Raw genomic sequence first — 71195 nt, forward strand, 5'->3', positions numbered from 1 at the left:
ACAAGACCAGAGCCCAAAACAAGACCAGAGTCCAAACAAGACCAGAGCCCAAAACATTCAAAGGCGCTTCAGAAATCCAGAAGCTTGTCATGAGTTGTCGCTCCTCACATCGACCGCTGGACCAAACCTTCCTTCAGCTTGTATTATCATGTAGTGACGGGATGAAATATTAAAATTCAATATATCTCAATACAGAATGTGTCAGTCTGTATGTTGTGTCAGGAACATGAATGGTGATATCAGCTCCATGTTATTCTGCTGTCAGGAACATGAATGGTGATATCAGCTCCATGTTATTCTGCTGTCAGGAACATGAATGGTGATATCAGCTCCATGTTATTCTGCTGTCAGGAACATGAATGGTGATATCAGCTCCATGTTATTCTGCTGTCAGGAACATGAATGGTGATATCAGCTCCATGTTATTCTGCTGTAGTAATCACTAATGAGACTCTTGACCATCACAGTTTCACAAGCTCTCCATCCAAATTATATTATTGTCACTTTGTAATGACATTTTTAAATTGTTGTTTACATTCTAGCAGCCAATGGCATCGCTAGAAAGATTTGAGTCTCAGAAATAAACAGAATTCTGCACAGTCAGACTTTGATGTCATTGTTGTATCAAATTGTGAACCACATATCTTCAGTCTCTTCATCCTCTTCAGTCTCTTCATCTTCTTCATCCTCTTCATCTTCAGTCTCTTCATCCTCTTCAGTCTCTTCATCTTCTTCATCCTCATCTTCAGTCTCTTCATCCTCTTCAGTCTCTTCATCTTCTTTATCCTCTTCATCTTCAGTCTCTTCATCCTCTTCATCTTCCTCAGTCTCTTCATCTTCTTCATCGTCTTCAGTCTCTTCATCTTCTTCATCCTCTTCATCTTCAGTCTCTTCATCTTCCTCAGTTTCTTCATCTTCTTCAGTCTCTTCCTCAGTGTTGCAGTAGCTGTTTAACTCTGTACAGGTGGAACCAGTTTTACCTGTTAGCCAGTTTTAAGGCAGCGTCTTGTTTGGGCTCTGGACTCTCAAGTGCTGAAATGTAGCTTGGTTATAATAACTTATTCCAGATGAAAATATAAAGACGTTGATCTCCATGAGGCGCAAAAGTGACAAAACAGTGCAAAACCTGAAAAAGTGCACCGACAGCAGACCTCATCACTTCTGAAGTGAGTGAGTTCTTGTCGGTTCTTTTTATCAATGAATAATTTTCAATCAAATCAAGTGTGAACGTCGCTTTGAGGAAGCAAACATCAGACAGCAGCGGCAGGCCGGCGGTCGGCTTGTTGTGAACACGCCGCCGTGCGCTGCTCGTGTTTCGGTGCGATGGCAAAACAACAGACAGCCGACTCACCGGTCAGTTAAAACAACATGATCACATTCTGACTGCGAGCAGCGAGGAAGGGCGGCTGGTGAAATGTTTCACGACAAAAACAGATTTAAACCTCAAATAAGAAACCGCTCATCCTCACTGTTCTAACTGTGCAGGTTCACAGAGGAAGAGGAGGAAGAGGAGGAAGAGGAAGAGGAGGAGGAGGAAGAGGAGAGGAGGGAGAGGAGAGGAGGGAGAGGAGGAGGAGGGAGAGGAGGAGGAGGAAGAGGAGGAGGAGGAGGAAGAGGAGTAGGAAGAGGAGGAGGAAGAGGAAGTGGAGAGGAGGAAGAGGAAGAGGAAGAGGAAGAGGAAGAGGAGGAGGAAGAGGAGAGGAGGAAGAGGAGAGGAGGAAGAGGAGGAGGAGAAAGAGGAGGAAGAGGAGAGGAGGGAGAGGAGGGAGAGGAGGAGGAGGAGAGGAGGGAGAGGAAGAGGAGGAGAAAGAAGAGGAGGAGGAAGTGGAGGAGGAGGAAGAGGAGAGGAGGGAGAGGAGGAGGAGGGAGAGGAGGAGGAGGAAGAGGAGGAGGAGGAGGAAGAGGAGTAGGAAGAGGAGGAAGAGGAAGTGGAGAGGAGGAGGAAGAGGAAGAGGAAGAGGAGGAGGAGGAGGAAGAGGAGAGGAGGAAGAGGAGGAGGAGAAAGAGGAGGAAGAGGAGGAAGAAATTCTGGAAACTTCACTAGATCACCAACAGTACAAGCAGCCAGATATCAGGAGGTTGAACATGATGATATTTCTGTGACCATAAAACAACGAAGTAAGAGTGAAGTGAAGAAGAGATAAACAAGATAAATAAGATCTGAGGAGAGACCGCAGCAGGGAGCGGAAACAAAAACTCATCAAGTCACTGAATATGAATATGAGTGAAACTGGTTTTCTGTAAAGGAAAACTTTTCTTCTTCGTGATATCCGAGACAAAAAAATAAAATAACTGCCAAGTCGACCAACAGCTTGAACCTGATGAAGCTGCTTCTTTTAAAGCTCCATATTCTCCAGAGATTTATTTTGTCTTTCTGTCCATTCAGAGCTGTGTGTGTGGTGTCATGAACCAAAAACACTCTCAATCCATTTCTCCACGTTCATTTTCCAGCATCTCTCTGAGCCTTACCAAGAACAGGCCGTTTCTGTCTCCGTGTCTTTAAGGCTCATTAATATTAACGACCCTCTGTTCTGATTGGCTAACCGTTTCGAGAGCGAAACGTGAGACGCCGCGGCCCGGCGGCTACAGGTAGGGAAAACTCTCCGGTAATAAACGATGACGACCGCTCGACCGCTTTGAAAAAAACACTTTGTTAGTCTATTATTTCTTACAGAAATGATAATGAGCGAACCTTTGTGACGCCGCAAAGTTACGGAAGTCCAAACGGCTCGTTTAGAGGCTCGCTTTTCTAATATGGATTGTGTGGATTTAGTTTTGATGCTTTCACCATGTTTAGATACACATCCAACTCCTTTATCATCACAGAGGAGAGGGAGTCCTGTTTACATGATGTGGAGCTTTAAACTGATTAAACTACATTTCACTGCAGAGAAGTTAGACCCATTACAGCTTTCTACACACACACACACACACACACACAATCCTGAACTGTTGGGAGTAAATAAACCAAACATCAATAAATTTACCCATTTTTTATACCGTCTGATAGGCAGGAGAAGTGGAGCGGCGGTCTGGACTCTGTAAGTAACTGATATTAGGAAAGCAGAGCCGGGCGATAATTCAATATTCTGGTTTCTGGTCTGTCAGTGAATCATGTGGTGATGATCTGGAGATTTTGGGAAATCATAATTCAGCTGCTGAACTGATGAGAACAAGCTTCTGACACACTGAGGTATGAAACATGTTAGGTGTTTGACATCACACCTAACATTACCATTCAGTTCAATGGGATGAACATCAATTTGATTATTTAACATGGGATTTTGCAGACATGAACCATATCGTGATATATATCGATATCGGAAATAATCCTTATGATTATGGTGATATTGATTTCAAACGTATCGCCCAGCTCTATAGGAAAGGGTATTTTAAGTGGAAAAGGCAGAAATGTATCTATATTCTTTAATAAAACAGATTCTTGCTCTATCTGTGGTTGTTTGCCTCTTGAGTAGGGCTGCAACTAACGATTATTTTCTTTGTCGATTAATCTGTCGATTATTTTCTCAATTAATCGATTAGTTGTTTGGTCTATAAAATGTCAGAAAATGGTGAAAAATGTAGATCAGTGTTTCCCAAAGCCCAAGATGACGTCCTCAAACGTCTTGTTTTGTCCACAACCCAAAGATATTCAGTTTACTGTCACAGAGGAGTAAAGAAACCAGAAAATATTCACATTTAAGAAGCTGGAATCAGAGAATTTTGACTTATTTTTCTTAAAAAATTACTCAAACCGATTAATCGATTATCAAAATAGTTGGCGATTAATTTAATAGTTGACAACTAATCGATTAATCGTTGCAGCTCTACTCTTGAGGTCAAAGGTCAGCCGGGCGTCTCACCTTGCTGAGCTGCCGGGGCGTCGGACCAATCAGAGCCGAGCTGCTGCTGAAGCTGATGGCCCCCCGCCGGCTGAGGACGTGTTTGGGGACGGGCCGGTCCAGAGGCAGCACCGGCAGCTGGCAGCATACTTCCATCGAACAGACGGCCAGGAGGAGCTGCTGCAGCGGAACGTCACAGGCACGAGTCTGGAACCCTGGAGAACCCCTGGAGAACCCCGGAGAACCACTGGAGATCCCTGGAGACCAATGGAGAACCCTGGAGAACCCTGGGGATCCCTGGAGACCACTGGGGAACCCTGGAGAACCACTGGAGACCACTGGGGAACCCTGGAGACCACTGGAGATCCCTGGAGACCACTGGAGATCCCTGGAGAACCCTGGGGATCCCTGGAGACCACTGGGGAACCCTGGAGAACCACTGGAGACCACTGGGGAACCCTGGAGACCACTGGAGACCACTGGAGACCACTGGAGATCCCTGGAGACCACTGGAGAACCCCTGGAGAATCACTGGAGACCACTGGAGAACCCCTGCAGAATCACTGGAGAACCCCTGGAGAATCACTGGAAACTACTGGAGAACCCTGGAGACCACTGGAGAACCCTGAAGACCACTGTAGTTCTTGGAAAACTCCTGGAAACCACTGGAGATCCCAGGAGAACGACTGGGAACTCCTGGAGATCACAGGAGAACCCTGGAAACCACTGGAGCTTTCTCGAAACACCTGGAAACCACTACAAAACCCTGGAGACCAATGGAGAATCGTGGAAACCACTGGAACCACTGGAGATCCCTGGAGAACCCTGGAGAACCCTGGAGAGCCCCAGAGGAAGAAGACTGGAGTCTCAGACCCGCTCAAGTCGTCCCTGCTGAACCGGAGCCTTCTCTCTGCGTTTTATTTGTATTTTCCATCACATCGGACACATTTCTGTCTGCATGTCTCAGCTGTGGCTCCCCGCCCGGCCAGGCCGCAGTCCGGCAGCTTCCTCATATCAAACACACCCCGCTTCAACACGCAGCACCGCCGCCAGCGCGTGCAACAACAATACAGATAAAACAGAATGTGAAAATCCATCCAGATTTAAGAGAGAGAGAGACAGAGACAGAGAGAGAGAGAGAGAAAGAGAGAGAGAGAGAGAGAGAGCTTCTAGACTGGAGGAGTGTGTGTTGAGGCAGCAGCATCAGTCCGGTTTCCTCTCATCTGTCCGAAACTACTAAAACCCAGCGGCGAACAAACCGGCTGGAAACGGATTTTCCATGACGACACACACACACACACACACAAACACTCACACACACATCAACAACCACTTACTAAAGAAATAAAAGTCAAAACGCAAACGACAACAAAGGCAGCGACTTGCATTTCCTCCCACTGAGCTGCCAGTGTCAAGTTAGCCGCGCTGTGTCCGGCGGTACTTCCGATTACAAGTTTCAAAATAAAAGCCAAGTTGACCGCTGGCGTGTTGCAACGTTTTTAACAGTAATACAAGAAATAGGAATACGAGTAATGCAAAGTACTAAAGTGAAAATGAATAACTTATTTAAGGAGGAATCTGAAATTAATGAAAAGACATTTTTTCCCCCTAGTTTTCACAGCATATTCATCCATATAGGTCTATGCAAGATGCCATATACTGTATATAGAGCTTTTAATTGAAAACACAGACTCTTCCCTGTGAACTACAGATCATACATTTCCATCAAAACCATCAAAATTCAGCTTGAAAGGCAGAATCTGAAATAGTAACAAAAGCTAGGTTACCTGTCAACTGAAACTTTCTGCCTAAAACTGCACTCAACAACAAGCACAGGTCCTGTTCAGGCCCACAGCGCCCTCTAGAGGCCGGCTGACGAACTGTGGATGACAGACTGACTACTTGTCCGACCTGAAAATGCCTCTTCATGCCATCTTCAACCTGCCGTGGGAAAACCAGCACAGATCCTGTACAGGTCCACTAACTTTACTTCAATACCACAAGGTAATAAGTACTGTTAAAGTGTGTAGAGCAGCAGAAGAACAGTTATCAAGTTACTGTTTAGCTAAATAACACAGGAGAGATGTTAAGTTTCACTGTTTTCACACCGGGAGACTCTGTGGACTGAGTTCAGTCTGCTGGTCTGCTGTCTGTACATCTCCACATGACAGACATGATGTGATGTGACATCAGGCCATTAGAGATCCATTTAGATCACTTACACTGACCAACTTTTGATTTCGCCTCCGTATGGGAAACGCTGCATCTCGCAGCCAAAGACGCCCTCTGTCCTCGGCTGCACCGTGGGAAAAAAAATCAATGCTGTGTCAATGCGTACATTTTTTAACGTGCTAAACAGTTCAAATTAATCGCAAAAATGAACACATTAATTTTCCCAGCACTAAAAATAATATATAAATAATAATAATAACAAATAAATAAAGACATGGCGCCTTCATTGTAAGTGTATGCAAGTGTGCATCACTAGTACATTTTCCACCATATATCCATGACCATGCAGTCCTATGCAAAATGCCATACGCTGTATATAGGGCTACAAAAATATTATGAGTTACATTTCACGCTTTTATTTTGAAGGCAGAATCAGATAGCTTCCGGTATCCTCCTGCTTATGTCCGTTAAGCTTGACGCCGCTGCTACCGTCTTCCCCAAACATCCCGCTGACGGCCAGCCTGTCCGGACTGACTGAACAAATGGCACTGCGTCACGTGATGAGACGCCTTCTGTGATTGGTCGAGCCGGGAGGTTCAGTTTAATAGGCTGAATTCTACTGGATGATTCAATAACGCTGACTCCTGACTCCACTCTTATTCCAGAAAGCAGGATTGGCAAATTATCCAGATCTGTTAACTCAGAATTCACAGAAATCCAGGATTTTCTGTTCCAAAAACTGGGGTCAGAGTAAATCTAGATCAGTTACTATGGCAACTGGTGCTCTCAGCTAACCTGCTCTGTGGCAGCTTTACTTGAGGCTGACTTGAGTTAAACCTGACTGAGCCTGCAGCATTTAAGCATCACACAAGTCAGTTCCTTCAACTTTTCTGGAAAATGGCTTTAAACCTGTCATGGGAGATCCCGTTGACATGGAAGCTCAAATTATTTGCAGGGCTTTATGTCGAGACTCGAGAGTATTTACGGAAGCCTAATGCATTCACTTGAGAAAAAAAATTTGCCCTGTTTTTCTGAATTAACGAGATAATTATCTCAGAATTCTGAGAAAAGTTTTCATGGAAAAAAAATAATTCTGCTCTGTTTTTCTGAATGAACAAGATAATTATCTCGTTCATTCAGAAAAACAGAGCATTAAAAAAATAATAATTCTGCTGTTTTTCTGAATTAACGAGATAATTATCTCAGAAAAACAGAGCAGAATTATTTTTTTCCATTAAAACTTTTCTCAGAATTCTGAGATAATTATCTCGTTAATTCAGAAAAACGGCAAAAAAAAAAAGAAATTCTCAAGTGAATGCATTACGCTTCCGTAGACACTAGATAAGAGATATAAATGTGATAAACCTTCCCTTTGTGTCCTGGGGTCGCGGCTCTGCTGAGCTCCTTCATGCCGTCAGACAGGGCCGGCTCCTCTGCTGCCGGACCTCACCTGTTTACAGCCTCAGCCTTCTTCCAGTTAGCTGCAGAGTGGAGGTCAAATAAAATAAGTCTAGGCCTACCTTTAGGCTACTATTAAGAAAATGAAGTAGTTACAAGCAAATAAAATCCTACGAGTTTGAATTATGTTCTTATACTTTTTTTTTATTTGTTGCCAAGTGCATTTCATGCCGCCTGGATTACACCTAAATTATATATTTAAAAAAAATTAAGAGTGTATAATTCAGGCAATATGTTGCATCCTTCCTATTAATTAAACATTAGTTTACAGAGGTCTGTTAAATGTTGAATGACTAAAACAAGCATTAAACTTTATAGTTAACTCACGCATTACCTCTCTACAATGTTTTGCCATCCCAAGTCTCACAAGTGTTGCTGATGTGTATTTATGTATTTATTTATTTTAAATATGCTGAAATTCACTACAAGCTGTCATTAATATTTCTTGTTCGGCTGGAGTGAAATATGAAGCTCTGCTCTGCTCGTCGCCTCTGAATCCATCATTAATCCTGTTTTCAGTCCTCGATTGAGGATGGCTTTACAAGTTCACCGTGAACGCGCAGAGCTCAGTCTCAACCAATCAGGAGCTGATCGAGCCCGATCTCTGAAATCTGAATCAGTTCTGGAACCGAAAACTCAAGTCAGAATTCAGGATTTAGTTTAGGATTTCTTAAACTTTCTGGAATACCTGATCTGGTTTAACGGTCCGGACAAACATCTAAATTAAACAAACACACACACACACACACACACACACACGCACACACACTACCACTGATGTGCCCTTGAGCATGGCTGAAAGTAACTTTACTGAGTCACTGAGTTATTGAGTTGCTTTTTTGTGTACTTGTACTTTTTTGAGTATTTAAAGTCAGTAATTTGACTTTTCCTTCAGTCCATTTTAAATCCATCCATCACAGAACAGATCGTGTCTCTCCATCAGCAACAGAAACTGGACCAACAGAAACTGGATCAACAGAAACTGGATCAACAGAAACTGACAAACTGTGGATCCATTCACAGTGAGAAGAGGAATCTGACTTTACTTTGTTTCTGCACTTTATTTTCTCGTTTCTAATGTTTCCAGTGAAAAGAATCTAGTTTGAACTCTGTCCTCTCTCCTGTTAGAATCACATGGAAAAGATCACAGCTAACAACGTTCTCTGTTCTAAAGAGGAACTCAGGAACTTTTACTCTGAGGACATTTTAAATCACACACTTTTTACTTTTACTGAAGCAGATCTTTACACCAGTACTTTTAATTCTACTTCAGTAAAATATCAGTAAATTTACAGTAGCCTACTTCTACTGGAGTAGGACAGTCACAAAGGTCACATGACTCACAAGGAGCTCATATGGAAATAAAATAGTAAAGACACCAACATTTCTGTATGGGGATCAATAAAATATTAGATTATTATTTATTCTACAGTAGTGTTGCCAGTTCTGAAGCAGACTCTCCCAGTCTGTGTTAAACAGAACAGAACTTCCTGACCCGCCGGTCCAGAGAGCATCCCGCACCGGGAGGACCACGGGTTGAACCCCCATCTTGTTTTTAGCAGCCAAATCCTTTAACCAGCAGCTGCCTGTCTGTCTGCCTGTCTGCCTGTCTGCCTGTCTGCCTGTCTGTCTCTCTGCCTGTCTGCCTGTCTGTCTGTCTGTCTGTCTGTCTGTCTGCCTGTCTGCCTGTCTGCCTGTCTCTCTGCCTGTCTGCCTGTCTGCCTGTCTGCCTGTCTGCCTGTCTGCCTGTCTGTCTGTCTGTCTGTCTGCCTCCCTGTCTGTCTGCCTGTCTGCCTGTCTCTCTGCCTGTCTGCCTGCCTCCCTGCCTGTCTGTCTGTCTGTCTGTCTGTCTGTCTGTCTGTCTCTCTGCCTGTCTGTCTGTCTGTCTGTCTGTCTGTCTGTCTGCCTGTCTGCCTGCCTCCCTGCCTGTCTGCCTCTCTGTCTGTCTGTCTGTCTGTCTGTCTCTCTGCCTGTCTGTCTGTCTGTCTGTCTGTCTGTCTGTCTGTCTCTCTGCCTGTCTGTCTGTCTGTCTGTCTGTCCTGCTGAAGTTCGTTTGACTGAACAGCATCTAAGAATCTAAAGAACTGAGCCAGTCACTGTTGTGTAGCTGGCGCCACCAGGTGGTGAAAATCTGCTATTACATTTATATTACACAGCCTGAAGATCTCTGCAACAGTACTACTACTACTACTGTTATTACTACTACTACTACTACTACTGGTACTACTACTACTACTGTTATTACTACTACTACTGTTACTACTACTACTACTGGTACTGCTACTACTAGGCTACAACTACTACTATTACTGCTACTGCTATTACTACTACTACTACTGTTATTACTACTACTACTACCGCTGCTGCTACTACTACTACTACTACTACTACTACTACTACTACTACTATACTACTACTGGTACTGCTACTACTAGGCTACTACTACAATTACAATTACAATTTCCCATTTGGCAGACACTTTTATCCAAAGCGACAAGATTTTAATACAACACAAGCAAGGATCTAGTCAGGAGAGAACAACAAGAGTAAGTGTCACTATTACTACTACTGCTATTACTACTGCTACTATAATAGTACTGCTACTACTGCTTCTATCTCTATTTATCTATCTATCTTGATTGACAGGTCCTGGCTCCTCCCTCCCTCCTCATCCCTGAGGCTGCTGGTCGTCATGGCGACCTCCCCTCCCTCTACAGTACGTCTATCCGAGCGTCTCGGCTGAAACCTGAGCAGGCGTGGCGACTCGGCTCATTGGCGGGCGGCGACACCCGAGCCGGGCGGCTGCTGAATGTTTCATGTGGGTCTGAGATCCAGCCGGCCGGATCAGCTCAACACCGTCCGACCAAAACCAGGAGCCGCAGGACGGAGAGCCGCTCTGACACACCAGGAGGCAGGAGGCAGGTATCTATCACTTTGTACTTTGGATCATCTTTGTCTTTGCAGAAATAACCTTGTGAACTCTATTGATTGGTGACTGTTAAAGGAAAAACTCCCTAAAACTCTGTAACTCTGATAAAAACAGCTGTTGGTGATGTACTTTTCATTCCTGCCTCCTCAGTAGTTTGTTGTGTTTTTCTTCTTGGTGGATAACCGGCCAATCGTAGACGAGGTGACGTCACCTCCAGATATTTCCAGCAGCTACAATGGAGTTTGATATGAGAAAATGTTTCAGGATGTAAAACATCAGCGGTAAACGTCAGGTTTTGGTGTCAGTCCCTCAGAATCAAAGAGCGAGGGCTTCTTTCTAGAGCCGCCATTTTGCACCAAGAGACGTTCAACAATCATACAGGGAGAAATCCATCGTAGAAGAGGAGAGAGACCAACTGAGTAAGAGGGGCGACTCACTTTTTCCTAACTGGAATAACTCGCTTTCTTGCTCTTACAATCGCTATTGCTATTACTTTCTCCACCTCCATGTAAAACCAACAGCTGAATACAACAAGTTGAGGTATGTCCTCTGTGGGTTATTGAAAAGCATTCTGGGAAATGTAGGAAATGGCTAACTGAAGTAAAAGTAGATGAGGCAGGTGGAGGAAAAGTAGGTACACCGAAAAAGTAAATGACAACACTTCATCACAAAATAACTCCTGGAGTGTTTTGAGCATCACAGACTGATGAGATCTGACAGTTTATATCTGAGGGAGTTTCTCTTTAAGAGCTCCCACTTCCTGCTGGAGAAGCAGCAGGGTTTGGGCAGAAGGAACTGGAAGCAGACGACAGAGGTCCGAAACATTTGTACTTTTAGTTCATCTTTGTTGTCTCCACAATGAAGGAGGGGCGATGGATTGGCCCCGGTCCGTCCGTCCGTCATGCACAATCTCTCGGACGCTGCTGATCAGATTTTCACAAAACGTAAAAGAATGATGCATCTCATTGCTCCATTCTGGTATTTTAAAAATTGCACTGATTGGTCTAAAGGGGGGCCGCTACAATGTTCGTTTACGTGTTGGATTTTGCTGAATCTTGGGGGAAATGATGCATCTCACCGCTGCATTCAGCTTTCAAAATGACACTGATTGGCTGGGAAGGAACTACAGTTACAGCTCAAAACAAGGTGACATGTTTGTTACTCATTGGTCCAGACGGGGACTTCATCAGTCGTGGGGACGACATGTTTCTAAACGCTAGTGAGTGAGTCCCAGAGCCTGGCGGTGGAGAGGTGTGGCAGAGTAAGAGTTGTCCAGGTTGATCTCCAGCTGCTGCTCCTCTGGCCCACAGCAGGTTGAGGTGGCAGGATGTCTGAAGCAAGGCAGCGAACTCTATCCACCTGCGGAGAGTCTCTGTATCAGGTTCTGGGCCTGGAGAAAGGCTGCAGCCATGACGACATCAAGAAGTCCTACAGGTGAGAAACCAGCCAGACCAGAACTGACAGACTGATATTCAGAACTATTACATTTAACAGGAGGATTCAGTCAGGTTTGACTTCTACTAATAATAATAATATTACTACTACTGCTACTACTGCTACCACTACTATTACAAAATATATCTTTTCTTTTATTATATCTTTATTCTCAGTATCCTTTAGAAAGTGGTTGCTAAACAGCTTGTGAATGTCTTGGACTTGGTTCAGTCTGGTTTCTGTCAGAAACTGCTGGATCTTAGCGCAGCGTTTGACACCGCTGACCACAGTACGCTTATTGGGTGGGTGTTGCTGGGACGGCCCCGGGTTGGTTCTCACCTTACCTCTCTGATAGAAGCTTTTCGGTCTCTGTTGGTAATGTTGTGTCATCACCCGTGGCTCTGTCATGTGGAGTGCCTCAGGGCTCAGTCCTGGGTCCTGTTCTGTTCACTCTATACATGCTTCCCCTTGGGCAGTTAATCAATCGTTTTAAGTATATTTCTTACTATTGTTATGCAGACGATACACAGCTGTACCTAGCTGTTTTCCAGGATTGTTTGGCTGCCATCAAGGACTGGATGGCAAACAATTTCCTCCAGCTTAACTCAAACTAAAGCTCTTGTCATTGGCCCAGACAGTATGGCTTCTGACGTTCAGCAATGTTTTGGCCCCTTGTCCTCTAATGTGAAATCTAGTTGTGAAAACCACATGCCTTAACAAGTCTTCTCTTGACCGACTTCATTTAATCCAAAATGCTGCTGCTTGATTTCTGAGCAGATCCAGTCAGATGGCTCATATTACACCCGTACTGGCCTTCCTCCACTGGTTACGTATTGAATTCTGGATTGGTTTCAAAATCCTGCTGATTACTGAACTTTTGTCCCCACACCTACCTGGTCGGTCTCTAAGGTCCTCGGACCAGGGGTTTCTGGTGAGTCCTCGGTCCAGACTCAAGACGAAGGGTGATGGTGCTTTCACTGTTGTCGCGCCTCGGATAACAGTCTTCCTCCTGACATTAGATCTGACAAAACTGTGGAGAACTTTAACCGGCATCTCAAAACCCATTTATACAGACAGGGCAACGTGTGCTGTTGACTGTAAAGATGATATACAAATAAAGATTTACTTACTTCTACTACTACTACTACTGCTACTACTACTACTACTACTAGTAGTACTACCATCACTGCAACTACTACTATTACTGCAGCTAATGATAATATACTAAATGTTTCCTGTGTCAGGAAGCTGGCGTTGCGTTTCCATCCAGATAAGAACCCAGATAATCCGGAGGCGGCGGAGAAGTTTAAGGAGCTGAACAGCGCTCACGCCGTTCTGTCCGACCTCAGCAAGAGGAACATCTACGACTCGTACGGCTCGCTGGGGCTTTACGTCGCCCAGCAGTTCGGAGAGGACAACGTCAACACGTACTTCATGCTGTCCACATGGTGGGCCAAGGTGGGCGGGCTGACAGAGTGTGTGTGCCTGTGTGTGTGTGTGTGTGTGTGTGTGTGTGTGTGTGTGTGTGTGTGTGTGTCTTCTGGAGGACCAGAATGTCCTCACAAGGATAGAAAGTTGAGAAAATCCTCCAAAGTGAGGACATTGTGAAGGAATAGTTTCGGGTTAAGAGGAGAGTCAGGATTAGGTTAGGGTTAGGGTTTATGTTACAGTAATATAAACGTGTGTGTGTGTGTGAGTGTGCATGTGTGTGTGTGTGTGTCCTCTGTGTCCGTACATCTCTTCACTGAGTGTGTATGGGAGTGTGTATTCAATCTGTGGTCTGGTATTCAGAAGGTTGCCGGTTCGAATCCCCACAACAGCTGGGAAAACCTTGGTGGTTAGAAAGTGAATGGAAACCGTTGACGTGCCTTTGAGCAAAGCACCGAACCTCCAGTGGCTCCAGTCACTCCTGATTCCTGTTTAAATCCCCGGATCCGCCATGTCTCAAATTTCAAATTCAAATCAGCTTCATCGGCAGGACGAAACCACTCATGTTCCCAAAGCATTTGTAAAAATATAACAACAACAACAACAACAAAAAAAAAACAATTATCACATTAAAGAAATCAAATCCAAATATTCTAACAGTGGATTCTGTACAACAGCAAGTCATATCTGCTCATGTTCATTTATAGACAATAAAATATTAATAACCAGATAAGTTTACAGTAGCAGAGTCCAACAGTCTGCTGAACTCACCCAGGACGAGTGCTAGCTTCCCTACTTGTGATTAGCTGCTAAAACCTCAGAATATTTATTTAAATTTAAGTTTATATGTTTCTCTTATCGCGTCATGTTTTGGGGTCGTAGCGTGTGGAGTAGGCCGCTGTTGAGGTGGGGGAGCGTTTCCTCCTCTATTGGGTTTAGTCGGCATTTTGACGAGCGAAAAGCAAAACAGATAAGTAAAAAGTAAAGTCAACTATACGTAAACACTAAATAATGGGTAAAAAAAGTGCCTAAAGAATGCAATATGATTAAATTCTCTGAGAACAGAAAGTGTGTTTCTGTCTCTGTCTCCATGAGGTTGCAGAGCCTCTGGTCTTTGGGTTTCCAGGTTTTTGAATGTCTTACTTTTTCAGTTTCCAGGTTCTGGTCCCCGAGTCTATATTTAGTAAGAACGTGCCTTTTTTCAGATGAGGTATTTGGCCGTTTTAATTTCCCTCTCCTCGGGTTCATGTCTCTCTGTGTCTCTGCAGGGTTTGTTTGCAGTCTGCGGCGTCCTGACAGGCTGCTACTGCTGCTGCTGTCTGTGCTGCTGTTGTAATTGCTGCTGCGGGAAGCTCAGGCCGACGCCCACCGGCGAGGGGGCGGAGCCAGACAGCTACGTTTCCCCCGACGACCTGGAGGAGGAGCTACGCAACGACGCCGACAACGGTGAGGCGACGCAAAATCATCCTGAGGTTTTTTAGTTTTACAGTGACGTTGGTGTGATGATGCGTTCTGCGATCAGTGTTGGGCTCGTTACTCCAAAAATAATATAAATAATATAATATAAATCAATATATTACTCGTTATACATTTCAAAAGTAATCTTATCATGTTGCCTCTTCCTCCCTGCAGCAGAACTCACTTCCTCCAGTCGTTCCTCCTCTTCTCTTCTCTAAAATCAGATCAGTCCATTTTCAGTCCGAGAGAAAAAAAAAAAAAAAAAAACTTTTCTACCATTTTATCTTTCAGCAGCTCAGAGTGAGATGAAGAACACTGATTATGAGTAATCATAATATCTGGATAATTCAGATACTATATTTCACTTAGTAAAAAGCTAACATTTTATTGTTTTGATTGGTAATCTGATATTTAGAGGGGTGAGAATAAAAAGCAACACTTTATTGTTTTGATTGGTGACTGTAGTATTATGACTAAAACTAAAATTATTGGTTACACTAGTCGTTACTGGTAAAAGTAATAATATTACTTGCGATACATGCATGCTCAGCTTTTTCTACCAAATCTGTTTTTCAGTTCACAAACATGTTCACAAAAACCATGTAGGGGGAAAAACATGCTAATACAGTTTGAATAAAATGCTAATTGCAGTATTAGATATTGCGATTTTGATTTGTAAAAAATGAATTGTGCAGGTTAGCGAGGCTGAATGCCCAGACAGAGAGACCGACTTGATCTCACACAAATACGTCAAATGAAGACGAACTCTGAAACGCCGATTTACGTGCTGTGGACACGTGGGAAAATAGCGTTACGTTCCAAAGGTTGGCTAACAGTTAAGTTTAGGCAAATAAAATGACTTTGGTTAAGGTTTGGGTTAAGGTTACGGTTAGGAAACTAAAAGGACTTGGTTAGGGTCAGGGAAATGGTTTGGTCATGGCTAAATAAGAAAAAGGTTTGTTAAAAATGAAAATGTAACTTACGGTTGAAAAGTATTTTGTAACTGCAGTCAACATGCAGCAGTTGATGTCTGATGAACCTCTGACTGCAAAGGTGTTCGCTCCTCCGCAGCCCCGCTGTAACTTCAGCAGGTTTTTGAATGTGGTTTTGGACTGATGCCAAAATGAATCTGTGTGTTTAACACAGGCTTGTAATATTAATTTTGTTATATGAGATAATTTTGACAAATCAACACTGCTTTCATGACTTTTAAAGCATAATTGTAATCCATATTAGTAAAAAGCTAACACTAGGCTAAACTGAGCTACAGCAGGTCGCGTCAGGAAGCTAACACGCTAAACTGCCTGAGTCCCGCCTAGCACAGCTATAAATTGGTAAAATCTACGATGGAATACATCACTAAATTGAAAAGAGCGAGAGTTCAACAGTTCAGAGGCTTGATGGCCGACTATTCTGCGTAATGACGTGTTGTTGTGCGACAAACCCATTGCAATTCAATTTCTGAGACAGCCATTTGTTAGCAACTTTATTAGGCCGAATAAAACCTTCAAAATTCACAAAAGTGATGTTGGAAAATGTTAAAACTTTCTTAAGCTTGTCTGAACCACAGATCTTATTTTCAGGCTTTTAACCAAAACCCCATTCAAATCCTAAACATGCCGACTCACTTCTGGGTTTTCGGGCTCCAAACCTGGACCTGGACCGGGACGCAGCCAGTGAGGAAGAGACGTTTTGTTCTTCATGTTGGTCAGTTTGTGTTTCCCGTCTCTCCGCCGCAGATGGAGACGCTCCGGTCGTTCACCAGCCGACCAACGCCAGCGAGAAAACGCAGCTGATCACCGACGGACACCGCAGATACGGAGACACGTACACATGAAGCGAGCGGCGGGAAACAGACGCTGCGACACTCTCCATCCCAACAAGTCATTTATTAACCTGCAGCTCGGTGAGGTGATTCCTCTGGTTCCCATCTAGTTTGAGACAGAAGATCTCGATAAAAAAGATTATGGTTCGACCTAGAGCTGGGCAAAATTCAATATTATGGTTTCAGGGAATCATATGGTGATGATATGGTGATTTTAGGAAATCATGACACACAATTCTGCTGTCTGAACTGATGATGACAAGCACAGTTTATTACAAAAACTTAATACGAAACATATTAAGGAATATTATTTGAAACCTAACATTACCATTCAGTTCAATGGGATGAACATTAATTTGTTATTATTTAACATGAGATTTTGCAGACATATTGTGATATATATTGATATTGAAAAAAAATCCTTATGAGTATGGTGATATTGATTTCAACCATATGGCCCAGACTTATGAGGTCGATATTATTTTATCAAACTGGATCTGGTCCGGTCTGATGACCTGATGCAGTTTGATTGATTACAGTTATTCTAGAATTGATCAAGAGACATTTTGATTGGATTCCACACATACATAAATATGACATCATCATCATTATTATTATTATTATTACTTTTTCACCCTGTCAAAAATAACATTTCAGATGAAAAACTGAGCACTTGGAATTTTTTAGGCATTAAAATAGTCAATATTGCCATAAGAAGATTGGCACAAAAGATCAGTTATTGGCAGCTTAGGCCCAACAGTGTTGGTATATTTATCGACCTTCAAAAACCCCAAAAAGTTGAACCCTAAAAATGATGGATGTCTCTATTCAGGAGAATTGAAATAAACTGCATTGCATTGGAAACAGTGAAGTTATCTCTCCTCACTGCCAGACTTTTATTATCGTTTCAGAAAATAAAAAGATTTCCAGATTAAATTCTGAATATATTAAATGCCTTGTTAAGATGGACATTTTTGCAGTGCGATAACTACAGCGAGTGTTCAGAATATCAGGACGACCTGCACTTTGCACTAAACCAGACTGGTCAGGTGAATCCAGGTGAAGCTGATTCCTTATTGATTTAAATTCAGTCAGACTGCTGAGGCATGTATAATGGGGAAAAGGGTGTAATTCAATAAGAGGAAGGCGTTCCTAATATTTTGCACACTTGGTCTATAATGATAATTACAGCAGTGGAAATCCAATTTGTTGTTATATGTGTTAATGTAAATAAGGTTTTGGCTTGATGTTTGGTTCCTCTTCATGTTTATTTCTCTGTGTGTCATTTTAACATCAATAAATCATTACGACATTAATTTAGAGACATTAGTATAGTTACGGTAAACAGGAAGCAGGAAGCAATGGGGCTGATGGGAAATGTAGTCTTAATGTGGAGAAACACTAGAACTAACAATACTACTGGAGTGAGATAGTGAGCCCATTCCCGCCACTATAAAATAAAAAACGACGGAATTGTGACTTTTTTTTTTCTTACAATTCTGACTTTATATCTCAGAATTCTGACTTTTTTTTTCCTTGCGAAAAAGAAAAAGTCTGAATTTTGAGAAGAAAAAGTCAGAATTGTAAGAAATAAAAAAAGTCACAATTGATGGGAATTGTGAGATATAAAGTCACAATTCAGTCGTTTTTTATTTTATTGAGTGGCGGGAATGGGCTTCCATAGTGAACACAGGTAAGAAAATGTCAGTGAAAGATTGATGGATAAAATGACACACAGACCAACTTTAAAATATTATTTTAAAAGATGTTCTTTCTCTCAGTTGATGTTTTTGTTCCTGCCTTTCATATCAAACTACTGGACAACTTTAAAGGTCGATACCACTCAAATTTAGAATTCCTATATTGCAGTGAATCTGCAGCAGGTCGGTTCAGGTTCAGGATCAAACCTGCGACCTGCTGGATACGGGACGGTCCTTCTGACCGCTCTTCCCCCTCTGACTTTACTGACTTTACTGCTGAAGCTTCACTTTCCTAAATTTTAAACATAATCAAACTCTGCACCATACCGTTCTGACTTCCCAACATGTCCTGGGACTTCGGGATTTGGTCCCGGTGGCTCAGCGGTCTGAGCTGTGTGAACACATCGTCCTGCGGGTTTGAATCCGGCCCAGGACCTTCGTCATCCCAATCTTTCCTGTCTCTCTCTACTTTGAGTTAGTGTCAGTCCGTTAGAAAACACACCATGTCAGCAGAAATTCTCTCTGCCTGCCTGGTAGCGACCCGGACGACAGGTGAAGTTCTGGTTCCAGCTCGTATCAACAGAACCTCCTGGACAGAATTTATCTTTCTGTACCGACGACATTTTAGGAAAAGACAGTGGAAAATCACACCTGGTTTAATTGTTTCTGATGTGGAGCATCAGAGCAGAATGTTGTGTTTTATTATATGAAGATGTATTTGGTATGACTGTAGCATGATTATCGTCTCTATACCAGATGTGGATTTCAGTCGGACTTCTGCTTTGCTTCCTGTAACATGTAAAACTGAACTGAGTCTCGTTGCCCTTTAACCTCTGTCCTCCGCTCTGTGGATCCGCTTTAAAATAAAATTATTTTTTGTTTAAATCAAACGTCTGATTTCATTGACTCTTTCATATTTTGAGTCAACATAAGGTTTGAAAACATCACGGGTTTTTGATATTTAAGTGAAGTCAATTTACACCGACTGGTGTAAATGTATTTTAAATGTATTTTGGTCTGTTTATTTATTTATTTTTATTTCAATTGCATGACAAATTTCCATCATATTGAGTTAAGTAATTCTAACTTAAATGTTTTTATTTATTTTATTTAAGCTTTATTTAATCAGGCAAGTCGGTTAAGAAAAAATTCTATTTACAATGAGAGTTTGGCAAAAGGGAAATTCCTCTTTAATGATAAATGACAACAAAAATTACAAAATGTTTATTTTCTTGTGTTTTTATATCAAAATCCCATTACTTCCTGGATAACAGTGTATCTTTAATGATGACATCATAAATAAAATCTCCAACCAATAAAACATCACAGATTTTCAAACTGTCCCGCCCCTCCGCCGCTCCCATCCAATCAAACTGCCTTTCTCTCCCTAACTGATCTCCCATTGGTTCACACTTTTGATTGATCCCTCCCTGTGTTAAGCCACGCCTCCATATCCTGTTTCAACAGGAAATACATAATACAAATACAAACTCACACACCCTATCTTTCACACACACACAACACCCCACCCCCACCTACTAACCCCCCCCCACACACACACACACACATTGAAATACTACTCCCCATACACACACACTCACAAACACTAACCCTAGTACACACACACACATTCTCTCTCCTTGTCTCTCTCTCTCTATCTCTCTCACACACACTTACACTCCTCCCCTTCAAACACACACTCACACTCCTCCCCTTCAAACACACACACACACACACACACACACTGCCTGGTCCTGCCTCCTCATGACATTTGACATATAAGGGCATGTCAGCAGCGTGTGACGCCCGTCTTTCTAAAAACAGACGGACTCTTCTGTGCTGTCAGATTGTCTGAGCCGCTCCACACACACACACACACACACACTCACCTCTCTGCTTCTGCTTCACACCGAGACTCGGGCCTCGCCTCGCCCCGCTCCGCTCCGACCCGGCCGCCCCCCCCACCCCCCTGCGGGCCATGAGCCTGTCCCTGGGGCGCTCGAAGCCGGACAGCACCATGGAGAGCCTGGAGAAGCAGCTGATCTGCCCCATCTGCCTGGAGACGTTCACCAAGCCGGTGGTCATCCTGCCCTGCCAGCACAACCTCTGCCGCAAGTGTGCCAACGACATTTTCCAGGTCAGATGTCAGCTTCTCTTTTTTAAACATTACTACTTGGGGGCGCTTTTGCCTTTATTAGACAAGATAAAGCAGAAAGAGACAGGACAGACTGGGAGAAAGAGGGAGAGGACATGAGACAGAGGTCCTGGGTCAGATTCAAACCCACGACATGTGTTTACATGGTGTGAGCCTCCAGGACGTCCCGCATGTCAAGAGCTCAGAGAATCGGCCTCGTTTTCAGCCGGACCACTGTGACTTTGAGAGTTGATAAGATAAGATAAGATAAGATAAGATAAGATAAGATAAGACAAGATAAGACAAGATAAGATAGCACTTTATTGATCCTCTTGGGTAAATTCAGGTGCCACAGCAGCAGTTGGCGGAACAGTACCGAGGAAATCAAGTCCAGATCCAAGGAGGTTTGAAAGGTTTTCAAGTCCTTCAGCTGAGGCTCAAATATGAAAATCACCAAGACTGGAGTTAAGAGGTTTTCACAGGACAGCAGCAATATGTACAGTTTGTTATTCCCTCTTCTCTGGGAAAGTTTCCTTGTTGCTTATGAATGGATGCAGCTTAGAACTGAACAACTTAACAATTAATCCAAAAAAAAATCTCGATATGAACTTCTGTAATTTCCAAATCTCAGAGTCTGCAGTTAAAGTTAACTTTGCATCATCATTTTGTCAGTGTTAGGGTTTTTACTTCTCAACCCCCCCCCCCCCCCCCCCCCCCCCCCCCCCCCCCCCCCCCCCCCCCCCCCCCAGGCCTCGAACCCCTACCTGTCGACCCGCGGCTCCACGGTGACGTCCGGCGGGCGTTTCCGCTGCCCGTCCTGCCGCCATGAGGTGGTGCTGGACCGCCACGGCGTGTACGGCCTGCAGAGGAACCTGCTGGTGGAGAACATCATCGACATGTACAAGCAGGGATCCTCCAGGTGACACACACACACACACACACACACACACACACACACACTCTCACAAAGCAACACCTCACACATTCCACCTGCTGGCAACACAGCGGGGTCAAAGGGCAACGCTGCTGAGTTTAGGGAAACACGTGTGAAGAATCCTTTTCTGAAATGTTATTTATTAATTTTGGAGGAAAATCATAATCAGTTTGGTGTCAACGAGACAGGAGAACAACAGACTTGACTTTAACGTGACTGAAGACATTCAGAGATAATACAGATGAACTTGACTTGACTCTAAAACTACAAAAGGTTAAATTTTCGGAGAGAAATGTGTGCGCTTGCTTCAGTTTGAAAAGGTAAAAAGTTGAATTCATTAGAAAGACTTTAAATGTCTTTAAAATTAGATTTTTCTGGAACTAAAGCCATTTATTTGTCAGATAAAAGTCCTGTAGTTATCAATATATTGAAGAACAGGTCATAATGTTTTAAAATGTAGTAGTAGTATCAGTAGTAATGAAAGTAGTAATAGTAATATCAGTAGTACTAGTATAGTAGTAGTAGTAGTAGAAGTACTAAGAGTAGCAGCAGTAGCAGTAGCAGTAGTATTTGGATGTAAAAGTGCTAGTAACTTAGTAGTAGTAGTAGTAGCATTAGTAGTTGTAGTTGTAGTAATCCTTTCAGGATTTTAGCAGCCAACTAGATTTTAGAATAGAAAGGACTCCAGATGGTTGTTTAGCTGGTGACTGTATTTCACAGTATTTGACTAATTCCCTTCACATCACATCACATGAACAGTTTTTCTCTCGTTGCTTTCTGACTCAACTTCAATTTCTAGATGAAGTGGTTTTCTTTTTTACATTTTCACCTGCCATCTGTCAATATTTGTTTCACGTGTGAAAACTTCATTTCACATGCAAAGAAACAATTCACAGGTGAAAATGTCAATGGGACATTTCACATGTTCACGTGGGTTTTCACATGTGACTTGATGTGAGATCAGCTAACAGATCAACCAACCAGAGCTCATCATAGTCAGGACTCCAGGTGTTGGTTGGCTTCCTGCAGAGCAGACTAACTCTCCCTGTCTCAGCAGCCAGCTGGCTGTTTAAAACAGATCAGGACTAAATGAAGTCTGGTTTGCTCTTCCTTGATGTCAACACTTGTTTTTCTGTTTGTGGGGTTGCAACACTCTCCAGACCGGCCTGCCGGTTCACAGGTTTCCTGCAGCGCGGTCCGGCCGGCTTGGGACTATTTTTACATGTAGGCCAGTGAGGCAGAACTATTTTTATTGTTGGGACGAGGCACAGCGCGTGTCAGAAATACAAGCTGATAAACAGGACGTTTGGGGGAAGCGGTGTGCTTGTTTCACAGGAGACACATCAGCTGTCTGTTCTGTCCAGGGTCCGAAATCCCTCCAACAATCACCAAATACCACTAATATTAGTCTGGATAAATCAATCAATTAATCAGTCTACCCTTGGTATAGATATTAGTATCAATAGAGATCCACTGTGTGCTCATCCTACTGTAATAGACAGATAAGATCCTGTGGATTGGTAAATGTAAACATTTGAAATGAAGAACAAGCAAATGATGAATTGAGTTATAATGGAAAAATGGACATCATTGATGATAGTCATTAAGATTGGCAGGAGTGAAATTACTTAGAATTGGTTAGAACTGTCAAATTTATTTATTGAGAGTTTAGTTGTGTCACCAACCTGCTCTCACCCAGCTCTCCATGATGGAGGAACATGTAGAACTGTGTGTTAGTTAATAAAGTGTAAATCTGTAGAACTGTGTGTTAGTTAATAAAGTGTAAATCTGTATGAAGCAGCTAGAAGCAGAGAGCAGCTGAGTCAGCTTGTTGTGGTGTGGCTGTAGATCCATTCAGTAACGTTCTCAGTAAAAGTGAATAGTGTGATAAGGTGGATTTGGTTACTGTGACACAGTAAACTGTCTTGTCTTTAGCCCTAGTCTCTACTCCAAAACACTCTGAGTTGTAGCTTGAGAAGAGTCAGCTCAGTTAACCTGAACAAACTGTTAGCTAGCTAACTAGCCGGCAAACACACTGATGTTAATGTGAACACGCTAACGCTAGCTGCTACTAGATACGTTAGCTAGTGTGCTAATCAGATGTGACAGAAATTAACCGTCTGTTCAATTCTGTTGAGACAGACAGAGACACAATCAGCTGTTCACAGAGCTGCGGACCTCCAATATGGCCGCCGGAGGGGGTTAGGTTACATGAGACAGAAAACAGAGAGCATTTTGTGGAGCTACTTTGAGGATTGGATCCAGGCCAGCAGGATCAGTGCAGGAGGTTTTAAAAGGGAACGGCATCCATTTTAAGAATTCACATGTTATTTCTGAGTCCAGGACAGTTGAGTCTGTTTCTAGCTATAAATCAGAGAGAAAACCCTTGATGTGGCTGGGATGTAAGATCAGTGACTGCTCCATTGACAATGAATGGGACAGCAGTGACTGGGACACAGGAAGCACATGTGTGAAGTCTTAAAATGGGTGCCATGCCCCTTTAACCAGTCTAACAAACCCTCCTCCCCCTCCTCTTCCTCGCTCACCTTCATCCCCGTTCCTCCAGCAGTAAACCGGCTCCGGAGCCGAAGTGCGAGCAGCCGATGTGCGAGGAGCACGAAGGGGAGAAGATCAACATCTACTGTGTGAGCTGCGCTGTTCCCACCTGCTCCCTCTGCAAGGTGTTCGGAGCCCACAGGGACTGCGAGGTCGCTCCGCTCGACAGCGTCTTCCAGACTCAGAAGGTGGGAGCTGAGGCCGACGTCGATTTGATGCATTTCCTGTAGAAACAGGATGTTGGGGCGGGACAGAACACAGAGGGATCCTTCAAAAGCGTAAACCAATGGAATATGAGTCAGGGAGAGAAAGGCAATTTTATTGGATGGGAAAGGTGAGGAGGGGCGGGACTGCTCAAAAATCTGATGGTTTTATTGGTTAGAAATGTATATTTACGCCTCAAAGTGTGTGTGAAAGTGTGTGATGTTAGCTGTGATCTTTTCCATGTGATTCTAAAAGGAGAGAGGTCAGAGTTCAAACTAGATTCTTTTAACTGGAAACATTAGAAATGAGAAAATAAAGTGCAGAAACAAAGTAAAGTCAGATTCCTCTTCTCACTGTGAATGGATCCACAGTTTGTCAGTTTCTGTTGATCCAGTTTCTGTTGCTGATGGAGAGACACGATCTGTTCTGTGATGGATGGATTTAAAATGGACTGAAGGAAAAGTCAAATTACTGACTTTAGTACACAAAAAAGCAACTCAAATACAGTCATTAGAGTAAATGTAAAGTTTTATGAATCAAAATCATATAAAAGTGTGTGTGTGTGTGTGTGTGTGTGTGTGTGCAGGCGGAGCTGACAGACTGCATAGCGATGCTGGTGGGGAATAACGAGCGGATCCAGGCGATCATCACCCAGCTGGAGGAAACCTGCAGAGCCGTGGATGTGAGTGCAGAACCAACATGGCTGCTTACTGATACACAACTAATACACATAACGTTTTCATATTTAAATCTGCAATAAGCGATATCAGCCCTTCTAACCAACCCTGAAGCTGATGTGTGCTGTGTGGAGATTTCACAGAGACATAATGATATAAACCAACATCCAGCTGTGTTGCTGTTTTCTCCTCTTTTCTAAAGCTTGTTGTCAGACTCCGCTCCTGAACGAAGCTCCTCCCCCTCCCTCCAGCAGCTTTTCATTTTTTTAAAACTAGCTCGTCTCCTCCCTCGCTGTTTAAAAGCGGCGCTCTCCCCCTCCCATCCCTGAAAAAACTACTCGTAATGGAGGAATCGATGAAGCGAGCGAGTAAACTTGTTAAACCAGTAAACTTGCTACCTGCCTCTTCACTTGTCATTGTGGGACATGTGACCTTCAGCAGGAGAGAGATCAGTCAAAGTGAGACTGGTAATCGGTGAGACTTCTCTGTAGGTACGGTTAGCTTAGCTGTTAGCCTTTATGCACAGTGCTTTGCTAGGTTTGTCCTTAGGGGGCTCCGTAGTGCAGCGGCTTTGCTGTGCTTTATTTACAAATGTGTTGTGGTTTCTGTCTAACCTGGTAAGACCATCCTGATCACGTGACCTCACATTCTGTTTCGCTCCACGGATCAGTCTGGACTTCCAGCCGCCCACATCGATTTCTTGAAATTACAATGTAACCGGGCCAATCAGGGACTGCGTCGTAGTTGATGACGTAACCGGGCCAATCAGGGACTGTGTCGTAGTTGATGACGTGAAATACAGGCCGCCGCTGGCAAAACAGTAATGGTGTCTCCCGAAGCAACGAGCGGTAACGTTAACGTTAGCAGAGTAAACACAGACATAAGTGCAGTTATTGCAGAAATAGACTCAATAACAACAATTAAACAAGAACAAGAGTACGCACTAGCGGAGTTTCTCAGCGGAAAAGACGTTTTCGGCGTTCTTCCGACTGGATTTGAATTTGGATTCGCTGATTGGCTGAAGGAGTTTGTCTGTCAAGGCGAGTACTCCCGCCCACTGAAATCGATGTGGGCGGCTGGAAGTCCAGACTGATCCGTGGAGCGAAACAGAATGTGAGGTCACGTGATCAGGATGGTCTTACCAGGCTAGTTTCTGTCACCCTCTAGTGGTCAGAAAATTTTGCTTATTGCAGCTTTAAATAAGTAAATAAGTTTCGCTCCTCTCTGATTGATATAACACAACAGTGATAAAGTTCCAAATGTCCCGCCATAACCACCATGATATATTAAACATAACCTGTTATGCTAATGAGGTCATTCATTAAGATAATTTATGCATTGATTAGCATTGAAATATTTCTATGGCAACATACTCGTCTTCACATAACACATGGGTGGTTTTAATATGAACTCTGTATCTTAAAACATAAAGGAGTTATGCAGCAAATTGCTTCAAAATCTAATCTAATCTAATCTAATCTAATCTAATCTACTTTTTGAAATATCTTGCTAACAAGCAGACAAGTCTCCAGTATTTCAAAGATATTAACTACTAACTACTATGACAAAAAAAAACTAAAGTAAATTCATTCATTTATTTGCTATTTCAAGCCCTTTAGTTGCAAAGTAGTGTAATTTTAGAGCGTGCAATCATCTGCATTTGCATCATCATCAATCATCTGCAGGTATTTTTTTCAAAAATGAATATATAGTATTTTGGAAGTGCTTCATATGCTGCTTGAGTTTTGAGTCAGTTTCAGCCTCTGATACTCCGCCGCTCCCGCAGGAGAACGGACGCAGGCAGAAGTCGAAGGTGTGCGAGACGTTCGACCATCTTTACGCCATCTTGGAGGACAGGAAGGGCGATCTGACGCTGAGGATCAACGCCGAGCAGGAGGAGAAGCTGGACTACGTCCGCAGCCTGAGGAGGAAGTACAGCGAGCACCTGGAGAGCACGGCCAAGCTGCTGGAGAGCGGCATCCAGACCATGGACGAGTCCGAGATGGCCGTGTTCCTGCAGGTGAGCGGAGGGAGAGAGAGGAGGATGGATGGATGGATGGATGGATGGAGAGATGGAGAGATATACAGACAGGCAGACAGGGCTCTAGACTGCTGGAGGCCCTGGGCAAAAGTTTCTGTGGAGGCCCCCTGTGAGACAAATCCTACCCAGCATCAAGCAATAAAGACCGAGTAAGACACATTTATTTTTTTGAATGTAGGAAAAAATGAATTAGTTAAGTTTAGTTTATTTGTGCAAGAAAGTAAAATATAAAATGTCAATAGATAGAATTAAACAAGATTGTCCAGTATGCACAGGTTGAAAATCCCCATAGGGCTTGTGAGGTGACACCTGGAGTAAATACAACTGAGTCACTGAGAAGGAAGTTCACTTACAAAAAATTCACTTACAAATGAAAATGAAAACATTAGTAAAAATAGGAAAAAGAGTATAAAAGTGATAATAGGTTAAACAAAGCAAAAATAACCGTCATAAAAAAAAAGAAAAATGAACAACCATGACAGAATGAAAACCTAAAATTAAAGGATGCGTGAGGCCTTTTGCCTATTCAGCCTACAGTGAAGATACATAAGCTAAAGTTATAATATAAACAATATGAAGAAGAAATGAGACGTGGATTAATGCTCATAAAGACATATTGATATATTTGCAGGGAAGATTAAAACAAGTAGAGATGTCAGGTGATGCAGGCGCTGCTTGGGCCAATCAGTAACAAGTACGAAAAGAACGCTGACGCTCGTTTGCAGCTGATTTGACGGCCTTGTTTTTGTTTTACAAGCGAAAGGACGGCAGGCCAAACATGAATTTCACCCTCTGGGATCAGTCACTAACAATATTTCTAAATATATTATTTAAATTCATGTAAACTCTTTGGGAACTTGGAAAGGAATTGTATAATATTCAACTTATTATAATCATAATGTCAACAGTGATCTAACTGTACTGTGCCTTCCCTCCCACAGACTGCCAAACCACTTCTACAAAAGTGAGTATTTGTCTTGATTCACAAACTTTTACCATGTTTAAACTTTTTCATAATTAATAACTATGAAATATTCACTGTGTAGCGTTACAAAGAGCTGCTGATGACTCTTTTGGCGTGTTCAGTGTTCAGAGCAAGGCGGTGACTGTCAGGGTTTGGGTTCGGTTCTTGTTGCTGGACGGTTCTGAGCTGCTTCCTCTGCTTCAGGATCCTTCAGGGAACCAACACGACTCACCTGGACAAGGTGGAGCGCGGCTACGAGAAGATGGAGCACTTCACCGCCAACTTCCAGAGGCAGAGGAGAGCGCTGCTGAAGGTCGACTTCATCAGACGTAAGACTGAGTTCAAGAAATACAGTTTAAAATAAACAACAAACAAATATAGAGTTTTAGCAGATCATCATCAGACACCAAAATTCATCAAAATTCATGAAGCCTAGATCGTTTGCTCCAGTGCTCCATGCTAACACTTTAGCACACACTGTGTTGAGTGATAGTAGCTCCATGCTAACACTTTAGCACACTGTGTTGAGTGATAGTAGCTCCATGCTAACACTTTAGCACACTGTGTTGAGTGATAGTAGCTCCATGCTAACACTTTAGCACACTGTGTTGAGTGATAGTAGCTCCATGCTAACACTTTAGCACACACTGTGTTGAGTGATAGTAGCTCCATGCTAACACTTTAGCACACACTGTGTTGAGTGATAGTAGCTCCATGCTAACACTTTAGCACACACTATGTTTAGTGATAGTATCCAAAGTAAGAAGACTAACCTTTTAGTTGTTAGTGTTATTTATGGCCTGTAGATTCATAAAGTTTAAAAATGAAAGATCATAAACTCAGTATATCTGATGTAGGTTTAGCCTAAGTCTCACAGTCTCTCATTCACTTCTTATATTAATTGAAATACCAAATTGTTTCTCAGTTGATGAAGACGATGATGATGAGGAAGATGAAGTGGTGGAAGGGAGGGGAACGACGGGTGGAAGCCGTGTGGAGCCGCCCCGCGCTGCAGGGGGCGCTGCTGTGCCCCCGCCCAAACAGCCACAGCTGCAGCTGCCACCCCAGGGTGCTGCCGCGCAGCACCCGGCGCAGCACCCGGCGCAGCACCCGGCGCCTCCGCCGCCCCAGAGAACCACAGAGGCTCCGCCCAACCCGGCCGTCCAGACGCCGAGCCCCAAACCCCCCCCAGCGAGCCAGACGCCCCAGCCGCTGCCGCTCCCCGCCGCCGGCCCCGCCCCCGCCACAGGCCCCGCCCCCGCCACAGGCCCCGCCCCCGCTCCGGTGAGACGGCTCCATCAAACCACTGTTCAATAATCTATCTGTGGGATCGATAGGGTTGTTGATCAATACCAGAGATTCAACAATTACTCTGTGAAAATGTGAAACATTCAAACAGTTACCTCTCGCTGCCACTCGGGGCCGCCAGAGTGCGAAGGAGACAGTGAAGCTTTAAGGTTGAAATCTGAGCTGGAGAGAGCAGAAGCCAAATGTTTTATTTACAAGCAGCCAATAGTAAGGAGGTGAAAGGTCAGAGGTCACAGCAGCCAGACAGATCCTGATCCTGGTGACAGAGGAGGGAAGATGTGTCGTGTCTTCAGGAGTTTCTGCCCCACAGCTCAGTTTGTCTCCTCACAGCTCTGGAGTGTCATTTAAAGGAATAGTTCACCTTAAAATATAAATTCTGTCATTATCACCTCCGCCTCGTGTTGAACACAGCTGAAGTGTGTTAGTCCGCATGACACACAGGGAGGCTGCAGCACAACTTGTCCAAAACAACTGTCAGTATTTCAGTTTGCGTGTGTCGGGGAGATTCACGTGAACGCTCCAGGTCTGGGAGCGTGCACGTCTCACCGCTTTTTCAAAAACAATGTCTGTAGTGAAGATTTGCGTTAAATATCTGTGTTTTCCACTCACTGTGCGATCATTTGGCTTCAGAAGACTTGGATTCAGCTGCAGATATGGAGGAACTTTATGGATATTTTTTGCTTTGTTTTGGAGAACGTTGTGCTGCAGCCTCTCTGTGTGTTTTATGAACAAACTTCACCTGTGGTTCAACATGAGGGGGAGGAGGGAATGACAGAATTTTCATTTATGGGTGAACTATTCCTTTAATCAGCTGGTCGACCATATTCATATTTATTCTGCCTGAAGCTGCAGTGTGGCAGTAATACCTGCTGCTTCAGATCTGAGAGCAGATCAGGTCTTTGCTGTGTGGCAGAGACGCACTGCAAATATCTCTCTCTGTTTTTTGGGGGGTTTTAACAATATTTTTTTTGATTTTCCATTTGCAATTTTATACAGCAGGATTTCCAAATGCAGATCTAAGCACTGTAAAACTCTAAAACTGAGCAATGATGTTTGGTGAGATGAATTTGTGTGTGTGTGTGTGTGTGTGTGTGTGTGTGTGTGTGTGTGTGTGTGTGTGTCTTCATGAACATGGTATCATCAGTTAAATCATTAAAAGTCACTAAAACGTTTTATTTTCATATTAGAGAAATGCTCCAATTCTATTCAGTGGCATTTTACTGTCCAGTCTTCACTGATATAATATAATATAATATAATATAATATAATATAGTATAATATAATCAATTCATTTCTGCGGCTCACTCACTTTACATGTTAAACCAGTAAGACTGTTTCACTGATTCAACTAGAATCCAAATGCAAAATCAATCCAAAGCGCATGCGTCGCAAACTTTGAGCCAAAACTGCGGATGTAAAACAAAGCGTGTGTGTGTTGTTACTTTATTTTTCTTCTTCTGCTGTTTCCTGCAGTCTCCCTCCGAGCAGCACGGCGACGCGGAGGACAAAGACGGACCGCGGCACGTCTTCTCCTTCTCCTGGCTCAACCAGAAGTAAAAGCAAACCGGTTCAGGACTTCAGTTTGATCCGGTTCAGGATCTGAACCTCTGACAGCGAGCTGCTCTGTGAACTGACTGGGACTTTATCCTTTTAGCTCTGAGGAAACAGTGGAATACCTTCGTTTGAGGGGATCCGTGCGTAATTTTGCGCATCTGTGCGTAATGGTAGCTTTACGCATGTTGATTATGTGCCAAGTGTGAATGAGGAGCTCCAGATGCTTTGAATCAGTCAATAATTTAGGCTACACAGCAGCGGGTAAATATGACTCTGAAATATTTTATTGCAAATATAAATTTAGGCATTCTGCGGTTGCTCACACTGGTTTTATTACCAAACTCTTGAACAGGGAGGAATTCATTCTGTGTAACTAACACTCTGTACAAAATGCGTATGTCGACTGGAAGTGCAGAGCCTGACGGATATTTATTTACATTATTTCAGTAGTTTTGCTCTCTGTAACACAATGTAATGACCAAGCAGAGGCTGGACTCCCGCAGCTCAGATCGCAGGCTCAATTTCATATTTTGGTTTCTGTCTGTAAACTGAATGAACTGCGATCCCACAAATTAATAAAAACGGATCCATCTGAAGTCACTTAGTCTGGAACTGAGTCTTAAAATCTTAATTTCCTTAAATCTTCAATTTCACCAATTTGGTGAAATAATTCCACCTGTCCAGCGTCATCTTCTTGTTTCAACATGCTGATTTATGAGACAAAACAGATTTTAAGACTGAACATGAGACCAAATGACTTCAGATTTCACTTTCTCACTTTTTTTTTTTTTTTTTACCAGTTGGAGAATAATACTGAAAACAATGCTGTAGCTACATGATGTGCAAAGTGTCAATTTTAATTCTCCAAAACATCATTTTCCGTAAATGTCCATCATTTTCCTGTTGCTGTTCGCCTGCTGGGCGACCTGCTCGGCCCGGGCCATCTCCAGCACCTCTCTGAGCAGGTGGAAAGTCAGATCTAAAGAGATGGGAGGCTCTTCGGACCGCTCTCCTCTCTCCCCGGTCTCTTCGCCCTGGAGGAGCCGCAGCGGGAGCCGCAGGGGCCGGTCCGCCGCGGAGGCACCGGGGGCGGAGAGGAGCGGAGCGGCGCCGCCCAGCCGGAGGAAGAACTCCTCTCCGAGCCGGAGGAGCAGCGGCCGGGGGAGGCGCTCCGCAGCCCGGCCTGCCGCCGGACTCTCCACCGCTCTACATTCACAGCGGGGCAGGAAGGCACCGAGCAGAGCCACCGCCGAAACAAAGACATTGAGCTTCATCTCCGGAGCTTTGGCACAATCTGCAGGTTTGGTGGAATAAAAAATGGTTTTGTTATTTTTTGGAGAAGATTCCTGCAAAACGCATGAGAAATGATAAAACAGGCTGCGGGTGAGCGGATGAAAAGTTTGAGATTTTGTATTCGTTTGTATTTTGCCTGAAATAAACTAAAACATCATCCACAGACTGCTGCCTCATTCTTCAAGTGTTTGTCATTTCAGTCATCCCAGTTTAGTCCAGATTATGTGATTTTATAGCTTTTATCATGATAATGGAAAGCAAAGATAGAGCAAAATCGCAATAAATTGATCTCTTCATACATAAAAAAAATCCACATCAATCAGCATCAGGACCAAAGTTCTCAGCTGGAACTTTGGTGCTATGACAAATTTATCATTTTGACCAAATATGAATATGAGACGGCAGGTTAGTTTTGGTGTTAAATAATCACCACAGTTTAGGTTTAGTGGCTCCCTGCTGTTAAAGAGTGTATTATCTGAATAATTCAACACAATAAGAGAAACTCCACTATCTTCATCTCTAAATCAATTCAGATACCTGATCGCCGGTAGCTGCTGTTCCTCCTCCAGTCAGCCGGTAACAGCGTCTTAATTCAGTCGATCCGTCCCGGTTACACTTTATATAGAACCGTCTCTGTCTGCAGGGCAGGGCAGCTGCGCATGCGCCAACACCTGAATTTAAATAGGACTCAGATGAGTCATAAATCAGCCCTAAGGTCGCCTGTTATTTATGAATTATTTCTACAGATCAGCTTTTCATGATGGTCATCATCAGGATAATCATCATCTTCCTCATCTTCATCTTCATCAGGTCCGTTTGGTTTAGTCAACATGTTGGATCAGAGGAAAAAGGAACGATTTTTACCCATCATCATCATCATCATCACCTTCATCATCACCACCATCATCTTCATCATCATCACCATCTTCATCATCATCACCTTCATCATCATCATCACCAACATCTTCATCATCACCATCATCATTGTCATCATCATCATCATCACTTTCACTGTTCTCATCATCATCACCATCTTCATCATCATCATCGTGGTTGCATTGTGAACCAGAATGATCAGAGGAAATAATAAACTAATAATGATAAAATAAAGAGCAAATAAATGACTAAAGATCTTCTGTTGTGATGCGTTTCCTGACAAACGCTTAAAAAATCCAAACCACAGTTTCCAGACACTCACACACATAACTAACACATGGACCTGAAGCTGAACACACATGACATGTCAAATGATGACACGTGTGAATGACATTAATTGTCCTGATGGGGGCGCTGTCATCAAAGGTCAACATTTAAATCTTTGAAAGAGTGTAACTCAGTCTGACTCCTTTCACTCCTCCAGTTTATCCTTGGAAATCACACTGACTGGCCTGATGGCGGCGCTGTAATTAACGGTTAAAATTTAAATAAAAGGCCATAACTGCTACACCACCGGTCTGATTTTGAAGTTTGAAGAGATGATGCATCTTGTTTCTGATTGGCCCACCGGGTGCCTGCATCATTCATGAGGGACGACATGTTAACTGTGTTAGACATGGCTTCCTCGCAGATTTCTGGCACTTTTTTCTTGATCTTTGCTCTTTGTTGTAATGATAAAAACTACAAGATGAAATTTGATAACTCCCTCCTCCTTCCCGGCTCCAAACTGATGCCAGGTCAGTTCCGGCTCCTGCTAAATGAAAGCTGATGGTTTGTCAGCAGCAGTGCGGCTCACCTGCGCAGCGTCCGGCCGGCCGGCCGCTGACCTTTCTCAACTCAAATCTGGACTGAATCTGTGACATTTCATCCAGGACAGGAAGGAAGTTTTCCTCAAGAAAAAAACACCTCGAAGTCGCAGGTTTCTAAGAATATCTGATCAGGATCACGATTCTGCTTCAGCTGAGCTTTGATACTGCAGAAAGACACACCTGCGCTTACAAAATGATTCATAACATTAAATTTAAACTTTCTCAAACAATGGAGGGGAGCTGAAGTCCTTGGTTGAGAAAATGATGACACTTTGACAGACTGGACGCTTCGATTTTAGATGCTGAATGATTAAGTTCAAAATGTATACACAGTGTTTTGGAGTAGAATTGTTCATTTGGTAATTTAACTGAGGAAATGGCAGCCATGCGGTGAGCAGGTCAGCTCCTCTTCCTCACTACAACATCCTCTTCCTCATCCAGAAATAACTGCACGGCTGCAGATGACATTTACCTGTTTTAACAGTCTGAGGGTTTCTCACTCTGCAGCTGCAAAAACCAACAAGGAGAAGTTAACTGAGGAGAGAAAAGAGGCATTGGCCTTTCTCTGCTCCCTCTCTATAGAAAGACATTTTATACAACGCTCAGTCTGGACCAAGGTTTTTAACTTCTGATACTTAAAGGGATAGTTCACCCAAAAATATAAATTTGCTCATTAAAAACAATCAGGGTGAAAAGTGTGATTTTTTTCAGCATATATGCAGCACATCTCTCTCTCTCTCACACACACACACACACACACACAGCTCAGCAACGTGATCAATACATTATTTGAAAGGTCCTCATCCATTTTGCAGTGTAGGTCAATCTATCCGTCATACATTGTCCTGTTTACAAAAGACGGCGTCAAAATCAATAATGTGCATCTGTGACTGTAACTGGGAGTTTAACAAGGAAGCAGCAGGTTGTGAGCGGAGACGCCTCAGGCTTCCTGTCAGCAGTTCAACTCTTTGTTTAACCTTTATGTGTCCGGGGGAAATCCACACGCTCCAACACATTCACACCTGCAGCCGCGGTCTCCGCTGGAACCTCCAACCTCCCTGGAGGAATAAAAATAAATTCAGGTTGCGGTGAGAAAAACAATCGATAACTCTCATCGTTCGGCGGCCGCTCGGCTCATCGGATCTCTGACGCTCTCTGACCTTTAGTGGCGGCTGACTGATGATGACAGCGTGTCCGCCGCCTGCTCTGATTGGCTGGCTCCGTCCGATTCAAACGGATGTCAGACAAGGACGAGCTGTCCTCCATTCACATTCCAGGTGTGTGGCGATGGAGCCGTCAGAGACACAACGGCCAATAACATGGTGAATATGAAATAAGCTGTGAAAATCCTGTAGGTCAGACTGAACGGTCTTTAACCGACTGATATGTCTTTCAGCAGCTGAGTCTCATGATGGAGGAACATGGAGAACTGTGTGTTAGTTAATAAAGTGTAAATCTGTAGAACTGTGTGTTAGTTAATAAAGTGTAAATCTGTAGAACTGTGTGTTAGTTAATAAAGTGTAAATCTGTAGAACTGTGTGTTAGTTAATAAAGTGTAAATCTGTAGAACTGTGTGTTAGTTAATAAAGTGTAAATCTGTATGAAGCAGCTAGAAGCAGAGAGCAGCTGAGTCAGCTTGTTGTGGTGTGGCTGTAGATCCATTCAGTAACGTTCTCAGTAAAAGTGAATAGTGTGATAAGGTGGATTTGGTTACTGTGACACAGTAAACTGTCTTGTCTTTAGCCCTAGTCTCTACTCCAAAACACTCTGAGTTGTAGCTTGAGAAGAGTCAGCTCAGTTAACCTGAACAAACTGTTAGCTAGCTAACTAGCCGGCAAACACACTGATGTTAATGTGAACATGCTAACGCTAGCTGCTACTAGCTATGTTAGCTAGCGTGCTAATCAGATGTGTTAACAACAAGACAGTGATGTTAGCTGACCAGATGCTATGGTTAGCTAGCTAACAAGCTGACATTATCTAAACACTAAATCAATCAGATGGATCAGTGATGAAATGATCAGTTCAGTCAGAAATTAACCGTCTGTTCAATTCTGTTGAGACGACAGAAACACAGTCAGCTGTTCTGAATTGGTTTCAATACTCACTCTGAACATTACTGCAATATATGTTATCTGCCATGACAGTTTATATTAACAGTTTATATTAATATTTTTTCCCTACATGCACAATTCTCACTCTTGAAACCCTCTTTTGCCAAAAGTTGAAATATTGGTAGCTTCTAGCGCTCTGTAAACCTGCTGCTCTCAGCGCTGAGGGAAACACAGCACAACCTTTCTGCTGGAAATGAAGAGAAGAAGAAGAAGAAGACAGATGAATCCCAAAGACAAAATCCTTAACACTGATTGCACTTGGCTAATAAAGCAACTCTTGTTGTGATTCTGTGAGAGAATGGAAACTTCCAACAGCATCATACACTTAAGACAACTCATTAACAATGCCAAAGGCTTTCTGTTTTGATGAGATGTGTAACCCAGTGTTTCCCAGGGGATTCTGGGAGATGTGAAGGGACTTCCTTCATCAGAACAGGCCTGTCCAGCCTAATTAAATCCCCAGATTCGCTGCTGCTGCATGACTCACTCTGTTTGCAGAACTGTTTCTGAAAGGGAAACTGTATTGTTTCTGGTCTAATGAGGCAGATCCTCAGCCTCATGTCAAAGGTCCGGCCATAATTACTGGACAGACATTCACGACTCTCTACATTTACTTTTTAGTTATTTATCTGACTCTCTTATCCAGAGAGACTTCCAGTGAAGTCAACAATGGACCTTATTCACACGGCGGCCATTTTGAACACATAGGGTGGGAAACTCAGAAGATTTGAAGCATAGACTGTAAAAAAAGATGGCCGTAGTGAGTGTGACGTCACCCACAGGTTTCTGAAGGCCGTTGTTTGGGTTTACGAGCGCCGCCATGTTGACATTTTTTGGAGCCGGAGCAGCCAGAACGAAGCCGGGGGTTTCCCGCAGCGCCGCCTGCTATTGGTCCGTAATCGCCGACCTGTGCGATCACTGGACAGGTGACCTGTCAATCACTCGGAAAACTACCCCATTTTATAACCATTATATCCCGTTAATGACGCAATTATTTTGAAAATCGCCATACGGACACATATTAGAAGTGAAATTAGCTACTGAGACCATAATCTCTTGTAGAAAAAATGTATTGAATTTATATTTTGAGTGAGAAGTTGGGCTGTGGTCCCATTGACTTGAATGGAGTTGGGTGGGATTTAGAGTCTTTTTGGAGCCGGACTCCAGTGGACGTTAGAGGAACTGCAGCTTTCAGCCACTTCCTTATTGGCTTCAAAATTCACCAGTGGTTTTGGCCGCTTGATTAGAAGTAGCATTACTTAAACACATAAGTGAAGACAAAATACAGATAAACCTACTAGGTAGCCTATTAGCTAGTTCACAGAACGAATGGATATAACATTCCCATTCAAATCAGTGTTCCAGGAGTGTTGGAGTGAACAATGAACCATTTTTTTCCCCATGTCGATACAGATTCACTCAAACACTGACACCAAACCCCTTCATTTTATCCCTGAAATGTCCTTAATTTCTCCATGACATAAACATTAATTATCCATTAAAAATAACATAGCTTTAGAAAAGTAAGGGTTAGTATCATGGGTTTATAAGGGATCTATGGGTTGATTAGTAATTAAGGGATTTTTTATGCCTTTTGTGTAGTTTTACAGGATTATTAATGAGTTATTAATGGAAGGGTGCTCTCTTATAGAATTTTCCATTATATTAGAAAGTACGGAGTCAAACATTAAGGGGTGTTTAAGGGGGTTTGATAGGGTTTCCTCCATTAATAACTCACTTTTAAGGGGATTTTGCATAAATTCAGGGGTGAATGAATGTAAATGAATGTAAATGTAAGGTTATTTTAAGGGATTGGGGTTCGTAGAGCCGTACGCCCACACACAGACTTCCTGGTTCTCTGTGTTTCTGCAGGTTACAGATTCCTCCAACCTGACAGCCTGGTTTTTTCCGACTCCCGGTCCGCCGCTCCTCCGGTCCGGAGGCGGAGCGGCGGTTTCCCCCGGAGCGCCGTGACAGCTCGACCTTTAGAGGAGGGTCGACTGTCGCTCTGCTTCCCCCTCTCCTCCTCTGAATGAACAGAGCTCATCCTGAATACTTAGAGTTCAGTTTAGGTTTTTAATCTTTATTTAATCAGGGAAGGTTCGCTGAGTTCCACACAGTTTTATATTTTTCATCCAGTAAATCACCTTCACACTGGGAGCCTTCTCCTTCTGGCACCTTAACACAGTTTATTACTGAAGGAGGGGAGAGCGTCTGCCTGCCTGCAAGATATTTTTTCTAACCTGGTATCCCCGTCCTTTCAGATATTATCTGCCTGCCTGTGACTTTTTGGCCAGGTTCCGATATGTTTTTAATGTGGAGTTATAACTCCTTATACTCCTTAGTTATATAACTCCTCGGTACTCCGGCGCCTACAAAACTTGAACTTTGGGCGCAAAACCTGGTGAAATATCAAGGCAGTTCGTGCTGCTTTCGGTTGTGCAGCTGGTTAGCAGAGCGCGGCCGCGTCCTTCACTTCACCTTGCTCTGCTCAGCTTTCAGAGTGAAAGCCCGCTGATCATCCATTTTCCCTGAGCAGATTCTCCCAGCTGCTCTGGAGATTCAAACCCGCAACCTTCAGGTCACACGGCTGCTGCTGCCGCCGCCTCGGCTCCTTCACTCAGTTTAGTAATTAGTGTAATTTGCGGAGGCGTCTCCCTGCAGAGCAGCAGGCTGAGGCTGTCGAGACCGACCGCCGCTCTGAAGCTACAGGTTCACTCCTGCAGGTCACATAGATCTGCTCAGTTAGAATGGCTTCACATAGATCTGCTCAGTTAGAATGGCTTCACATAGATCTGCTCAGTTAGAATGGCTTCACATAGAGCTGCTCAGTTAGAATGGCTTCACATAGATCTGCACTCACTCTGACAGCGGGGTTCAGATGAGGTTCTTGATGCATGCTGGGATACGCTCCAGTCCCCCGCCACATTGAGAAGAATTATGTTTGGTGAAGAGAAAAACCTGCAGCTGAACTTTCTCTGTTTGTTCTTTTACAATTTTATTTTGGCATTTTTTACCTTTATTAGACTTGAAAGTGTAGAGAGACGGTACAGACGGGGGAGAGGAAGGTCCGCCGGGGGCGAGCCGCGGACGACAAGCCAAACGACAAGCGCTGATTCGCTGTGAGATTAGCCAATCAGCAGCGCTCGGTTCAGAGTTCACATGGCAAGGCAAACTTTTATAAATAGCACATATATATTTATATACAGCACATTTCATACACAAGGCAAATTCAATGTGCTTCACACAAAATACAAAAAATACATAATTTGTCTAGAAAGAAAGAAAGAAAGAAAAAAATTGGTAAGGATAATAATAAAATATATTAAATATTATTTTATCGTACTCCAGTACAGGAACGAACCTCTAAAAGGATTCATCCTGTCATCCTGTCATGCTTGAGACTAATGAACTCTCCATGAAGCGGTTCCTCAAGGAACCTTCTGGGGTTCTCCTGAGGTTCTCCTGTGGTTCTCCTGAGGTTCTCCTGAGGTTCTCCTGAGGTTCTCCTGTGGTTCTCCTGAGGTTCTCCTGAGGTTCTCCTGAGGTTCTCCTGAGGTTCTCCTGAGGTTCTCCTGTGGCTGAAAGCTGCAGAAAGGTTCTTTTTAAAGGTTCCTGCAGTTCTGGTTCTTCAGGCTGTGATGATGATGATGATGATGATGATGATGATGATGATGATGATGATGATGATGCTGACAGATCGCAGCGGGAGACGATCTTTAAACTGAAGAGGAGGAGAAGAGTCTCTGCACCCAGCTGCTCTCTCTCTCTCTCACACACACACACACACACACACACATACACACACACACACACACACACACACACACATACACACACACACACACACACACACACACACACACACACAGTGCAGAGACCAGACCCTCAGAGGAAATCTTGCCCACATACCGAGCGATAAGAAGCTTCTGGTTGAAGACGATCTGATGTGACGTCCAAGGCCACACCAGATATTTATTAAAGCGTTTCATTAATCATATGCAAATGAAAGACAATATATTCACTACAGGAACACGACAGTCAGTTTCACCTCCTGGTGACGGACGCTCTGACAGCAGCAGAGCGTCTGCATGTGACACGTTAACGCTGTTCCCCATGGGCGGGAACTAGAAATGTCCTTCATTTCTCCATGACAGAAACATTAATAACCCTTTAACGATAACGCAGCTTGGAATTTTTCATTATATCAGAAAATGAGGAGTCAAAACTTCAACGTCAACACACTTCACATAATAAACACTACGATAAAAAGCGCATATGAAAGAAAAGTTAATACACACACATAGATAAACACATAATAAAACAATGTAGCCTACATACACACTCACACTGCATACATAATCGTACATATGCTCCTCCCCCCTGTGGTTATTAGTATGGGCAGGGCCTGAGATCTTGTAATATATTTATCTATCTTCATTAACCCTGATACCCTCAGTGTTAATTATCTGGGTCTGCCTAATATATTTTAACCATAACAAATATTTCACCACCAATGAATGAGTTTTATAGGATGAATATACGGGAGCACATTGCTTCACCAAAGAAAAAAAAAATCTGAGATGGTTTCTGGTAATTATAACTTAGTATCTCATAATTATGAGATCTTTATCTCTTAATAATGAGATATGGATTAATTACAAAAACCATCTCCGATTTTTTTTTCTTCGGTGAATGCAATGCGCTTCCGTATGAATACACCTAAGCTAAGCTTAATTTCTATAATAGAAATAGTGTTCTCTTTTAGCAGGTAAGGGACAAACACAAATCACACTCAACTCAGTTTTACAAAAATAATGATCAATTATTTACTTAAATGAATTGTAAAAAATAAAGTAAAATATTTCAGTTGACTTTCCCTTTAAGTTTCTTTCTCTCTTTTCTTCAAAATAATAATCTTAGGGTTTCACATTGTTCACATGAGAACGACGGGACATAAACTTCCTCCCGTCGCTCATTAAACAAGCAACATGCAATCTGCTTAAAAACTCTTCTTCAGAAAGGGAAACCGGAAGACAGGACTGGGATATACAAACTGTAAACAAAGCAGCGTTTGCTCACCAGTTTCACACCTCCCGCTCATCACAGTTTCGCTACTTCTAATCAAGAATATGTCTGATGAGAAGTTGGTGTTGGAATAGAGAGCCTAAGTCCCGCCCCTTCCGCTGTCCCCCATCGGACCTTATTTCGGAAAAAATATGTACGGTAGTCAACGGCGAGAGACAAATAATTGTTTGATCCCGTTTGAATTGTGCCATGACTTACACATATGATGTTTTGTCAATTTAAATGATAATTTTGCAAGTCAAGAAAGTGGCAGTTTGTTGTAAAACAGTACAGTAACGTTTAGTTTTGTGTGAAGCAGCTCAGTGAACTACATCTCTCGTCTGGCACAACATACGTCACCGACACCAACATGGAAGGAAACACAGGAAACACACAGGCATCGTTAACGTTAGCCCCCACTGTACTAAAACTATCCTAAACCAGTTTAAATCCGTTCTTCCTGTCTACCTTCCAGGTTGTGTATAATACTCCTGCTCTCTGAGAGGGACTGAGCTTCAGCTCTGGGTCGCTTGTGGAGAGAGGAAGTTACGTCACCTGTGCGACTTTTGGGTGTGTAGTCTTTCTAATTACGTATTTTTACATTCTTATAGTTCAACAGTTTTACCACAAACTGCGACTTTCTTGACTTGCAAAATTATCTTTTAAATTGACAAAACATCATATGTGTAATTCATGGCACAATTCAAATGGGATCAAACAATTATTTGTCTCTCGCCGTTGACTACCGTACATATTTTTTCCGAAATAAAGTCCCATGGTGGTCCACCGGAAGGGGAGGGACTTAGGCTCTCTATGGAGAAGAGCCTTCTGTGGTGTGTGCCCTCTTGACTTCGTCGTTTGCTTGCTTTCGTCACTTCCGGTTCTCTTCTCGTGTCAATCAGAGTGATCTCTCTCACCGACGGGCTCCGCCGCCGATTCAACATGCTCAATCGGCCGAAAAGCCGCCGACAGGGTCCGACTAGTACCAACGGTGCGGGACCTAGTTTAATACATCCATGTGCGGGACACACCGCAAAAACTAGGGACACAGACGCTTACCGACGGCCCGACCTGGCCTGGTGTGTCAGGGCCTTAACAGACTATCAGGCAGACAACCGAAGATAAATTTACACGTGAATACGTGCACAAATACTAATAATACATAATACATAAAGTATCACTGTTCATGTGTGGACCCCCACTGTCCGCCTGCACGGCCCGCTTCAGGCCCTCCAACCACAGCTTAACAGGCAGAATGACCTCTGACTTACATTTTCACTTCACGTGCTGAGCGGCAGGAGGCGCTCAGGACTCAGATAACCCCCATCCTGCCGGACTGGAGCCGCGTCAAGACCGTCAAGTCACACAGAACCAGCACGAAGAAACCGGAACGTAGACCGTGTTGCTTTCAAAATAAAAGCACAAAATACAGAAAGGAAAATAATAAAAACAAAGAAATAACTAAAAAGAAAAAAGATAATAAAATCAGTTAATTAACAAATAAATAAAATGAATTAACGAATGAATGAACAAACAAACAAAAACAACTAAATGTGGTTGATCATTTTAGCTGACTTGATTTCTGATACAGCTCTGCCTTTACTTACACAATAAAACTGACTTTCAAGGATCTATATTCGTCTCTCTCTCTCTCTCTCTCTCTCTCTCTCTCTCTCTCTCTCTCTCTCTCTCTCTCTCTCAGTTCAATTTATGGGGCTTTATTGGCATGACATACATGCGGTTTTGTGGCAATACACGCCATAAAACCACACACAAAACAATAAATACAACAAATCTAAGACAAGATGAAGCATAAATTATACAACAGATCAGAGTGTTTTTACATTGAATATCGGTGAATAAAGACATTATTCCATAGTTACTTTTACACTACTGCACATACAATTACTAATTATTATAACTCTCTCTCTCTCTCTCTCTCTCTCTCTCTCTCTCTCGTTTCATCTTCCCTCGTCTTTGTGTTACGCGGAAAAAACGTTTAGACGTTAAAAGTCGTCAATGGTGCTTTTATTTTGAAAATTATGAACGGAAGTGCTATGTTGTATTGTGGGCGGCTTGACACTGGTCCAAACCTCAACAACAACAGCTCTGTACTTCATAAAGGAAACTTCTTCGGCGATGGCAGGACGCGACAGAATTGCTCACTTGCTCAGGCAACTTGAGAGAGCGGCGTAAGTTTGACTCAGAATCCTTAAAAATAAGATTTAAAAGCGAATTAAACTAAATGTGGAAAAAATACCTTCAGGTAAACAAACGTGATGTTGTCACGTTGCAGGCTGCGTAGCCCCGATACGTGCCTTCGGCTGACTTGTGGAGAGAAGAATCACACCAGACTTTATTCAAAAATCTGTCAGTTTAATGCTGCCTTGCTTAACGGCAAGCATGCATGCCTAATAGAACATGGCTTCAATCTTTTCTGAATCACTCGAGTCGTTTCGTTAATTCGGCATATATATAACACACCAAGCAGCGTTTATTTCGATAACATTTCAACCTTTACCACTATTAATTCCCACACTCTTCCATCACCAGAATACAGCAGATGGTGGTAGCGAGCAGTGTGAAGCAGTTCCAGAAGTTGAATCTTTATTTAAATACTTGCTGCTTGGTTGATTATATGAATGCCGAATGAAAGAGTGGCTTCTCGTGATTCAAAAAAGCTTTGAGTCATATTTAATGGGGTACATAATGTTTACCGATTAGCAAACCAAAATTACATTTCCACATTTTTGAATGGAGTTTGGCTATAATAGAATTAACTTCATAATACCTTCAAATGAATGAACTTTAGTGTTTTGTGTGTGTGAACAGGTGCAGATGTCCAGCTCACTCCAACACCTTCCACCATGGTCTGTTTCAGTCTGTTATCATATTAAATATCATATTAAATCATGTTATAATGTTCCACCAGCAGCCATCCCTATGTAATACATGAATATTATGTTATGTGGAGTTAACTGAGGCTTTACTGCAGGTGCTGGAGCTGCAGCCTGCACCGTCAGAAAAACCGACTATGCATTTGAGGTAATTCATTACAAAACCTTGGTAAAATATAACTGAACTGTATGAATCATCATCTCGCCTTGGTGTGAATTACAAACCTCAGTTAGAAACTTGAGTCAGATCAAGCTCGATCAAGCTTTCTAATTATTAAGAAGAAACTGTGGAAATATTTATTTCATTGATATGTTTTGTTATGACCTGTACCAGCTGACTGTTACTGTCTCCTGTCAGATGGCGAGCTCCAACATCAGATATGGAGAAGGAGTCACCAGGGAGATCGGCATGGTAAACTGAAATACTCCTGCAGGATGAAACCAGTCTCAGGAAAACCAACCTGTAATAATCTGACAGGTTTCATTAAACAGAATGAGGATGGAGGGACAAAACTGTTTGTGTGAAAAGGTCTTAAGATCATTTCTGACCTCAGTAATACTCAGCAGCAGGTCACTTTAACAGAGTATTCCATTACAGTTACTAGTTACCTCATCAAAATTGTAGTAATGTAATCCAAGGGATTACCCAAATTCAGTAATCTGATTACTTTCACATGACTTTGCCATATTTGAGGAACAGATAAGAAAAAGTGTTAAGTGTTAAAAGTTCAGGTGATTTATTTAAGTTCTGCAAACAAACAAGTTTTCTTCTGTTCCTCGTTTTTAAGACAAACGTTTTCCAGCTGATTTCTTCAGGTAATGTAACAGAAAACAGTTACATTTTTTATATTTAGAATAGTAGTGAGTTTCACATTTATAATCATAATAGCAGTCACATTGTTCAAATGGTGGAAATCTCATTTTAGAATGAGACAGTTCATATCGAATAGTGTCATCATTATTAAGATCATTGTTATTATTATTAGAAATTTGATGTTATTTAGAAGAAATAAAATAAAATACCAAAAAAAAAAAACTGCGAACACCCCCGTAATAAAATCATATATTGCTATATTTTGGCGGGACAAGAACTGTTCATGTCAGTTCCTGAAGAAGTTCTGGTTCTGTTAGAAACCCGTCTGTCTGGATCTGATGTTCTGCAGGATCTGCAGAACCTCGGAGCTCGTAAAGTTTGTCTGATGACGGACAGGAACCTGTCCCGCCTCCCGCCGGTGAAGGCTGTTCTGGAGTCACTGGTGACCAACGGGGTCAACTTCAAGGTTTACGACAACGTCCGAGTGGAGCCCACCGACAGCAGGTCACACACACACACACACACACACACACACACACACACTGAGCTGTGGAAAATAACACACGCTTCCTACACAGGTCTATAAAAAAATCGTGATCATTTCCAGGCAGAGGTGAGACCAAGTCAACTTCACTCGAGTCCCAAGTCAGTCTCAAGTCTTGAGGCACAAGTCTCAAGTCAAGTCTCAAGTCTAAATGTAGATTACCAAGTCAAGTCCAAGTCATTAATGTCAAGTCTCAAGTCTAAATGTAGAACAGCAAGTCAAGTCAGAACAAATCAAGAGTCCAGTATCAATTTAATATCTTAAAGAAAACTAAATATCTAGGACTTTTCAATGCAATATGGTTTTAATAGGATAAAAACTTGGTAAGAGCATCATGAGTTTGATTTCTATAATCAGTTTCAACTTCAATAAATTCAATCATTCCATACAAATTCAGAAAACAGAATTTAAATTCAGTCGTCCGCTGGAACAAATCTCATCACTTTCAATCTAAGTCATTTACACAAACACAAGATCTCAAGTCAAGACTTTAGAAACCTTTTCAAGTCATCAAAGTACAAGTCAGAGTCAAGTCCCAAGTCACCAGAACCCAAGTCAAGTCGAGTCTCAAGCCTTCTCTTCATGCAGCAAGTCAAGTCTCAAGCTATTAAAACTGGGACTCGGGTCCAAGTCAAGCTGGGGACACAAAATTTTAATTAAGACATTAAAAGATTTTTCCAATCATAAGCGACAATGAAAAGACGGAGCAGCGGACATTTAACAACGTCTGTCTTTGAGGAGCACAAATCAAAAGACCACAGACTTTATACAAAAGACGCAGTTCTCTTGTGAGAAAGTGATTTTTCGTGGTTCACCTGCGCTCACGAGAATGCGTATTTTGTTACCAAAAGTAAACGTGCAGCCCACACAGCTGGCAGCAGCTGTGGTTTGTGCTGCAGTTTGCATGGAAGAAAGACTGAGAACACATTCAGGTTTCTGTTTCTTCCTGGCTCAGCGACATGTTGAATCACACTTACATGTTTTTCCCCTCTTGCTTCGTCTGTCTCAATCTATTGGCTCTTTTTATTGGCTAATTCATTAGCAACATTCAGTTCGTTGGCATTAGTTTGATCTAATCGTGATGTTGCCGATTGGGATCGTAGGAGAGAGATTTGAGTCTTTCACTTTCACAACCCTGGACGACCCTGAACGACCCTGGACGACCCTGAATGACCCTGAACTACCCTGAACTACCTGGACGACCCTGAACGACCCTGAACTACCACAGACTGTCTGATCTCAAATCGTTGCTAAACTGGGCTTCAAAATGTGTCCCCATCTTCATGTCTCGAGTCTCCACCTCTGTCTCCACCTCTGTCTCCACCTCTGTCTCCACATCTGTCTCCACCTCTGTCTCCACCTCTCTCCACCTCTGTCTCCACATCTGTCTCCACCTCTCTCCACATCTGTCTCCACCTCTCTCCACATCTTGAAAATCTCTGGGAATTGCAACAAACATTTGTTTGCCTTTCCCTTCTCTCCCAGTTAATTCAGGTTCTGTCTTAACACACTCCTCTGTGACAGTTGTTCATGTTCATTAACACTGATTGATTGATTGATTGATTGATTGATTACGGTCTTAGACATTAGGAATAACAAACAGGAATTCTTAAAACGAGCGGGTTTGGCTCCTGGCTCCCTGATTTCCCCTTAAATTTCCTCTTAAGTAGCTTTAAAGTTATTCAAAACATTTTCCCCATCCTGTCCTTCAGTGCAGGGTGTTAAAGTAATAATGTAGCACCAGAGATGGAGACAACGTAGATAAAAAATAGAAAATTAAAAAAAGCAGCTTGAGTATTACGTCTTTAATTAGTCTGATTCTGGATCAGTGACTCTGCTGTTTTCAGAAGCCCGGTCACATTTATAACACCTGGTGTCACGAACCGTTCTGTACAGCCAGCCAACAGGCTATTCCTGGATACCTAGTGTGTGTGTGTGTGTGTGTGTGCGTGTGTGTGTGTGTGTGTGTGTGTGTGTGTGTGTGTGTGTGTGTGTGTGTGTGTGTGTGTGCGTGTGTGTGTGTGTGCGTGCCAGCAGATTATTCTGGCTCACTAACGTCTCTCTCTGTCTTTCTTTCTTAATCTGTGAGCAGCTTTAAAGAAGCCATCGCCTTCGCCAAGAAGGAGTCCTTTGATGTCTTCGTGGCGGTGGGCGGGGGCTCGGTGATTGACACCTGCAAAGCGGCCAATCTGTACGCCTGCCACCCCGAGGCGGATTTTCTGGACTTTGTCAACGCTCCCATCGGGAAAGGAAAGCCTATTACCGGCGTCCTGAAGCCTCTGATCGCAGGTAGCAGAGATTAACAGGACGATTAACCTGAACAGAGCAGGTCAGGCCGGCCGCTGGGAGGCGGAGCTTCAGTCATGAAGGAAGTCAGACTGATTTCCACTGTGGCCGTCGTCATGTTAAGATGCTCTCTGCACCTATTAATGGTTAAAAAACAGAGAATGAAGAGAGGAAATCCAAGCAGTTGTGTAGGAGAGCTGATGAAACTTTAAGAAGCTCAGAAAAACATTTCAAAAAACAATTTTATTTTATTCTATTTATTTAACCACTTGAGATTCAGAATCTCTTTTGCGAGGGAGAGCTGGCCAAGACAGCAGCAAATAAGGAGCAGTAACAGAGCAATTAAACATTAGAAAAGATAATAAAACAAAACAAAAAAGTGACTTGCAACGGGGCTGATGGGAAATGTAGTCTTAATGTGGAGAAACCCTAGAACTAACAGTACTGCTGGTGTGAGATGGAGGAGAACAATCTGTTTACAGTCATTAGACCGAGGTAGAACTGTTTGTTGATAACGATTGATGATTAAAGATGAAACACAAAACACCTTTAAATATTTTAACCAAAGCTGCATCTTTCTTTTCTAGTTCCTACGACTGCTGGAACCGGCAGTGAAACCACTGGAGTCGCAATTTTTGACTTTGAACATCTGAAGGCAAAAACTGGTGAGTGTGAAAAACTTCCCGGTAAAGTCAGTCAGACTTCAGACCTCTGATCTGTGGATGTTTTCAGGTCGGTTCATAGTACCATTATCTTATTTAAAAGATGAAACCTTTAAAAATAGTACTGTAATATACTTCAATGACATAAAGCCTAATTTATTATTCACAAAACAGTTGACTTTTTTCTTAAAAAAAAACAAAAATGATAAAATGCTGGTTTAGCTTACAGAAACTGTAAGAAGAGCTTTAAACAGATAAACTACTTAAGAGGAAATTTAAGGGGAAATCAGGGAGCCAGGAGCCAAACCCGCTCGTTTTAAGAATTCCTGTTTGTTATTCCTAATGTCTAAGACCGTAATCAATCAATCAATCAATCAATCAGTGTTAAACAAGATAACAGCTTTAAACAAGATAACAGCAGCTGAAATAAATAGTTAATAGATAGATAGTTAGATAGTTAAATAGATAAAGTCAAATAAAGAGCTACTGGTCTGCATCCACTTTAACTCAGTCAGCAACATGAATATAACTGTTTATTAGGAAAAATAAAAAAACCGTGATGACAGACGAGTCGCGGTCGTCACGGTAATAAAAATTAGTGGCGGTGTCACAACAGTTATTGTTTTTTACCACGATATATATTAGGGATGGGATGATGCATTAAAATTCAATATATCTCAATACAACAGTGTGTCAGTCCGTATGTTGTGTCAGGAACATGAATGGTGATATCAGCTCCATGTTATTCTGCTGTCAGGAACATGAATGGTGATATCAGCTCCATGTTATTCTGCTGTCAGGAACATGAATGGTGATATCAGCTCCATGTTATTCTGCTGTCAGGAACATGAATGGTGATATCAGCTCCATGTTATTCTGCTGTCAGGAACATGAATGGTGATATCAGCTCCATGTTATTCTGCTGTAGTAATCACTAATGAGACTCTTGACCATCACAGTTTCACAAGCTCTCCATCCAAATTATATTATTGTCACTTTGTAATGACATTTTTAAATTGTTGTTTACATTCTAGCAGCCAATGGCATCGCTAGAAAGATTTGAGTCTCAGAAGTAAACAGAATTCTGCACAGTCAGACTTTGTTGCCACTGAACTTGTATTGATCACATGGTATCCTGGTTGTATTGATCCTGAACTCAGATCAGGTATTGAATGTATTGTGAGATAAGCAGATGGTCTCATCACTAGTATCCAGTAATCCTGGCTCTCCTCTCTGTGTTCAGGAATCGCCAGCAGAGCGATCAAACCGACGCTGGGCATCGTCGACCCGCTGCACACGCTCCACATGCCGGAGCGCGTCGCCGCCAACAGCGGCTTCGACGTGCTGTGGTGAGTCCAGTCCGGATCAATCAACTGATCGATCATACAATCAGGGATGTTTTCTTTGGTTTATTTTGGTTTTTACTCTCAGGCAAGATCGAGTCAGCGTGCGTCTTTCAGCACATTCATACACTTCCACACACTCACACTGGGAGCAGCTCAGATGGAGCTGCTGACTGATTTTTCTGTTTGTCTGGGATTTGAACCAGCGACCTGCTGGCCAGAAGCCAGGGTGCACGAGTCCCAAGTCAGTCTCAAGTCTTGAGGCACAAGTCTCAAGTCAAGTCCCAAGTCTGAATGTAGAACAGCAAGTCAAGTCAGAACAAATCAAGAGTCCAGTATCAATTTAATATCTTAAAGAAAACTAAATATCTAGGACTTTTCAATGCAATATGGTTTTAATAGGATAAAAACTTGGTAAGAGCATCATGAGTTTGATTTCTATAATCAGTTTCAACTTCAATAAATTCAATCATTCCATACAAATTCAGAAAACAGAATTTAAATTCAGTCGTCCGCTGGAACAAATCTCATCACTTTCAATCTAAGTCATTTACACAAACACAAGATCTCAAGTCAAGACTTTAGAAACCTTTTCAAGTCATCAAAGTACAAGTCAGAGTCAAGTCCCAAGTCACCAGAACCCAAGTCAAGTCAAGTCTCAAGTCTTCTCTTCATGCAGCAAGTCAAGTCTCAAGCAGTTAAAACTGAATTAAAACTGAGTCCAAGTCATGTGACTCGAGTCTCCACCTCTGGCCTACTTCTCTAACCTTCGGGCGACTGCCGCCCCTTCAGGTGCTTCTCTTGTGTTTTTTTTTTTTTTTTCCTGGTCTTGGGTTTTTCCGTGTCACTCTTCATGTGAATCTGCTGGAATGACCTCTGACCTGGGAGGTGTTTTCACCTTTCTCCCACAGCTCTTATCGCTCTGCAGCCTTCAGGCTCACATGGCAGCAACACACCTGTAGTCCAGTCAGGTTTGTATGGCTCTTAATCACAGTTAGGGTGTCAAAGGGCGTCACAGACACAACAACAAACTGGAAATGTAAAACGCATCACTTCCTGTGCAGCAGAGGATTTTTCCCAGGAAAGAGCGACCAGACTCCGGCTGTTTAGAACAGACAGTGAAGAAGCTTTATGAACTGATATAGGTTGGATCAATATTGAGTTAGAGAGAGAGAGAGTTATTTATATTGAAACATATGGAAATGCTGCAGACTTTAATTTGAGTGGATTTGTCCTTTAATGCGTCTCCCGCAGCCACGCCCTGGAGTCCTACACCGCTCTGCCCTACAACATGCGGAGCCCCTGCCCCCCCAACCCCATCAACCGCCCCGCCTACCAGGGCAGCAACCCAATCAGCGACGTGTGGTCCAGACACGCCCTCAACGTGGTCGCCAAGTACATGAAGCGGTACGTCAACCAGGGGGAACCCAGAAGGTTCCCTGAGGAACGCCTTCAGAGGTTCAAGGCTCCATGAACCCTGAAGGTCCTTCTAGGAACTTCTGTCATATTGTCTCTGTCAGGTGAAAACAACAACATGTTTTCTTAGTTTGAACCTTACTTGTTTGTTTGTGTGTGTGTGTGTGTGTGTGTGTGTGTGTGTGTGTGTGCTGTCTCCAGAGCGGTGCGGGACCCGGAGGACGTGGAGGCTCGGTCCAGCATGCATCTGGCCAGCGTGTTCGCCGGCATCGGCTTCGGAAACGCTGGAGTTCATCTGTGGTGAGACTGGAGCCGAACCTGAAGGAGGATACTCTGTGATACTCACTGATACTCACTGATACTCTCTGATACTCTCTGATACTCACTGATACTCTCTGATACTCACTGATACTCACTGATACTCTCTGATTCTCACTGATACTCACTGATACTCTCTGATACTCTGTGATACTCACTGATACTCACTGATACTCACTGATACTCACTGTTACTCACTGATACTCACTGATACTCACTGATACTCACTGATACTCTGTGATACTCACTGATACTCACTGATACTCACTGTTACTCACTGATACTTACTGATACTCACTGTTACTCACTGATATTCACTGATACTCTCTGATACTCACTGTTACTCACTGATACTCACTGATACTCTCTGATAATCACTGATACTCACTGATACTCTCTGATACTCACTGATACTCACTGATACTTACTAATACATACTAATATTCACTAATACTCACTCTTCCCTTTTCTACCTTTCCCTCCTTCTCTTGTTTTTACCGGCACTTTGTCATATATCATTGTTCTGGGATATTTTAAGCGTTTCATTCCCAAACGCTACAAATCTGATTTAGACAAAATCTGACTCCTGAAATGCATCAGTCATTATTTCAAAAATACAGATGATTCTCAGAAGTACTCTTAAAAGCACAGACTGTCATAGTAACTAACAATGGACTTTACTTTCATACCTTAATGTCCTCATGTTACTGTTTGTGTGTTTCAGTCATGGCATGTCGTATCCCATCGCTGGTAATGTGAAGACGCACATGGCGAAGGGCTACAACCTGGATCATCCTGTAGTGGTGAGGCACTTCCTGTTTCAGATGGAACCAGATGGAATCTAATCTAATCTACTGCAGCATGTTTGTGTCTCAACATCATATTCAGTACAATTCTTATATACTCCTAATTTACCACTAATTTCCCATTCAAATTCAAGCTGCCGATAGTTTGTTCCAGTACTCAATATCTTTAAATTTGACAATTTTCATGCCCCCAATTGAAATGTTTTCCTTAGAATTTTATTCTTCGGGGTGGAAAAGCCTCTGAAATGGCATTTAAATCCCATTTGTCTGTCCTACTGTGACTTTATCCTAGATTCCAGTAGAATATGATTAAAAAACAAATGAAAATTAGATCTATGGTGTTAATATTTCAGATAATATCTAGATCTAGAATTTTGATCAAGTTTTAATTTAGATAATTGGAGGGAGAAAATCCATGTAAACAGCTGATTTTGTCGTTTAGATCCGTTTTTCTTTTAGCACAACTGTGGTTTGGATTTGATGATGAGACCAAAATTTGGGCCAAAAACACCAGTTAGTTGACTTGAGGATTGTGTGTGTGTGTGTGTGTGTGTGTGTGTGTGTGTGCCCTCAGCCTCATGGCCTCTCGGTGGTCCTCACCTCCCCGGCGGTCTTCAACTTCACCGCCCCGATGTGTCCGGAGCGCCACCTGGAGGCCGCAGAGATCCTGGGTAACATCCGACCGCAGCGATGCATAGAACTGAACTGAACTGAATAGAATACAACAGAGTAGAATAGAGTTGATTACAGTAGAATAAAGCAGAATAGAATAGAAGAGAATGGAGTATGCCTCGAAAGCCTAGCAGAACAAAATGAAGTCTGGACTGACGCTCATATTCAGCTATTTCTTCATGTGTTGTTAACTGGTATGAACACCACAGAAGAAGAGACAGACAAGTCCATCATGTAACATAAAGTTACAGGAAGTCTAGTCTTTAACCTACAGGATGACAGTTAAAACTGTGTCCAATAAACAAGCTGCTTGTGAGTCATGTGACTTATTACCAAACCCTGGTTGGCTTGTAATTGGTCAGTGTGAAGCTAAACCAAGCAAATACAAACAAAGCAAAGTCAACTTTCCCTCTCTGGTTCAGACCGAAGAAAACCAGCAGGAGAATCAGACTTTAAACAGGTTTCACTCTGCTCTGATATTACTTATTTTCTTACTTATTTTCTTCTTATTTACTTCTTAAGTACTTTGTTCTCTCTTTTACGTGATTATATTTATGAATTGTTTTATTTTGCTCTTTCTTTCATGTGACTTAAACTGTATTGTGACTTCATCATGATGCAGCTTTCTTGGTCAGTTTACTGAGATAAATACTGAGTCAAGTTTAGAGATAAATACTGAGTCAGTTTACTGAGATAAATACTGAGTCAGTTTACTGAGATAAATACTGAGTCAGGTTTAGAGATAAATACTGAGTCAGTTTACTGAGATAAATACTGAGTCAGTTTACTGAGATAAATACTGAGTCAGGTTTAGAGATAAATACTGAGTCAGTTTACTGAGATAAATACTGAGTCAGTTTACTGAGATAAATACTGAGTCAAGTTTAGAGATAAATACTGAGTCAGTTTACTGAGATAAATACTGAGTCAAGTTTAGAGATAAATACTGAGTCAGGTTTAGAGATAAATACTGAGTCAGTTTACTGAGATAAATACTGAGTCAGTTTACTGAGATAAATACTGAGTCAGTTTACTGAGATAAATACTGAGTCAAGTTTAGAGATAAATACTGAGTCAGTTTACTGAGATAAATACTGAGTCAGTTTACTGAGATAAATACTGAGTCAGGTTTAGAGATAAATCCTGAGTCAGGTTTAGAGATAAATGCTGAGTCAGGTTTAGAGATAAATCCTGAGTCAGTTTACTGAGATAAATACTGAGTCAGTTTACTGAGATAAATACTGAGTCAGGTTTAGAGATAAATACTGAGTCAGGTTTAGAGATAAATACTGAGTCAGGTTTAGAGAAATACTGAGTCAGTTTAGTGAGATAAATCCTGAGTCAGGTTTAGAGATAAATCCTGAGTCAGTTTACTGAGATAAATACTGAGTCAGTTCACTGAGATAAATACTGAGTCAGGTTTAGAGATAAATACTGAGTCAGTTTACTGAGATAAATACTGAGTCAGATTTAGAGATAAATACTGAGTCAGGTTTAGAGATAAATTCTGAGTTTACTGAGATAAATACTGAGTCAGGTTTAGAGATAAATACTGAGTCAGTTTACTGAGATAAATACTGAGTCAGTTTACTGAGATAAATACTGAGTCAGGTTTAGAGATAAATACTGAGTCAGTTTACTTAGATAAATACTGAGTCAGGTTTAGAGATAAATACTGAGTCAGGTTTAGAGATAAATTCTGAGTTTACTGAGATAAATACTGAGTCAGGTTTAGAGATAAATACTGAGTCAGTTTACTGAGATAAATACTGAGTCAGTTTACTGAGATAAATACTGAGTCAGTTTAACAAGATAAATCCTGAGTACTGAGATAAATACTGAGTCAGTTTAACAAGATACATCCTGAGTCAGTTTACTGAGATAAATACTGAGTCAGTTTAACAAGATAAATCCTGAGTCAGGTTTAGAGATAAATACTGAGTCAGGTTTAGAGATAAATACTGAGTCAGTTTACTGAGATAAATACTGAGTCAGTTTACTGAGATAAATACTGAGTCAGTTTAACGAGATAAATCCTGAGTCAGTTTACTGAGATAAATACTGAGTCAGGTTTAGAGATAAATACTGAGTCAGTTTACTGAGATAAATACTGAGTCAGTTTAACGAGATAAATCCTGAGTCAGTTTACTGAGATAAATACTGAGTCAGGTTTAGAGATAAATACTGAGTCAGTTTACTGAGATAAATACTGAGTCAGGTTTAGAGATAAATACTGAGTCAGGTTTAGAGATAAATACTGAGTCAGTTTACTGAGATAAATACTGAGTCAGTTTACTGAGATAAATACTGAGTCAGTTTAACGAGATAAATCCTGAGTCAGTTTGCTGAGATAAATACTGAGTCAGGTTTAGAGATAAATCCTGAGTCAGTTTACTGAGATAAATACTGAGTCAGGTTTAGAGATAAATACTGAGTCAGTTTACTGAGATACATACTGAGTCAGGTTTAGAGATAAATACTGAGTCAGTTTACTGAGATAAATACTGAGTCAGGTTTAGAGATAAATCCTGAGTCAGTTTACTGAGATAAATACTGAGTCAGTTTACTGAGATAAATACTGAGTCAGGTCAAAGCAGTGTGAGTGTGGAGTTAAATGCAGCTTGCTGTGTGTCAGGTGCGGATGTGAGCCAGGTGAAGCGGCAGGACGCCGGGCCGCTGCTGGCCGACACGCTGCGCCAGTTCCTGTACGACCTGCAGGTGGAGGACGGACTGGGAGCCGTGGGATACACCAAGGAGGACGTCCCAGACCTGGTGCGAGGAACCATACCTCAGGTATACCTCATTACTACTGTTGTTATTTACCTCAGGTAAACCTCATTACTACTGTTGTTATTTACATCAGGCATACCTCATTACTACTGTTGTTATTTACCTCAGGTAAACCTCATTACTACTGTTATGTACCTCAGGTATACCTCATTACTACTGTTATGTACCTCAGGTATACCTCATTACTACTGTTATGTACCTCAGGCATACCTCATTACTACTGTTATGTACCTCAGGCATACCTCATTACTACTGTTATGTACCTCAGGCATACCTTATTACTACTGTTATGTACCTCAGGTATACCTCATTACTACTGTTATTTACCTCAGGTAAACCTAATTACTACTGTTATGTACCTCAGGCATACCTCATTACTACTGTTATTTACCTCAGGTATACCTCATTACTACTGTTATTTACCTCAGGTATACCTCATTACTACTGTTATGTACCTCAGGCATACCTCATTACTACTGTTATTTACCTCAGGTATACCTCATTACTACTGTTATGTACCTCAGGCATACCTCATTACTACTGTTATTTACCTCAGGTATACCTCATTACTACTGTTATTTACCTCAGGTAAACCTAATTACTACTGTTATGTACCTCAGGCATACCTCATTACTACTGTTATTTACCTAAAATGTACCTCATTACTACTGTTATTTACCTCAGTTAAACCTCATTACTACTATTACTTACCTCAGGTATACCTAATTATTGCTGTTATTATTTACCTCAGGTATACATCATTACTACTGTTATTATTTACCTCAGGTATATCTCATTATTACTGTTATTATTTACCTCAGGTAAACCTCATTACTATTATTTACCACAAGTATACCTCATTACTACTGTTAGTTTTTACCTCAGGTATACCTCATTATTACTGTTATTTATCTCAGGTATACCTCATTATTACATTCCCTTTTTTTACTCAGGTATCTCATTATTATTATCATTATTATTATTATTACTACTACTACTTTCTTTTTTACCTCAGGTACCTCATTATTAGTAGTATGTGTAGTATCATAGTTTAAAGGCAGTCAAGGTTACAGACTTGCCTTTTTCACACTGAAAATAATTTGAATCAACTTCTCGACTTCCAGAACTTCAGCTGCTTGGTATTTCTAAACAGACGTGTCTGGTTCTTCGTCTGACTGTGTTTTAAAGATGTTGTGACATCACTTCCTGCCCAGTGCTCCCAGTAACACTGAGGTGTTGGTTTTCTTCCAGGAGCGAGTGACCAAGCTTTCTCCCAGAGAACACACCGAGGAAGACCTGACGCAGCTGTTCGAAGCCTCCATGAAGCTCTACTGAGTCCCAGACAGACAGACAGGCAGACAGACAGACAGGCAGACAGACAGGCAGACAGATGGATCTCTATGTAGCAACTACATAAACAGAAATAAACTTCAGTGTACAGATCCAACAGGTGAATCTACCATAGAAACAAAGTGTTAAAAACTGGACTTTCAGGAAGCTGGTGGAGACGAGGAGGAAGTGATGTACATGACAAATTAGATTTGAACATACTAGAGATGTATTTTAACATGGGATGTAAATGTAATCCAGGTAAATCAGATCAAGACATGATGTGGATATGAAACAGGGTTATGCAGGTGTGAACGGGACCAAAGTTGATTTAGATGAACCTCGAACCCAAAAAAAAAAAAACTCCTCACAGGAACCAGAAAATCCGTCCTCACATTATATATAACACAGCACTTTTCCAGTTTTTCTGCTCCTGTGGGGCATGTGTGTCCTCACAAGGCTGGAAGTCCAGAAAACCTCTGCTGTGTTCAGGTGCTGCTGGGAAAGTCCGACACCTGGTCTCCCAGTCGGCTGCCGAACAGCGTTTCTTTAACCTGCTGTTTAGTCTGAAAATCAAACCTGAAGACAAACGAGGAACAAACATGGCCGCCCTGCAGCTTAACGAGCTCATTAACAAACTGCATTTAAACAGATGTTAGTTCTGATGTTAGTCTGCAGAGTTTTACAGCTGACTGACACTGAACTGTTTTCCTCCATGTTGAGAAGCTTGTTTTTGAATTATATCAGAGAGAATGTGAAGGCAGAGACACACACACACACACACACACACACACACACACACACTCCTTCTGCAGCTACAGTCTGTTCAGGTTAAATTGTCTCTGTCCTGTTTTCTGTTTTCTCCTGATGGAGCTTTTAATTTTTAATGATCTACCTCAAAATAATACTAAATACATTAACCGCAAAATGAATTAAAATGGAATTAACATGAATTTCCCCCTTCATTTTCATTCACAATGATTTGTGAACCGTTTGTGGCACTTAGAGACAAACTTCTAGATACTGAGTTTAACTTCCTAGATTTTGTTTTGATTAGTTTTATCACAATCAAACTGAATCCATTTTGTGGCTCTAATCCAGATCACCTCACATCAGCGGGAATTGAACCTCTAACTGTCGGTGCCTTGCTCTGCGGCTCTGCTTCGTGTTTCTGAGAACTGCAGCTCCTTTCACCTGTCTTCCAGATCATCAGGATGGCGGTTACGTAAAGCGGCTCTCTGATCTGATCCGATCTGATCTGATCTGATCCGATCTGATCTGATCCGATCTGATCTGATCCGATCTGATCCGACCGCTTTAACTGGTTTAACCCGGAGAGGAGAAAGCGAGCTGAGTGTCTCTGATGCTGAACCGGCTTCAGGTCGCTGAAATACCTGGAATTCATCAGCCAGTGTTTCAAAACCATCCTCACAATCATAACTAGGGTTTGACCAACAGCCGATATTTTGTGCCAATATTCAGCATCTTTAAATTTGACTGTAAATGAGAAAATTCAGTGTGAAACCAGACTGAAGAAACTCTTTTAGCGTTTAATAAAATAGTCTTTGCCTTTCTATGAGCTAAACTTCACTCAACTGATGGAAACCTTGTGCTTTATGAAACACTCCTTCCTCTTCCTCAGTTTTGTGTCGACATGCAGGAGCGTCACGTCTCGCTGGTATAGTTTCATGTGAATTAAATGATGTTGTTGCCTTGAAATTATATTTTTGAAATGTGAACTCACTTTTTGTATGTTGTAAACTTCATTAAACTGCATCTTCAGTGTCGGGGGAAACTGTGTTTGTCTTCAGTGTGGTGACGGATCTGAACAACGCTGCGTTCAGGTAGATGGTAAAACTGATGATAAGGAGATAAAGCAGGACTCCCTCTCCTCTGTGATGATAAAGGAGTTGGATGTGTATCTAAACATGGTGAAAGTATCAAAACTAAATCCACACAATCCATATTAGAAAAGCGAGCCTCTAAACGAGCCGTTTGGACTTCCGTAACTTTGCGGCGTCACAAAGGTTCGCTCATTATCATTTCTGTAAGAAATAATAGACTAACAAAGTGTTTTTTTCAAAGCGGTCGAGCGGTCGTCATCGTTTATTACCGGAGAGTTTTCCCTACCTGTAGCCGCCGGGCCGCGGCGTCTCACGTTTCGCTCTCGAAGCGGTTAGCCGATCGGAACGGAGGGTCGTTAATATTAATGAGCCTTAAAGACACGGAGACAGAAACGGCCTGTTCTTGGTAAGGCTCAGAGAGATGCTGGAAAATGAACGTGGAGAAATGGATTGAGAGTGTTTTTGGTGCATGACACCACACACACAGCTCTGAATGGACAGAAAGACACAAAATAAACTCTGGACAGTGAGGATATGGAGCTTTAAGTGACGAGACGTCAAACTGTTCTGCTTCTTCTGATACGACCTGAACGCAGCGCTTGAAATGTAGAATTTGACCGGAGAAGCTTCAGGTTCAGGTTCAGGTTCAGGTTCAGGTTCAGGTTCAGGTTCAGGTTCAGGTTCAGGTTCAGGTTCAGGTTCAGGTTCAGGTTCAGGTTCAGGTTCAGGTTCAGGTTCAGGTTCAGGTTCAGGTTCAGGTTCAGGTCTTTATTGTCCCACAGGGGGAAATTCATTTTGCAGCAAGGCACGATAAAAACAATAAGAACACAACGCCTCGCAGTACAGTGCAAATACAAATACAGACGATTCCATACAATAAAGCATCTTAAAACAAAATAAAGTGCTGAAGTGTGCAAAAATACATAAGTAGAAAGTACAGCTGTTGACATTGTGTGCAAATTAAACATATTTATCGCACGTGGGATAAAAGAACATTTTTATCTATTGCACTTCACTGTAGAGAGCCGATAGGCAGAGGGTCCAGTTCTGTACGGAGAGGCCGGTCTGGATTTATAAACCTAAAATATTTACATTTACGTTTCTACCAAGAAGCTGATGAGAAGGTTGAGAACTTCACTCCTTCACTCTCCCACATTTCCCAGCTGGTCTGGGATTCAAACCAGCAGCTTCCAGTCACAGCACCACTTCTCTGCCGCCCCCCTTTGTGTCGTATTTTACCCATCATGCAACGCAGTTAGTAACATGAATCGGTGCAGCAGCAGCCGCCGCTTTCCTGCTGGTTCCTTCACTGTTTCAGGTTTAAAGAAGAAGCGTCACTGGTTGGTTGAGTGTGTGGAGGTTTATGCTGTGTGTGTGTGTGTGTGTGTGAGAGAGAGACACACACACACAGCAGGATTAGCGGCAGCTGGTTATTTAAGCAGTGTGTGTGTGTGTGTGTGTGTCAGTGGCGCGGCGGCAGCAGAGCAGGATGCAGCAGATCTACAGGCAGAGCGACGAGCAGTTTGAAGTTTTTACCACCGTCTTCTCTCCTCAAGGTGGGAAACACACACTCACACACACACACACACACACACACACACACACACACACACACACACACACACACACACACACACACACACACTCAGATTGTGTCTCTTCAGGTCTGCTGGTAGTTGGAAGTTGTGACTCTTGTGTTCGTGGCGTTCAGCTTCCTGCTCCACGCTGCCTGGAGGAACGACATGAAAATAAAAATAAAACACTCGCTCCCTTTTCCTCACGTAGGACCGGCTGAAGCTTTAAAGTCACGATCCACAAGGTTGTTGTTTTGGGTTTTGTGTCGTCGGGTCAGTGTGGAACTGCTGCTTCTGTTTCCTCTGTTTTCCTGCTGATCCCAAACAAACTGGAAACGTAAAACGCATCACTTCCTGTGCAGCAGAGGATTTTTCCCGGGAAAGAGCGACCGGACTCCGGCCGTTCAGAACAGACAGAGGAGAAGATTCATGAGCTGGATGTTGGTCGGATCACTGAAGAGTTAGAGAGAGAGAGAGGAGCAGGACAGACAGACAGAGGGAAATGTTGAGGATTTTTCCTTTAAAGGATCAGGCCGGTGTTTTTAAATGCATTTCTTATCATCAACAAATCCTAAAATAACAACATCAACAATGTGTTTGCTCTCCTCCCGTTACTTTCTGACTTCCCACGTTCCGTTTTCAGCCTTCAAACCGGAAGTCTTTGGCTCCAGTTGTAAGATAAAAACCTTTAAATACAGCTCACAAACACATAGTTTACATTTTAAAAATCTCTAACTGTTACCATGAAAAGTCAGACTGTTGTAGTTATTACCAAATCAAATTCAAACGGGAACAAATTCTTCATTACACCGGGGACTATTTTCTGTGCTACGGAACTACTTTCCCGAGATGGAAAACGTGTTTACGGTCGGCTTATTAAGTCGTTTGAGGAAAAAGTCGTCCGGCCCGGTGCATCGTGATGATGAAATATGCTGCAGAGCAGCAGCATGGCTCTGTGACGGGTTTTAATAATTTTTAATACAATGCAGTTCTATGGCTGCTGGGACATGAGGCTGCACTGGGACCGCTACATGGACCAGACTTGTTAGTGAAACACATTCAGTGCTGATTTAGTTCTTTTCATAGGATTTGTTGATGGTAAGAAATGCATTAAAACACACCGGCCTGATCGGGTCGAGGGTTCAACTCCCCGAGCCGCTCAGCAGAGCCAGGCAGGAGAAAGATGCTCAGTATTATCAGATTTATACTGTCGTTCTCTTTTTGTTGAACACTTTTATCCAAAGCAACTTAAACATCTATTTCTCCTGCGTCGTCCCGGTGGGAATCGAACCTCCGACCAGACAGAGGGAAACCTGAACGTCAACTTGTCATGAAATAATTAATGATTTTCTGTTTCTGCACCAGTCTGCAGGTCCAGAGCGAGGACGCGGCATGTGGGAGCAGAGAAGGTAAAGTTATAATATATTTTATACTATATATTATTATATAGATCTGCTCACAACTCAGAGCTAGAGGTTTCAACGGCTCCTTCAAAACCCTGAAAAGGTCTTAAATCATCTAAATTTAAGGACCTGAAAAGTATTAAAATGTCTTTAATATCTCTAGAAATCTTGAATCAGTGATCTGCTTCTGGACTGATGAAATATCTGTTTGACATCAGAGCGTCTGACTTTGTCCTGCAAAGGTTTAGTTTGGTTTCGTTTTAGTTTACTAACACAAATGATAAAAAAAAAAAAAAAAAACTGGAAGGAAGAGAAAAGAAACAGAAGCTGTAAGAGACGGAGCTTCAAAACGTCTCAAATCAAACGACAAAGACACAAACTGTTAAAGCGGCGATGAAGGAACAAAATACAGGAAACGAGATAAAAACACACAACTGTCGTCTCAGTATTTGCATTTTTTCTCCCTTAAATGTGAAGTGTTCACCGAGTCGCTGGTGAAACAAGGTAAAACAATGCAAATTAGCCATGGGATGATTGGCTATCACCTGGCATGACATGCCAGGTGATAGCCAATCATCCCATGGCTAATTTGCATTGTTTTACCTGCACAAGGCCCAGAGTGAGAAGCTAAATAACAGCAAGCAAATTGAATAGCTAATAGGAAAAGGAAATGGAAAAGGAAATTGTCCTTTTAAATGCCTGATTAAAATCTGTATTCTTAATTCAATTTGTGAATCCAGTTATTTATTTCTCTTTTTAAACTGCATTTTCAAATAGATTTTTAAATTCCATTATTTATTTATGAATTCATTTATGTATTTTTAAATGATGTACTTATTGACTGTTTTATGGTTGTTTTTGTAAATCTCTTTTTAATTTGAACTATTTATTGATGGATTAATATTTCATTTGTAAATTATTTTTATAATTCCTCTTTTTATTGCCCATTAAAATATCAAATAATGAATTACTTTGTAATTTAGTCTATTTATTAATAGATTAATAAATTAATTTGTAAACAAATTTATTAATGCCTATTATTGTACAATTAGTTATTAATGAATGAAATGCTTTATTACTAACCCTCCACAGTTTGAGCCCAGATGAAGAATTTGAAAAACAGAAAATCTGCTTTCTTCCTTCCTGAGAAACAGATTCCTGCAGGAGGAATGAGGAGAAGCAGCTTTTCAAACACAGTTTACAAAGTGATTTAAAAAATTTTTTTTTTTTTTACATTTTCACATTACATACAAAATGAGAGATTACATGAAAAATAGTAAATAGATAAGAGAAATGAATGAAGCAAAGGATAAAGAATATCTGAACTGTTACAGAGCAACGGTCAAGCAAACAGGTGAGAGCAGGATAGATGAGGATAGATACTGTGTGTGTGTGTGTGTGTGTGTGTGTGTGTGTGTGTGTGTGTGTGTGTGTGTGTGTCACCGTGACATAACCAGCCTGGCCTTGACCTCTCTCTCTTTCTGTTAAGGACTTTACATTTATAGCCGATAGCTGCAGGCTATTTAAAGCAGATTAATGGTGAGGACTGACCCTGGACTGTTGATCGACCCCTCCCACACACACACACACACACACACACACACACTCAACGCCAGTTAACCAATTAGCAGCAGCTTCAGGTTCAGCAGGTTCACTGCAAACACACATCACAACGCCAAGCAGCATTTTGCAGCTTGTTGATGTTTTCTTTCTGTCACAGCTCGTCAGACATTTAGCTTTAGTTTACTGCCACTAATATTAAAGCTGTTCTAGTCCAGATATGACTGTAAAATATTAAAATATTAAAGCTGCTCTGGTCCAGATTTGACTGTAAAATATTAAAATATTAAAGCTGCTGTAGTCCAGATTTGACTGTAAAATATTAAAATATTAAAGCTGTTCTAGTCCAGATATGACTGTAAAATATTAAAATATTAAAGCTGCTCTGGTCCAGACAAAACACGGAGGACTGATGCATCTTGGAAGTTTTTTGGTTGGTTGTTTACAAAAACGACAGTTTGGCCTGATGATGTCATCATCTCCATCTCAGCCTCACTGTGGTGTTTCTGCTGCTCTTCCCACAGATCACCTGTCAATCAACCGGTGTGGGCGGAGCTTGGGTTTTGTGTTGCTGCAGTTTGAGTTTCTTCTCACTGCTCATGCTCACTTCTTCTGTTTAGCTTCAGTCATGTTGTGTCACATCAGCGACAGAGTAGCAAAACAGACATTTATTATATGAAATTGTCATGGATTATGACTTTAAACTAAAATGTATCGTGATTATTTTTTTCCTCTTGGTAAACTGCCTAACCTCCTTCCAGACGATACATTATATAGAGGAAATGTATGTCAGTTAACTTTGACCCGCGCTGTGCTTTAAATTCAACACGGTCGTTTTCTGAGTGCGTCACGCTGGACTGAACCTGTTCTCCAGGTGGTGGCGGTGCGGAGCCGGCGGGCCGGCGGGCCGGAGGAGCTGGACCTGAGCCACGGAGATCTGATCCAGGTCCTGTGTAAAGAGGACCGGGCCCGGTGGTTCGGACGGCTGCAGAACGGAGACGAAGGATTCTTCCCCGCCGCCTGCGTGGCGCCGAGCGGCCGGGTGCGTTAACGCCTCCAAGTCCCAGAGTGCTCTGCGGTCCTCTGCTCCACCACTAAGCATTAAAAGGAATATAACAAATATTTTAAAGTAGAAATGTAGGACGTTTTCCTGTACAGTGCACATGTTCTCTGTTCTTTCTAATTTTCTAATATATTGTCCACTCAGTATATATTTTGTTGAAAAGTTACAGATGTTTTTAAGTATTGCTGCTGCTGCTGCTTTGCTCTTTGAGGCAGCAGATCTGTGATCAGTATCAGGAAGATGTTTCTAATATTTTGTCCAGAACGTTCTGTCAGAAAATAGCAGCAGAGCAGAAATAAACTCAGCAGCTGATTGGCCTGAAGCCGGCGGTGATGTAACGCCGTTTGTGTTGCAGGGCGGCGACTCGGCCGAAGCCACGCCCGGCCCGGCGAGGAGGGGCTCGGTGCCGGTCGCCGTGGCGACTGCAGACGCCCCCTGTGGCTGTACAGGGTAACTACACCCAGAACACCACTCCTCCCTTTAACCCTCCACATCAAACAGACATAAACTAAGTGAAGCTAAAACATCCTTTTATTTTAAATCATTTCCATCTTATTTCATACTCCATATATAACAATATTTACTATGTTTTAGTACATATTTAGCTACATAAATTTTTTGTCGTCTCCATATGGTCTTGCTTTCATACATTTCTGCTTTTACATAATTTTGAATCATTGGGATTGCCAGTTGTTATGTTTAATCCCCCTATTTGCTTTATTCTAATTTATATTCTATTTTTCTTGACTGTAACCCAAAGCACAAAACTCAATAAGAAGGAAACCAAACAGAACAAAATGAGACAAAGCAGCACACAACTCAACCGGGACAAAAACAAAACTGAAAAAAATGTTACAAAACAGTAAAAATCTGTACAAAACAGTACAAAATAAGAAAGTGAAGCTGGAAATGCATGAAATGATCCCTGATGATGCAGATATAGTTTAAATAGAACTAATTGCTGTTCCTCTTCGCCCACAGCGGGCGCGTCACTCCCAAGCTGCCGAGGAAGAACAGCCTGCTGGGACCGGCGGGCGGGGCGGCTCCGCCTCACGGCTCCCCCAGCCTCCTGCACCGAGTCCTGGCCAAGTCCAGGAGGAAGAGCTGCCCCCACCTGCCCCACCTGCCCCACCTGCCCCGCCCCCCCCCGGACACCGGCGCCGTCAACACCGCCTTCCAACCAGACTAGCCTTCCTGCCTGTGACAACAAACCAGTTTTGTAGTCGAGTCACCAAACCTCAAGTTCAAGTCGAGTCCCAAGTCCTCAATGTTCGAATCCGAGTCCAAATCCGAGTCACCTGGATCATGTCTGAGTCGAGTCAGTTTGAGCTCAGTAATTCTGCTGGAAGTCTTTTCCACCAGTTAATGTAAAACTCATGCAAGTGAAGCTCACAGCACGAGGTGGAGCATCTTCATCTTCGTCCTCTTGTTCTCCCTCTTCATCTTCCTCTGTCACTATGGAAACGATCTGTTCCGTTTGTGTTGTCAGATAAATGTTCAGCCGATCCTGTGAACCAACCAGACGATCAGGGACAGATTTAGGGAAACGATGTGAAAAGAGCCGAGTCTGAGGGGATCGAGTCCCAAGTTCAAGTTCAAGTCGAGTCACGAGTCGTCAACACTGGGACTCCAGCTGGATGTGAGTCCTAGTTCAGGACTCGGGTTCTACAACAAACTGTTTAAAGCATAACTCCTTTTTCAGCTCGGACCCCATTTCCCCGACTTCTCTGATCGCTGTCTGTAGTTTTCCGTCACATTCTGGACTTGATTATTGGTTAGTCAGTCTAGTCTAAAAAGGGATTTTCACAACCTGGCTGACATTCAAATAGTTTATTTTTTTACTTGATTGATACTACATTAATTTTCTGTGTTGTGTCCATGTACTGTATATTTATTACACTGAACTTAAGCTATTTTTGTATAAAATACTTCAAAATCCAGTTTCTCTTGGTGTACTTGATGTGTGTCACCTGTACTGACGACTACTACTACTGCTACTACTACTACTACTACTACTACTACTACTACTGCTACTACTACTGCTACTACTGCTACTACTGCTACTACTACTGCTACTACTGCTGCTACTACTACTGCTACTACTACTACTACTACTACTACTACTACTACTACTGCTGCTACTACTACTACTACTACTACTGCTACTACTACTACTACTACTACTACTACTGCTACTACTGCTACTACTACTACTACTACTACTACTACTACTACTACTACTGCTACTACTACTACTACTACTACTACTACTACTACTACTGCTACTACTGCTACTACTACTACTACTACTACTACTACTACTGCTACTACTACTACTACTACTACTGCTACTACTACTACTACTACTACTACTACTACTACTGCTACTACTGCTGCTGCTACTACTACTACTGCTGCTGCTACTACTACTACTACTACTACTACTACTGCTACTACTACTACTACTGCTGCTACTACTACTACTACTACTACTACTACTACTACTACTGCTACTACTACTACTACTACTACTACTACTACTACTACTACTGCTACTACTGCTACTACTACTACTACTACTGCTGCTGCTACTACTACTACTACTACTACTACTACTACTACTACTACTGCTACTACTACTACTACTACTACTACTACTACTACTACTGCTACTACTGCTACTACTACTACTACTACTACTACTACTACTGCTACTACTACTACTACTACTACTGCTACTACTACTACTACTACTACTACTACTACTACTGCTACTACTGCTGCTGCTACTACTACTACTGCTGCTGCTACTACTACTACTACTACTACTACTACTGCTACTACTACTACTACTGCTGCTACTACTACTACTACTACTACTACTACTACTACTACTGCTACTACTACTACTACTACTACTACTACTACTACTACTACTGCTACTACTGCTACTACTACTACTACTACTGCTGCTGCTACTACTACTACTACTGCTGCTACTACTACTACTACTACTACTACTACTACTGCTGCTACTACTACTACTACTGCTGCTACTACTACTACTACTACCACTACTGCTACTACTACTATTATTAATAATAATAATAATAACAACACCACTAACAAAAGCAGGTTTATCACGAACCAATCAGCTCTGTGAAGTGAAGACTGTTGGCTCCAGAGCTCGTTAAAGTCTGTCAGCAAAATTATCTGATTACATGAATTTATTATTTGATCACCTAGAATATTTCTGGTCATCAACAGCATACGAATCAATGATAGCTAATTAAAAACACATGATTATGGTCCATCATTAACATTTTTATTTATTGCACAAGACATTCTGTAACATTCTGTCATGAAAAGTGAAACAGGTGAGATCAAACACAAAAGTTTTATGACAGATTCACACACTGTACTGACTGGAGCAGCTTCAGCTCTACTGAGAACAGGAATGTTGTTTTTGTTTCTAACTGATAAAAATAAGTTTAGAGATAATCTGTGGATTATATTTCTGAGGTCACACCTAACATTAGGACTTTAAGTACAAATGAACAAAAGAAGTTCTGATAAAAAAACCCAATTAAAACATTCAGTGTGACGTTGCAACAAACACACTAAACATAAATTCACTCTGAAATATTGCCTGAAACTTTCCTCTTAGTCTTTTTAAAAAAATATTAAAATGCAAAATTAAAATCTACTGTGAAAGCTACAGAGAGGAAATCCTTTTCAATTCACTGCAAAGTGCAAAAATGAAACGCAACGTGAAGTGTCTCTTCAACACAATAAACAAGTACCCAGTTCTGGAAAGAGGCAAAAAAAAAAAGTACTTGGTAAAATATTACATCTTTTTTCTAAATAGATAGTTTTAAAATAAAACCAATGTGGTTTAAAGCTGCTTCAACAAACTCAACTTTTTCCACCGTTCACATCTTTATGGCAGCAAAACCACATTTACTGCTCAGTAAATCACTAACCGCCTGCCAGAGGAAGAGCAGCAAACATTTTCATCCACTGCAGCTGAATATTCACCCGAGGTTTTATTTTAATCAGCAGATCAGAAAAGCAGCGCTGAACGCTGCCTGGTAGTCGACTGATCAGTAAGTATACTGTTAATGCTGACAACTTCCTCTTAAGTAAAAATATCAAAGTGGATAGTAATAATATAAATCTATATAAATCTAGTTTAAAAAATAAAATCTCTGAACCATGATTCACTGGTTGTGACACTTTAAAACTGAAACTAAATTTGTAAACGCAGCACACGACAGCGTCAGACGTCTGACAGGCGACCTTGACCTTCTGGACAATAAAGGAATAAAAAGTGTAAAACGTTAGAAACAGTTTCTTCTAACACAACGCATCTCTGCTGCTGCTCTTTTCCCCAGGAATGAAACATCGGTGCTGATTTTCTCATCGTGTTTTTGAAATGAAACGTTGGATTTTCAGCAGGTTTCAGGGCCCGAGCTTCACTAAAAACAAATGTTTCAATTCAACTAATAATAACACTCAAATTGTAGTTATGTTATGTCACCTGACAGCAGTGACAATCAATAAATAAAGTTAAATTAAATCAAATACTGTCAACAAACGTTTCACATGTTCAACATCAATCAATTCTCTTTACAATATCTGCATCTCTCGTCCCATTATCCAGCTGTTTTACAAGGTCTGGGTTCAGGGTGTCAGGTCTGGGTTCAGGGTGTCAGGTTTGAGGGTTTAGGGTGTCAGGTTTGAGGGTTCAGGGTGTCGGATTTGAGGGTTCAGGGTGTGAGGTCTGGGTTCAGGGTGTCGGTCTGGGTTCAGGGTGTCAGGTCTGGGTTCAGGGTGTCGGTCTGGGTTCAGGGTGTCAGGTCTGGGTTCAAGGGTGTCAGGTTTGAGGGTTCAGGGTGTCAGGTCCGGGTTCAGGGCGTCGGTTTGGGTTCAGGGTGTCAGGTCTGGGTTCAGGGTGTCAGGTTTGAGGGTTCAGGGTGTCAGGTCCGGGTTCAGGGTGTCGGATTTGAAGGTTCAGGGTGTCGGGTCTGGGTTCAGGGTGTCAGGTCTGGGTTCAGGGTGTCAGGTTTGAGGGTTCAGGGTGTCAGGTCCGGGTTCAGGGTGTCAGGTCCGGGTTCAGGGTGTCAGGTCTGGGTTCAGGGTGTCAGGTTTGAGGGTTCAGGGTGTCAGGTCCGGGTTCAGGGTGTCGGTTTGGGTTCAGGGTGTCAGGTCTGGGTTCAGGGTGTCAGGTTTGAGGGTTCAGGGTGTCGGGTCTGGGTTCAGGGTGTCGGGTCTGGGTTCAGGGTGTCGGGTCTGGGTTCAGGGTGTCGGTTTGGGTTCAGGGTGTCAGGTCCGGGTTCAGGGTGTCGGATTTGAAGGTTCAGGGTGTCGGGTCTGGGTTCAGGGTGTCAGGTCCGGGTTCAGGGTGTCGGATTTGAAGGTTCAGGGTGTCGGGTCTGGGTTCAGGGTGTCGGGTCAGGTTCAGGGTGTCAGGTTTGAGGGTTCAGGGTGTCGGTTTGGGTTCAGGGTGTCGGGTCTGGGTTCAGGGTGTCAGGTCCGGGTTCAGGGTGTCGGGTCTGGGTTCAGGGTGTCAGGTCCGGGTTGGACCAGGTTAAACCGGGTTCGGGCTCCATGTACAGCCTGGCCTGCTCCGTCAGCCTCATCTGATCGTGTGTCTTCCCAAACACCACCGTCTGCCATTCACCACACACACACACACACACACACACACACACACACACACACACACACACACACACACCACTGAGGCCAGCAGGACACTGACAGATGTTACCCATCTGGCCTGATGGGTAAAATATCAATACAAATATTTTCATATATAAATATGAAAATGTATTGAAGAGATCAAAAAGCTTCACAGTGTTGGGTTGTTAGTAGATTCTATGTTCTGATTCTACTGGGAAAAATAGATGGGATGTTATTCACTCTGTCCCGTAATGCAGATGCTTCATGCTAACAAAAAGATAAGATTTAAAATGCAGAAAATCAAAACACATGGGTTAGAGTTAGGGTTAAAGGGAAGAGCACTAACGCTGCCAGGGTTACAGGTTCAATTCCCACCGTGGGAAGTTGCAATCAAAGCAATCAAATAAAATCAGATATCAAACTCATAAGCACAAGATAAAGGATCAGAATAGAGCGTGAAAAAACAATAGAAGTGTAAAACCAACAGGATAAAAGATGTCACATGAAATCAGTGAATTGAAGGATGAGATTCTGCTGGTCTAACCTCCTCAGGCTGTTCTGGCTCATATGGGGTTAAAAGGTTTGGGATCTAGCTTTAAACTTTGTATACCAACGTTTAGACTTAACTCAGCAGTGACAGTGTACACATGGAGTCAGAACATCCATCCTTATCTTACTTAATTTATTCAATCAGGTTCTCCCACTGATATTAAAGATCTTTTTTTCCAGAGAAACATCAGGACAAACAGAAAAGCTGCAGACAAAACAATGTACATGTGCAAAAATAAAAATAAAATCCCATAAAAAAAAAAGGAAAGAGCGAAGTCAAATTTCACTGTACAAGTCTGAAAAACTGTTGGTTAAGAGAAGTCCCCACCTCCAGCTGGCTGAGTCTACACGCAGGGCATTCTGGGTAGTGGAGGTGGTTGGGTTGGGGTTGGTAGCACCAGGCCTCCAGCCCTCCGTCTGCAGGGGAGCAGCTCAGCTCCTCACAGCCCAGGACCGAGCCGTCCAGCGGGGCTCCGCCCAGCAGGCTCTCCCCCTCCACCTGAGGGCAGAGGGGCAGCGGGGGCACGTTAGGGGCAGCGGGGGCACGTTAGGGGCAGCGGGGTCAGGTTAGGGGCAGCGGGGGCACGTTAGGGGCAGCGGGGTCAGGCTAGGGGCAGCGGGGGCACGTTAGGGGCAGCGGGGTCAGGCTAGGGGCAGCGGGGGCACGTTAGGGGCAGCGGGGTCAGGTTAGGGGTAGCGGGGTCAGGTTAGGGGCAGCAGGGGCAGGTTAGGGGCAGCGGGGGCAGGTTAGGGGCCACGGGGTCAGGTTAGGGGCAGCGGGGTCACGTTAGGGGTAGCGGGGT

The 71195-nt window shown here is 42.5% G+C and overlaps 5 protein-coding genes and 1 long non-coding RNA gene across 6 annotated transcripts in view; 4 read left to right on the forward strand and 2 right to left on the reverse strand.

Annotated features, from left to right (window-relative positions):
* Positions 1–4483, reverse strand: part of LOC139921202 (high affinity 3',5'-cyclic-AMP phosphodiesterase 7A-like) — a 29969-nt gene extending 25486 nt beyond the window's left edge. The window contains exons 1-3 of the mRNA XM_071911390.2: positions 4447–4483; positions 4310–4362; positions 3864–4220 (exon numbers count right to left, since the gene is read on the reverse strand). Of these exons, the coding sequence (XP_071767491.2) occupies positions 3864–3998 (135 nt within the window). The 5' untranslated portion in view covers positions 3999–4220; positions 4310–4362; positions 4447–4483. The remainder of the gene's footprint in view (positions 1–3863; positions 4221–4309; positions 4363–4446) is intronic.
* A 7245-nt stretch (positions 4484–11728) lies between these two features.
* On the forward strand, positions 11729–16558 carry LOC139921164 (dnaJ homolog subfamily C member 5-like). Its single transcript, XM_071911331.1, has 4 exons — positions 11729–11835; positions 13080–13293; positions 14532–14709; positions 16461–16558. The coding sequence occupies exons 1-4, from the start codon at positions 11729–11731 to the stop codon at positions 16556–16558; spliced, it is 597 nt and encodes a 198-aa protein (XP_071767432.1).
* Positions 16559–20224: 3666 nt separating this feature from the next.
* On the forward strand, positions 20225–30621 carry trim55a (tripartite motif containing 55a). Its single transcript, XM_071911362.1, has 9 exons — positions 20225–20383; positions 21130–21299; positions 23881–24058; positions 24661–24756; positions 26538–26771; positions 27734–27756; positions 27961–28085; positions 28682–29040; positions 30538–30621. Exons 1-9 carry the CDS (start codon positions 20225–20227, stop codon positions 30619–30621), a joined length of 1428 nt encoding a protein of 475 aa, XP_071767463.1.
* Positions 30622–31438: 817 nt separating this feature from the next.
* Positions 31439–31892, reverse strand: crha (corticotropin releasing hormone a). Its single transcript, XM_071911417.2, has one exon. The coding sequence runs from the start codon at positions 31890–31892 to the stop codon at positions 31491–31493; it is 402 nt and encodes a 133-aa protein (XP_071767518.1). The 3' UTR covers positions 31439–31490.
* Positions 31893–42938: 11046 nt separating this feature from the next.
* On the forward strand, positions 42939–58502 carry adhfe1 (alcohol dehydrogenase iron containing 1). The gene is made up of 14 exons (XM_071911428.2): positions 42939–43029; positions 43670–43707; positions 43833–43882; positions 44093–44146; positions 44898–45052; positions 47185–47381; positions 47966–48043; positions 49284–49389; positions 50638–50790; positions 51001–51099; positions 51842–51920; positions 52498–52594; positions 55231–55388; positions 56637–58502. Exons 1-14 carry the CDS (start codon positions 42977–42979, stop codon positions 56718–56720), a joined length of 1401 nt encoding a protein of 466 aa, XP_071767529.2. The 5' UTR covers positions 42939–42976; the 3' UTR covers positions 56721–58502.
* Positions 58503–64090: 5588 nt separating this feature from the next.
* LOC144542183 (uncharacterized) lies at positions 64091–65968 on the forward strand. The gene is made up of 3 exons (XR_013507133.1): positions 64091–64137; positions 64514–64608; positions 65140–65968. It is a non-coding gene; the product is annotated as an uncharacterized LOC144542183 (long non-coding RNA).
* Positions 65969–71195: the final 5227 nt, after the last annotated feature.

The sequence above is a fragment of the Centroberyx gerrardi genome, chromosome 13, assembly GCF_048128805.1.
Source record: "Centroberyx gerrardi isolate f3 chromosome 13, fCenGer3.hap1.cur.20231027, whole genome shotgun sequence".
NCBI classification, from domain to species: Eukaryota; Metazoa; Chordata; class Actinopteri; order Beryciformes; family Berycidae; genus Centroberyx; species Centroberyx gerrardi.

What these genes read in the sequence shown, in the direction of transcription:
- LOC139921164 (XM_071911331.1), top strand. Translation starts at nt 11,729, where the DNA reads ATGTCTGAAGCAAGGCAGCGAACTCTATCCACCTGCGGAGAGTCTCTG. An exon ending in GACATCAAGAAGTCCTACAG is followed by an intron (nt 11,836 to 13,079) that starts GTGAGAAACCAG and finishes TTCCTGTGTCAG; the next exon opens with GAAGCTGGCGTTGCGTTTCC. An exon ending in ACGCAACGACGCCGACAACG is followed by an intron (nt 14,710 to 16,460) that starts GTGAGGCGACGC and finishes TCTCCGCCGCAG; the next exon opens with ATGGAGACGCTCCGGTCGTT.
- adhfe1 (XM_071911428.2), top strand. Translation starts at nt 42,977, where the DNA reads ATGGCAGGACGCGACAGAATTGCTCACTTGCTCAGGCAACTTGAGAGA. An exon ending in AACGCTGGAGTTCATCTGTG is followed by an intron (nt 51,100 to 51,841) that starts GTGAGACTGGAG and finishes TGTGTGTTTCAG; the next exon opens with TCATGGCATGTCGTATCCCA. An exon ending in GGAGGCCGCAGAGATCCTGG is followed by an intron (nt 52,595 to 55,230) that starts GTAACATCCGAC and finishes GCTGTGTGTCAG; the next exon opens with GTGCGGATGTGAGCCAGGTG.
- trim55a (XM_071911362.1), top strand. Translation starts at nt 20,225, where the DNA reads ATGAGCCTGTCCCTGGGGCGCTCGAAGCCGGACAGCACCATGGAGAGC. An exon ending in GTGCCAACGACATTTTCCAG is followed by an intron (nt 20,384 to 21,129) that starts GTCAGATGTCAG and finishes CCCCCCCCCCAG; the next exon opens with GCCTCGAACCCCTACCTGTC. An exon ending in TACAAGCAGGGATCCTCCAG is followed by an intron (nt 21,300 to 23,880) that starts GTGACACACACA and finishes CCGTTCCTCCAG; the next exon opens with CAGTAAACCGGCTCCGGAGC.
- crha (XM_071911417.2), bottom strand. Translation starts at nt 31,892, where the DNA reads ATGAAGCTCAATGTCTTTGTTTCGGCGGTGGCTCTGCTCGGTGCCTTC.